This window comes from Cibotium barometz, chromosome 21 (assembly GCF_041138505.1).
Source record: "Cibotium barometz isolate CiBa-2024 chromosome 21, ASM4113850v1, whole genome shotgun sequence".
NCBI lineage: Eukaryota > Viridiplantae > Streptophyta > Polypodiopsida > Cyatheales > Cibotiaceae > Cibotium > Cibotium barometz.
In genome coordinates this window covers 53100321-53172409 of record NC_141066.1, presented here as the reverse complement: position 1 = coordinate 53172409, position 72089 = coordinate 53100321, and the positions used below count along the sequence as shown (strand labels likewise).

The following is a 72089-nucleotide window of genomic DNA, read 5'->3' as shown; positions in this document are numbered from 1 at the left end:
TCCAGGTTGGATGTTTGGTTCGCTAATGGTAGTTAAGCTATGGATCTCTCTAAAGTAGCCCTACTAGCACTTATATCCCTTACCATCCATTCTGCAATACGTATTACATTTGGGAACAAAAGTCCCATTAGCTGCAACACTGAAGGGACTCACTTGGTCCTTGGTCCTTGCTCCATGCTCTCCTGCAACCATTGTCCTATGTGGTGGTTGTTGCTTGGTTTGTGCTAATAGATTGGCATTTAAGTTCTTTACCCTTACCCTTTCCTTGTGGTTGTGGCTTCATGGAGGGTGTTCTTGCCATGTGTTTGAAGGGAAGGTCATCATCACTAAGTCAATGCACCTTAGTTTTAGCTTTTTCCTATGGCCCTTGGCTTCTCACTAAGCCAATGCACCTTAGTTTTAACTTTTTCCTATGGCCCTTGGCTTCTGTAAACTTCTTGGTAGGTTGTGCCTTCTCTGTAACTTCTTTGTAGGTGGGAGTAATAGATTCTATCTCTTTTCTATTTTGTGGGGCACGTGTAGAGGTTTTCCCTTTGAGAGATCTTTCCATTGGTGGGGGCAGTTTTGTTGGAGTGCTTCTAGCCATGAATAGATGATCCTTGTTGTTAGTAGGAGACATCCACCCAAGTATTAGGCCTCCCAATGTTAGCAACGTTCAAGCTCTCTCTGCAGACTAGCTATGTAAAGTTTTGCACTACAAAGTTTTTCTCACGACTGTTGCCTCCGCAGCATCCTGCTTTTATAGGCTCTGTATAGCTTGAGGAAGCACCCCTATTTCGTGAATTTGTTTGGTTTTCTTTGCAATCTTGCAAGACAACTGGGTTGTGCCTGTGTCAATAATCTTGCAATGTACTTTTCTGCAATGACCCGAGAAATTATTACATTTAATGTAAAACCACTCTTTGCCTTGGCCGACCGGATTTCTACCCTAATTTCGACAAAGTTTCTATTCTATGGATGGTGATTGGGTGTTAGATGATCCCAACATGTGAATGATCTGGATGTTAGATGATCTAAAATCGAGTGATTCGAAAATGAGGCAATCTAAAAAATCCAACGATGTGATCTGAAAGACTGGCAATCAGAAAGTGAGCACACAATCCGAGGATTGGGATCTGCACAACAAGACGTGGTGATCTGACATTTTGGGATCGATGATTTTGAATGGCAGATTTTGGGATTGGCACGATCAGAATGGATGACGATGTAAAAAGAGGCGGTTTGAAGTTAGGATCAGCTAAAGTTAAGATCACCGATCGAGATCAAGGAATTAAGATTAGCAATTAGAAGTTTAAAGCAACAATCCAAAATTTTGGATTGTTGGTATGGATTTGGATTGACGATCCAAAACCTGGTAGTTGTGATTTTCCTTTTTTGGGTTTTCTTCAGCCCTGGTTGGGTGTTGGTGCAAGGGCCTCAACAATATCAAGGTGCATAATGCATGTGTTTGTGTAATATATGCACACCTAGGGATACAATTGGATGCGGATGCAAAAAACCTGCAATGCCAAAAACTCTTAGTGGGGTCCATGGGCTTTCGCAAGGTTCTTTGTTATATTGGAAGAAAGGAATTTATCAGGTGATGGGTCATACTCTAGGCCAAGCAGAGAAAGCTTTCCCTTCCATCCTTTCATTAGTGCCCCCCATCTAGGAAATCACATGAGTGGCTCTTGGAGTCAAGGTTTTATTCGTGTAATCTGATATCAGTGTGTGAGTGGGACTTACTTCTTCACTCTATTAACCCGGTTTGGACTTGACTATTATGCCTACTGCATCTTGCATAGGTGACTCGACTCAACAATTATGCTTCTCTCTCCAACACAAGCGAATTGATTATAAAGACCTTGTGAATGACATGGAGTGTTCTCCTTAGGATTTAGAGTTGGGCACTTTTTAGCCTTTCGCAACTCGACTCTTGACTCTTATGCCCTTAGCATGATTTGGCCTTCGACGACTTAACGTCCATCAATCTTTTCTTTCTACTTTGTATCGCTAATGCATAAGCAATAACTTCTTTTGTCCTATGAGCCGAAAACATCCTCTTACGAGTAAGGTATTTTCCCATATAAGGATTGAAGACTTAAGGGTCTTGAGGCCATTTTGATGTGAGTTTTGCTTGTCAAACCCGACACTTCTGTTAGAATCTAAGGAATCTTCTTCAAGTTGGAGGTTGAAGGGAAGTCTTGAATTCGCAAACATGAGTATCTCAAGCAAAATGGCTATGGAGCTATGAACAAATATGATAATGCAAAACACTAGAACACAGCCTAAGTATACTCGTATAATGATGAAAGATTAACACTAATAAAGCTTAGACTCAAGTTCAGTTAGGTTACAAGATTGATACTTGAGACTTGAGAGCTTGCTTGATTTGATTGCTTGAAAATGACTCCTTTTATATAGGGTGAGTACAACATAGCTTTATTAGCTCATGTGGGATATTTCATATTTGCTCATATGGTTGTTTGCTAGATTGACACTCACTCCCTACCTCCTTATGCTCCGTGGCACCATATTTCTCAACACCCCCCCTTGGTGCCATATTCTTAGCGTATTGCAAGGTGGTTAGATGTGAGGTTTACAACTCCAATACCCCCCCTCGGTGCTTGATTTGCTACTCTCACGTGATAAGGCTTGGTTGCAACATATCATTGCCCCCCTTAGTGCTTTTTACAATGTATAGACTGAAAGATAGGCTTGGGTAGTGAGGTTTATTGATGTAGTTCGTAGAAGAGTATATCATTGGGAATTTCCTCTTTTCTCGAGATGAAGACTCTATATAGTTAGCTTCTTGGTTCTTGAATCTGCACTTCTCTTCTTTGTGTGTCCCAACTTCTTGCAATGGTCACACTTTGGCTTGTGCTTGAGTCTGCATTCGCTCTGGTAATGTCCCATCCTTCCACAGTGAAAGCATTTCTTAGTGGTTTTGTTGAAGAGTGTGTGTTCCGTAGTTATGCTTCCTTGCTTTAGCTCCTTTTTTTCTTCAAGAAAAGAGGAGAGACGTCCTTCAAAGCTTGGTTTTGGCAACTTTTTTAGTGTAGCATTGTACTCTTTTGGAATGCTTTTTAAGAGAATGGCTAATGCATCTTTATCTCCTATCTTGGCATTTATGCCATCTAGTTGTGTCATTATGCTTTTCACCTTGCTAACAAATTGTGGTAGTGACTCATTGAAGTTCATTTTTAGCCCATAGAATTCAATTTTAAGATGAATTTCTTGATTCTTGGCCTTAGGCCCAAATATGGCTCAACTCTTCCTATGCATCTTTAGCATGCTCCTTGGAGATGGATAAGGTGAGGCCCTAGGTGTAGCTCGATGAGTGAAAGTACTTGCTCATCCTTTTCTACCCACTCATCATTGGGATTAGCAAGTGTATTGTCTTTGATGAGTTTCCATTACTTTTTATGCATGAGGAGATACTTCATTTGTGTAGCCCAAGTATGGAACCCTTCCCCAATGAATTTTTCAACTTTATTGTGCTTCACACCATTTGCAATATTACCCAAGTTTACACTTAGGCAATGTCTAGTTGCTTACAATGAGGTGAAATATGCTCAATGTAGTGACATCAATGCAAGGAAATGAGCTAAAAATGGCTAAAAATAGCTAAAATAAATAAAAAGTGTTTGAATGCTAAAAATAGCTAAAATGAATAAAAAGTTCTTGAATGCTAAAAAAATTTACCTAAACTGTCTGATGCAGCTAGGTAGAATGGGTTTGAAGATGAGAGAGGGCTTCTTTGGCTTGAATGCAACCCCAATGGTCCAATTTTGAAGTCCCCTTGGCTCATTTTTGCTCATCATAGCCTTGAGATGGAAGGTCACCAAAAATGGGGAAGATGTCCCCAAGGTGGCTTGATCAATGGAGGAGAGAATGATGAGAACCCAAGGCTCCAATCTCCTACACACACTATGCAAGAGGATACGGTTCTACTAATCACAATGATTAGTGCTAAAAAATGAGTAGCTGAGGGTGTGTAGAGATGAAGTAGGCCTAAGGTGAGCTATGGGGAGAGGGATAGCTCTGATATACCATGCTAGAAAACATGAGTATCTCAAGCAAGATGGCTATGGAGTTGTGAACAAATATGATAATGCAAAACACTAAGCTAAGGTGGATGCAGCCCAAGTACACTTATAATGATGAAATATTAACACCAATAAAGCTTAGACTCAAGTTCAATTAGGTTACAAGACTGAGACCTGCACTCGTGAAAGACTTGAGAGCTTGCTTGATTTGATTGCTTAAAAATGACCCCTTTTAGATAAGGAGAGTACAACTTAGCTTTGTCAGCTCATGTGGGATATTTCATACTTGCTTATCTGACTATTTTCTAGACTGACACTCACTCCCTACCTTCCTTGTGCTCCATGGCACCATATCTCTCAATAAGAGAAGCATATTTTATGGGGCGAGCCTTTGGATTCATGGAACCATCCTATACATGGGTACCTCCTAGAATGGAACCTAGACATAGCACCATCATGAGGGCTCAAGAGCCGCTGAATCAATGGATTCATAACTCATGTAATCCTAGAAATAAGACGAAACATTGATGTCAATACGGCATTAATGAGACCTACCAAGGAATTAAGAGAGGAAGCAAAATATAGCCATCCTAGGGTAAGACCCTCTCTCATCAAGTTGATTTCCAAGTTTGATGGTCTAGGAGATCACTACATCCATGTAGCTACATTTAAATAGATTTAAATGTAAAAAGGGTGACTAATCCTTGAACCAAGATGATGCTTTTAGCTTAACCTTAGAGAATAATGTTCTGTTGTGGTTTCAATTACTAGAAGACTTCCAAAGAGAAACCATGGAAGATTTAGAGCTAGCATTCACAGTACGATTCTCTAAGATAGGTGTCAAGCATACTTAGTAACCTAGCTATACCAAACAAGGTTCATTTTGTTGTTCTTGGAAGGCTTAAGAAGTAAGAAACTACATGATGCATTATATGCCAAAAGTCATTGAACACTAGTGGAATGTTGCTTGGATGCCATAGAATTTGATGACAGCTTTACAAGCATCCCAAACCACATATAGTCTACGATCAGAATCAATGACCAAGATGAACCCAACATCAAAAGCGAAGAGTCAAAGAAGGTTGAGGTGCCAAAGACGTAGTGAATACTATGATCAAAGGACTCAAAGGAGTACTCAAAGTTGGACCGAGAGAGTCGATCATTCTCACCTAGCTCCTAGATGAGAACGTAGTGTGTTGTTTTTTTGTAGAAGCAACCACATAGCCCATGAATGTCCAATCCTCAAAGCGAGAGCAAACTAGTTGTGTGGATATATTGTACAAGATATAGAAATCGTAAATCAACTAGCTATGCACCCAGAGAACGATGAGGATGTCTGGAGTGCCAACATTGCGGGCACCTGCATAACTCTATAACATTAACACCAATATTCAGGTCTATCTTAATTGTTTGTTATATCAATGTTTATTGCATCATTTGTTTGATACATATTATAACTATTTGGGCTCAATTCTTTTATTGTGTTAACTTTAAGTAATCTAAATTTCCTCTTTCCTTAAATTTTATCATGGTATCAAAGTGTCCTCAATTCTAAGGCCAAACCTTATATTGAGTGATTCTACTTGTGTAGTAAGCTTTCATCTGTTTGTGAGAGAGTTAAAGCATTGTAAGTTGTGAGTATTTCATTAGCCCATTTCATCTCTAGAAGCATCAAGATGGCTCCCATGAGTACCTTAGCCTTGCCGAAGCATGTGTTGTTGGGCCTTTCCTTCAAGCTGCAAATGCAACTTCCCTTTGTGAATATGCTAGCTCGTCCGTCACATCCCCACTCCGTTGTCACATTGGAATGCTCCTTGGTCATGGGGTGAAGGGAGAGCTGACTTCACCTAGATGGAGGTAAATAGAGATGGTCCTTCACAATGGTTCTCTATCACAAGGAAGCTAATGCAAGAGAAAAACCTACCAACATTCCTATCTAGCATATATCCATCAATCAATAGCATACATGCAAGCAAGAAGAGGGAAAAGAAAACCTTGCAAGTATTCTATTACAAGGGAATAATGGTGTATTGATTATTGATTATTGTTAAAAATAACTTATATATACGTGACTATTTTTCACACTTGGCAACCAATCTTAAAAATGGGCTGGTTTCTATTACTAGTCTTTAAGCCAGTATGTACACAAGGTCCCTAATGTTAAAGGTAAGGTAAAGGTAAGGCCGCTTTATATGTTCTAGCGCCATCTTACAAATGATAAGTGCATGTTCAAGCGGGCAAGATGGCAGTAGATCGGCCAGGTGAAACCATGTTAACCTACGAAGTGGTTAACACTCACCTAAAACATTAATCAAGAATTTAGTCCAACATCAAAGTATTGAGCAAATTGTAGTGAGGGAGTATTTCATTAGAGAGATCGCGATAACACCTACAATAAAATAGCTCCTTGTAAGAATACATCCATCCAAAGTTAAAAGATTAGCACTTACTCATATATCTCATTAATATTGGAGAAATTCTCCAATTGGTCTTAATATTAATCTCAGCATGATTTCTACCTCAATTGTTTGTTACATCACTGCTTCTAGGTCCTAAATCATTTACCTGATTGTCACAATCATCCCTAGATTCTCCATCATCCCATGTGTCTCATCTCATCTTGCTAACGTTATCCATTACATCACGGGAATCTAGCACCAACTCATAATTCACCAAAGTTTCCTTTTAACTTTTCTCAACCATACAACCATAAAGACCAAGAGTGATGAACCCCCTTCATCTATGCAAGATTGCATTTTCATTTTTTCAACACCTTTGCCTCTATGATAATGAACACGCACCATCTCCAACCAGAGTCAAAGGACTGAAGTGTTAATGAGAGGGGGATCTTGTTTACCTCTTTATAAGGTCATACAAGAAAACCAAAGCTCAAAACAAGTACACAGCCCAAAATAGACAAGCCAAATGACTATAGACAAGCCATAAGCCGCAACTAAACAAGAAGCTGAGGAGATTAGATCAGCATTTTTAGTATGCGCCAAATTTGAATGCCGGTAATATATAAATCCCATGAATATGTGTACAAATAAATACAGTTGCATTGATTATGTAGCCAAAATTTCCTGAGAGCCAGTCATGGCCACCACAAGGGATTACTGTAGGGAGAGATACTCAGCACAACCAGCAACAAGTATTACCGAATGTGTGCAGGCTTGCACACAATCATGCCACCTCTGTTATGGTTTATCTACTATGTCAGATTGGCTACATGTTATTTTCTAAAAATCAATCTGAAAAACACAAGTTGTCTAACACGACTTCTGCAAAGCCATTCGTCAATGTGCACCCACGAGAAACGGATGTTGACAGACTCCACACTCCACCGTTTCTGTACCAGAACTCGGCACTTGCACCTGTAAAACAACAAAAAGGTGTCAGTAAGCCACCTTTCTCTTCACTGAAGGGTACATCACTACTCTTGGACTTGCATACCTGAAGATGGACTGTGCAGGTGGGACATGCAACCTCCCGCATACGCTTGCCGGTCCGATCAGAGCTAGACCATAAATGAGGTGGCCCTTTTAAGCTGGGGCTGCTCTCTCTTCCAGAACGACTGGCAGAAGAAGAGTCTACTCCACAGGTGGGGCAACGCGTGTTGCTTCCATTCACAAGAGAGATTGAGCCACAAGCACTACAATTCAATACTGTTGTTTGTCCTGATCTCTCTTTCGAATTGCTGTTGCTACTGCTTGTAGTTGATCTCCTTGAGGAATTCCGCTCCAGCTCCTCCTATTCATACACAAGATGGAAAGGTCAATACTGATGCTTATGATGCATCCAGCCCAAGAAGACTCATCTTATAAGACTGGTTAAACAACCCTCCACCCTCATGAAACGGGCAAGAAGTTGGAAGGCAAGATTGCCTGTTCATTCACAATGCAAGGATCCTCCACAGATGGGCACGGTCCAGGGATTGGTTGTTTATCCATGGTATTCAGCACACAGTAATTATCAGATACAAGAGTAAAAATCCAAGCTTTCAAGGTGTAATGCAAGAGCTCATAGAAGCTCCTTATACCTGGAGCTTCTTGGCAAGATCTTCATGACTCCGTGGAGCAGGAGGCGGCTTACTGCTGAGCTCTTTAGCATTGCTCAACCTTTGAGTAACTTCGGCCTACAAACAAAATAAAAGATTTGATAAATTAAGGCATAATTTTCTTCAAAACAACACACTAGCAAAACTTTAATCACCTTAGGTAATTGACTTCCTACCAGGCAGCGATCACAGACACGCACAATTGGAGCATCCTCGTCAGCAGTGAGGGCTATCCTTCCATGTGTACACTTGTCACAAAACACGTCACCACAATTCCTGCAATGGTGCTGTTGAGTTACAGCAATAACACAATCTTTGAGACACTTTTCTTGGATGCAAGGAAAGATAATGATGCTAGAGCATTGATTTCAGTAAAGTCTTCACACTCCTAAACCGATTTGTAGAAAAGGGTCCTCTATTTCACTGCATCCAGGCATCCGCTCTGAGAAACAAGAGAGATTTGGGCGCTAGAGTGGTCCCCTGCTTGGAGAGAGAGAGAGAGAGAGAGAGAGAGAGAGAGAGAGAGAGAGTTACCCGTCTCAGGAATGCTCCAAAGTCACTTGAGCATGCGGAGCACTTTGTTACAGCTTCATCAGGCACCTGCCACAAAACACCTCCTGTTAGTGCTAAGCTCTCTCTTCTCAGATCGTCAACACAATCACAAACTGATTGATGGACTCCTTTACTTACCCAATGCTGTTTCTCTTCAGGTGCATTCTGCTTGTTCCTCAATGTCACCCAGTCCACTAAGGTTGGCTTCTTCTTTTCTGAAGCCTGCTCTGAACCCTTCTCCGCATCACTTGATGCCCGGCTGGAATCGAGAGGCCCATCTTTACCCACCATCTCAGAGAACTGTGACCACAAGTACCCAAGCGCGTGACTATTATGTCTAGCTTACAATTCAAGCTGCACAAGTAACTACAATCCAGTTGAGTTTGGATCAAACCTGAACACAAGCTGCAGTCAATGTGTCAAGAATGGCATTGGTGGTATAACTGCCAGACTGCAACCTTATCCTTCTTGGCTCTATATCAACAGCACTCTTTGCCCAGAATGTGAAAACCGACGGTTCATTGACCTGGTAGAAATTAATCATTGGAGACCAAAAACTTCAATTTCGAAACAAAAAACCACCACACGCAAGCCCTCTTAATTTCCCATCATTCCTTCATCAGAGTATCTATGGCATCATTGGTAACTAGAACGCTCACCACCTGTCCCTCCACTTATCAGTAGAACACATTCAAGGGAAGGTAAGGGAAGGAAGCCAGGGGAGTATCCTATTATTTTAGCTTTATAGGGCTTTTGTACACAACCATGCACACAAGAGATGCATGTAAAAATAGACATGCATATTACAAACTTGCCATCACAATCAAAAAGTAGCAGTTTGAGAAGTGAACCTAACCTCCCATCTTGTGATAGTCTCCAAAGGGTAAATCCGCACAGTTTTGTTTGTATTTGGTGAAATCATCCTCACGCCATCCAAACCAATCTACAAAATATTTTAAGCCAATGCAATCCACTTGATTAGATTAAGAAATGAGTTACATAACGAGCAACTATTAAAAGAATAATGACCACTATACACACAACATACTCTCCATAAAGACAATAAGGGAAAAGGGGCTTACTTGGCATAAAACATCCAGAGGACCACTTGCTGAGCTAGAGTCTGAAAGCAGCTTCACACGATACTTTTGCACCCCACTGCTTTTGTCTTCCATGTCAACCTTTGGCACTGCCTTTGGGAGCTTAGAGCTTCCTGAGTCCCCAAAAGAACTAAAACTGTCTAGAGCTCCCCATGAACTGCCACTCCCCGTACCCCTGGCACCATATGGCTCTGCATGCCCACCATCATACGCATAGACGTCACCCAGCCCCGCATCATCAAAATCATAACCACCCTTAGCACGTCCTCGGTCTTGACCAATGGGCTTGTCATAATAAGCGGGATCATAGCTCGAAGATTGGCCATAAACAGGCCTCTCAAAATCCCCGCCCTGCACAGCAGCAGCGTACATCCCACCTCCCTGGTCATAAATGCCGCTTTGTGAAAGCCCAATGTTACCATAATCATACCCCTGCATGCCATGTTGATTTTCTCCATAAGGTCGCATGACGGAGGAGGATGAATCATAACCTGCTTTTGATGCGGACATAGTCATAGCCTGTTGATTTGTTCCATAAGTTCCCACTGCAGAGGAGGATGGGTCATAACCTGCCTGTTGATTTGTTCCATAAGATCCCACGAGAGAGGATGATGATGGGTCGTAACCTACTTGAGATGCCGCACCCGGACCGGGCAGGCCACCTGAAAAGGGATGTCCGGCGGGGACATAATTAGAAGGCTGTGAAGATGCGGATGGATGATGTATAGAACCCTGGCCTACCTGTGCAGCGGCTGTGGCAGCATATGATTGATCATAAGGAGGGACAGTTGGTGCATAGGAGCTAGACGGGGCGGCATATGATCCTTGCGAAGAAAGGTTTAACGCAGCCAGGGAGTCGGTCAAAGATGATTGGGGAAGGGTGTATTGGGGGGCTTGGGGAGGGTACGGCGGGGTCTGATATGAAGCGTTCTCTGCATAGTAGGAAGGGGAGGATGTGTAAGGGGGTGCAGAACCATATGAAGCGATGTTGGCGTATGGGTATGAAGCATCAGAAGGTGCCCCGGAAGGATAGAGGCTACCGCCTGCATATTGCCCTGTTTGCTGCTGCATCTTCTTCTTGCTCTACAGAAAAGACTGCCCCTGGTCGAAATCCACGCAGTGTGTATCGTTTCCTGTGAATGTTTCGGGCTCGATCTGTCTCCTGTAACCCTAAAATTCCTGCTTTTGTTCCTTCAAAAATCCAAAACAGGTTCAAAAAGCTAACCCTTACCCTAACCCTAATCGATCCCAACGTTTGGGTAACAAATCCTCACCCTACACAGCAGACTGCAGTTGTGTCCCTGCAGAAAAATCTTAAACGCAGATCTTCTCTGTGTCTCTGTCTCTCTCTCTCTCTCTCCGGATGATAAGCACTCACCTTTGTGCGTTGCGAATTTAGTGGGCGTCTATAAATAATATAATGAACCGTAAATTATTGTACCGACAGGGGCTTCTAGCCTAAGGCTGTTGCCTTTTAGCAATAATTATTCACTTGGAATGGCGTTAGGTATGCATTTCCTTGGCATTTAATTAATAAAGCCGGCATATTTCAAAACTTTTCACTTCAATTAATATTTTCGACGAATAGCAACCCACCATGCGTGTTTTGAGTCTCTCGAGTCTCCCTCTTTGTCTCTCTCATCTCCATCGCCATGCTCTTCTGGTTTGTGGCTTCCTTTTTACGCTAACTGATGAGAGTCAACACTTCCATCATGGGCATGACAAATAAGACACTTGGTCATTCTCACTAGAGGGAGTTCCACATTTCTCTCTCATTTGCAAGTCTGATTGATGAAGGATGGCCTGTTTGCAAGCCTGTTTGATGAAGGATGGCCTACAAAAGAGGTGGATGTACCTCAATCACCAAAATCCATGAAAGGATTGAGTATGAGATATCTAAATAAGTATACCCAAGAGATGTTATTGGTTTCAATCATTTCTATCTTTGGAAATCAAAATGCCTACTGGGTAGCATTTCTCCAAGGAAATCTATCCAAGTCTTTGGATAGATCTAGAAGACTAGATGGATAGCAATTTAAGGGTAGGACATGAAGCTACTTTTGAACAGTTGCACAAGAACCAAGTGTCATTGAGAAACTTGAAGGATAGAAATTGGCCAACATTTCAATCAATCTAGGTGAGATAGAAAGCTATATGTTTGAACAGAGATGTGAAGCCTTTGGAAATCCCAACTGCCCTACTAAGGTACATGCGTTGAACTTATGCTTAGAAGGAAAATCTAGTCGATGGTTCATCGCATTAATGTGCCGGCAATCAAGACCAACTTCAAAACTTTGAAATCAGCCTTTATACATGGCTTTTCCAGACAAGGTGATCGGTGGAGTGCAACAACAGAACTCTATTCAATTGAGCGGCAACCCAACAAATCGATTAAAGATTTTATCCTTTGAATAAAACTCTTGGATAAACGATGTTCAATTGAGAAGATGTTTCATGATGGGCTTAAAGAATAACAACTTACACGTTGTAGAGTCATGGGAAAAATTAAACGATGATCAATTAAGAAGATGTTTCATGATGGGCTTAAAGAATAACAACTTACACAACTTGATCATTCTATCCAATCCGAAAACATTCGATCAATGTTGTAAAGAAGCAATACGTTTAGATGACAACATACTAGAAGATGATCATTCTACGAGGTGTTCCTTATCTAAACCAAGTGAAGCAATGGCAAAAGAAAGATTGATCTCGAAATTGACATTCCCAGAATTTTATGCAGCCTTGCTTAAAATACTACAACAGACATCTATAAAACAGGATGAAAACCTTCAAAACCAGACATCCTTAATGCCTCTAATAGTGAGGAGCGAAATGCCTTGTGTTGAATGCAATCAATACGACCATCCCAATCCTCATTGTGCATACAAGACACCTGTTCTTCTAAATTTCACATATTGTAAAACCTTTGACCATGATAGTAAAAAGCGTCCCGCTTCATCCACAATGGACTCAAAACCTCCATCTCCCGTGCACCAAACAGAAATAGTCCAAAGGGTAGAAACTGCTCAGGAAGAAGTTAATTGGACATTTTAGTGTTTCTATTGTCGTGGACCTCACAAGGTGGCAGAGTACATAGTTTAGAGTACTTCCATGCCCATAGTCACTGACACCTTGCGACCAATGTGTGAACGATGTGGCATTGATCACATGTTCCAAGATTGCCCAAGACGAGTTGCTTCAATGAAACTTTCCTCACAAAATACAACTCTTAACATCTTAAGTGTATAAAATGGGCAACTGTCCACAGTGCCATTAAATGTGCTTACACGTTTACAAGCCAAGGCACGAGAAACAGTCTAAAGGAAAGAAAAAGACAATACCTCAACATGGGTAGAAGAACATGCTTCAAAACAGAACCCAAAAGAGAAAACAAAACCTTATAAATTCAAGAAAAACAAAAGACAACAAACTGTTGAAACCAAGGTCAAGTTAAAAGACAGGGAAAAGGAGCCTGTATAGAGGACATAAGCCCAAAAGGGGACATAAACACAAAAGAGCCAAAAGCTATACATGATGATGCAGAAGCATCCACCTCAAAGACCACCACACAAATCTCAACACCCATATGTGCGACACAAAAACCCAAAAGAAAATTCAATCTCATCGCATCATGGGTAAACATAATGAAAAACTGACAAACGACCACCCTCGAGCCCAAAGGGATGCACACATGAATTATAATGAAGTACATTATACCTTTACCTTGATGTCCCATACCATCAAGAGGTATAACTCCAATCCAGTAGCATGTAGCTATAGTGTGAGATGGTAGGTGAGTAGATATAATCCTCTATACAAGAGAACATCATATCATAACCTAGCCTCAAGATAACATCAAGTGTGCCCCATGTCCCTATTATATAGGAGGGTCCTCAAGTGACTCTTGACTCTCCATTTCCCATGTGTGACCCTTGGATGCTTGACCCTAACCTTAACCCTTAAGGTTAGTCCTAACCCATGCTCCACTAGAGCTTGTTCCCATGCTCCCATGCTCACAAGCCTAATGTGGGTTAGCCTCCTAGTATATGCACACATAATGTGCATATAACACCAACCCAAAAGAAAACTCCACCAAGATTCCCACAATCACAATATCTTAATAGTATCAAAATGTGGGTGGAAAAGCAGCTACTGTAGCTCAAGGCTACTATGAAGGTGCCAATCAAATTTGGGTACCTCGACAATCAAAATCTATTCCTCAACGTAGCACTCGCAAGCCAAGGAAGAAGAAAAGTACTCCACAACACCGTCCACAAAAGCCTATGCAAGTTCCTCAAAGAACTCCTCCAATGCAAGTTCCTCAAAGAACTCCTCCAATGCAACAAGTGTGGGTACCAAAAACATTGCTGCAAGCACAAAGGTACTACCAAAGAATACCAAAGCTTGGGTCCCCAAGTGCATCACAAAGTCCCCTAAGCTTGCACAAAAAAGAAAGCCTCAGCACTAAGCACATCGGCCACCACTTTACAATGTTCATCAAAGATGGGTACCTGTGCCTGTGCTTTAACAACAAGGATACTATGATGGTAATTTCATCATATGGTTGACAAAATTGAACAACGTGAAGAAAACCTCACCACCGACTTCAACTCCAATAACTTCAACTAAAGTTTGATAATAATGGAGGCCCAAGAAACAGCAAGCAAACAAAACCACTCTCGTGCATTCAGCACCAACACAAGAGCTTGTCTGTTCAAGCAAATAATAAGCAGTCTTCCCTACTACCTTGACGTCATTTCAGCACATCAAGAACAAAATAACAATGCTCTTGTCACCCCTCTGGAAATGATACATGATCCATCCTAAGCATGTGCAAACACAGTTGTAAATTCACGGCCCATGCCAGTCCCTGTAGTTTCACGTCTACAGATTCACGTCTTAGTCCTTCACGTCTTGGACTTTCACATCTGATAATTCACGTCATGGTCTTTCACGTCTTAGTCCTTCACGTTGTGTGGACAAAAATAGAGACCGATGATGTGTATATACTGTGCAGAATACTAAGAGCTTCAGGAATATGTAATCGATTTGAGTCAGTTTTGAGTTTTGGTTGAGATAAAATTCAATGTACAGGAGAGAAAGTAAAGAGAGAAAATAAAAAGGTTTTGGCACAATTTCCAAGGTTTTTGAGAAGGAATTAAGGTACCCTGTGACATGGATGGTGGGTTGTGACTGGACACCTGTGTGTCAGTAGGAGCTTGATTTGGAATAGGTGGCAGGCATGCAGGCCGATGCTGCCAAGTGTCAGCACAGGAAGGCTCAAGTAGCCTCCTGGAGAACTCGCCCAGTTTTGGAGCCTGCGAGAGCTCATATTTTGGTAGTTTGGCGTGGAGATGAATTAGGCACCTGTTTTTTTTAGTTTGGAGGAGCTATGAAGCTGTGGATGTAGAGGATACCGGTTGTGGAGCTACTACAGGAGCCTGGAGAGCAGATTGTGAGCAGAGGTTGCTGAATTTGCTAAGAGGAGGCCGCGGGAAGCAAGAGAGAGCCAGGAACTGCATTACATCGCGAGAAACAGGTGCTAGGAGCCAAGAAAAGAAGGCGGCATGTAGAAAGCCTATAGGAGGCTGCTGAAATCCGCCCTGAGCAAAAAACGAGCTGCTACCAGGTGTTTTTGGGTTGTGTTTTGCCGGGTTCTTGAAGAACTTTCAGTTCAGATTTTGCGTGGGTCAGGGGAGAAGCCTTGGAGGCTGAGGACTTGCTCGATGGACGTTGATAATGTGTTGCTACTGAGAGGATACGCATGAGGATGGGTTACTGACAAGTTGTTCAGGAGCCGTGGAGTTGGTGCTGCTTGGTGACCGACTGAAAGAAGAAGAGAACCCTTGGAGAAAGGCTGACAGACTAGCTACAGGCTGTGGCCAGTGTGTCGAGTTTAAAGTGAAGAGGGAATAAGAAGCAGCAGCATGGGCTGTCCACAAACATAGAGGAGAAGCTACACGAGGAGGTTTTTGTTAGGAAGCTTACTGGAATTTGTGATTTTCAGATTTGTTTTGGGTATTTCAGCTTGCTGTAATTTTGTGGAAGTGTTTTCGAGGTGTTACAGGCCCGAAGCAATAAGAAAAGAGGTGAATTCTGAACTGAATAGTTGGCTGCAACAAAACAGAGAGCAGAAGGAGTTGAACTGGAAGAGTTTTGTGAAGTTTGTTTGCAGTTACATGTAATACAGTGGCTGTTTTGAGGCTGAATTGTCTAGCTCTGTTGTAGCAAAGGAGACACAGTGTTTGTAAGAGTTTTTTTGGGGCTGTTTGTGTTGTAATAGTTTGCTGTCCTAAAAATACAGTTTTGTAAATTTGAAGAAAAGCTTTGAGGATAGCCCACCTCTGATATGTATGTTGTCCTGGAGTTTGGTCCGGATGTCAAAGAACTGTACTTTGATGATGGTTCTATGTTTGAGGTCGTTTATACTGAGAGTGATGCAGGGTACTGGTCAGTCATAGTTCATATCGCTGAGGGGGAGTGGGCTGATTATGAATGGATGTTAGATGATGATGGTTCTGAGGATGTGATGGATGTACAACTCTATAAAGACGAAGACTTGAATTGAAGTAAAGCATTGTACATACTCTTGGGTCTGGTGTTCTGGGTGTGTTGTGTCAGTGTGTGGAAGTGTGACACCCTAGAAAGGCATATATAGCTGAGAGGTGGGGGGTGGATGCAATTGGACCATTTCCCAGGACGGCCAGAGGGAAGTGTTATATGCTTACTGCGGTGGATTACCTATCAAAATGGGCAGAAGTAAAGGCAGTGAAGAGAGTAGATAGTAAGGAAGTGGCTGATTTTATGTATGAACATATATGCTGCAGATTTGGTATTCCTCTGGAGTTATTGTCAGACAACGGTCCTGAATTTCGAGGAGAGGTAGTTGACCACTTATGTAGAAGACTAAACATCAACCACAAGTATACCACTTCTTATCACCCTCAATGCAATGGTTTGAATGAAAAATTCAATGGTGAATTTAAGTTGATGATGACTAAAATGACAGAAAGTCATGTCAAAAATTGGGATGTAGAGATGAATCGTGTATTATGGGCATACAGAGTTGCGGTGAAATCTGGCACACAATTCTCACCATTTCATTTAGTTTATGGGAAAGAAGCACTCATGCCTATTGATGTAAAATTCTAGCTTTGAAGTTTCTGGTTGAAGAAGGACATGAACCTATCAACTGTTATAGAGAAAGATTATTAGCTTTGCAAACAGTCCAATTAGACAGAGAACTAGCTTTTGATCATTATGCCACTATGCAATTTAAAAGACAAGAGAAAGAGAATAAGGAGGTGAAGCAAAAAGAAATTGAAGAAGGTGATCTCGTTCTCACGTATAATAGCAAGCTGGACAGTACATTTCATACTGCATTCCAGACAAAGTGGGAAGGTCCATACAAAGTTGAGAAAAAGTTTGATAATGGAAGCTATCAACTTACTGATTTAAATGGAAAGAAGCATAAAAGAAGAGTGAATGGTCTGCGATTAAAGAAATATTTTGCTCGGTTGATGTTAGCCTTGAAAGAAAAAGATCGGGAAGCTTATGATGCATGTCAAGAGGTTGTGGAGAGTACAGAGGAAGATCTAAATATCACATCTTTGTTTGTACAGTTATTGGACATGAATGTCTCAGCAGAGGTTGCTAAATATGTGTGGACAAAAACAGAGACTGATGATGTGTAAATACTGTGCAAAATACTAAGAGCTTCAGGAATATGTAATCAATTTGAGTCAGTTTTGAGTTTTGGTTGAGATAAAATTCAATGTACAGGAGAGAGAAAGTAAAGAGAGAAAATAAAAAGGTTTTGGCACAATTTCCAAGGTTTTTGAGGAGGAATTAAGGTACCCTGTGACATGGATGGTGGGCTGTGAGTGACTGGACACCTCTGTGTTAGTAGGAGCTGGCAGGCATGCAGGCCGATGCCAAGTGTCAGCACAGGAAGGCTCAAGAAGCCTCCTGGAGAACTCGCCCAGTGTTGGAGCCTGCGAGAGCTCATATTTTGGCAGTTTGGTGTGGAGATGGAGTAGGCACCTGCTTTTTGAGTTTGGAGGAGCTGTGAAGCTATGGATGCAGAGGAGACTGACTGTGGAGCTGCTACGGGAGCCTGGAGAGCAGATTGCGAGCAGAGGTTGCTGAATTTGCTGAGAGGAGGCCGCGGGAAGTAAGAGAGAGCCAGGAACTGCATTACATCGTGAGAAACAGGTGCCAGGAGCCAGGAAAAGAAGGTGGCATGTAGAAAGCCTATAGGAGGCTACTGAAATCTGCCCTGAGTAAAAAACGACCTGCTACTCGGTGTTTTTGGGTTGTGTTTTGCTGGGGGTTCTTGAAGAATTTTTAGTTCAGATTTTGTGTGGGTCAGAGGAGAAGCCTTGGAGTCTGAGGACTTGCTCGATGGACATTGATAATGTGTTGCTACTGAGAGGATGCGCATGAAGATGGGTTACTGATGAGTTGTTCAGGAGCCGTGGAGTTGGTGCTGCTTGGCGACTGAAAGAAGAAGAGAACCCTTGGAGAAAGGCTAACAGACTAGCTGCAGGCTGTGGCCAGTGTGTCGAGTTTAAAGTGAAGAGGGAACAAGAAGCAACAGCATGGGCTATCCAGAAACATAGAGGAGAAGCTACACGAGGAGGTTTTTATCAGGAAGCTTACTGGAATTTATGATTTTCAGATTTGTTTTGGGTATTTCAATTTGCTATAATTTTGTGGAAGTGTTTCCGAGGTGTTACAGGCCCGAAGCAATAAGAAAAGAGGTGAATTCTAAACTGAATAGTTGGTTGTAGCAAAACAGCAGCAGAAGGAGTTGAACTGGAAGAGTTTTGTGAAGTTTGTTTGCAGTTACATTTTTGAGGCTGAATTGTCTAGCTCTGTTGTAGCAACGGAGACACAGTGTTTGTAAGAGTTTTTTGGGGCTGTTTGTGTTGTAATAGTTTGTTGTCCTAAAAATACAGTTTTGTAAATTTGAAGAAAAGCTTTGAGGATAGCCCACCTCTGATATGTATCTTGTCCTAGAGTTTGGTCCGAATGTCGAAGAACTGTACTTTGATGATGGTTATATGTTTGAGGTCATTTATACTGAGAGTGACGCAGGGTACTGGTCAGTCATAGTTCATATCGCTGAGGGGGAGTGGGCTGATTATGAATGGATGTTAGATGATGATGGTTATGAGGATGTGATGGATGTACAACTCTGTAAAGACGAAGACTTGAATTGAAATAAAGCATTGTACATACTCTTGGGTCTGGTGTTCTGGGTGTGTTGTGTCAGTGTGTGGAAGTGTGACACCGTATAAAGGCATATATAGCTATACCGCTTCCGTGCCATCAACGTCTTGGACTTTCACATCTGCTCTTTCACGTCTGACAATTCATGGCATATGTTTCACGTCATGGTCTTTCATGTCTTAGTCCTTCACGTCTGATAATTCACGTCTGCTCTTTCACATCTTGGACTTTCACTTCCTTATTCACGTCATATGCTTCACGTCTTGGACTTTCACGTCTTCATTTTTCACATTTGCTCATTCACGTCATATGTTTCACGTCATGGTCTTTTGTGGAACCAATCTCAAACTAGGAATTTTACTTGCATTGGAACATCTGTTTTTCATTTAAAGGACTGTTGATGGCTTTTTTGTGTCAAGACCTTAGTGCCCAATTGATGTGCTTGTGCCCCAACCTGAGGATTGAAAATAAAAGTTGGGTATGTTTGTTGAAATCTTAGGAAATAAGGGGCTTATGCATGGCCACCTTCTAAAAAGAACTAACTGTTGTCAGTCTAGTTAAGTGAAGGAGGATCTTCTATATGAATAGGGAATGGAGAAGGGTGGACAAGGAGATGCGCATTTGAGCGAGAAGAGAATAGAGGGCGAGAGAGGCATGAGAATCTCTCCTTCTCTCTCTCTTGAGCATATGGTGGCTTGCTTGCTTGTGATGCTTTCTTGCTTATGATTGTTGGTGTATGATTGTTGGTGTATGTGAATAGGAATGGTGTTGCTCTCCCTTCTCTCCTTCACTCCCTTCTCATTGCTCTCCACCTTGTCTTGTTTGCATATGATTGGCATGAGGTAGAGGTTGAGATCTCCATAGCTCCTTCCCTCTTGCTCCTACCTAGCTTGCTTGGATCTCTCTTTGGGTGACACAAGGAGAGTGTGGAGTGAGCCCCTAGTAGCCTCACATCAGGGAGTTAACCCTAATAAGGTTGGCCAAGTGCTAATCACCATATTCGACCCTTGCATGCACTTCTTTCTTCTTCTCTCTTGTGCTTGTGAGATAGTATGTTATTCTATTAACATCCCTGGCACCGCTAGCTATCGGGGAGTGGCATTTGTCTTAGGGTCCTCTATTTGATTCATTAGCTAGAGCTTGATTTAGCCCAGTTGGAGTGCAAATCCACCGGTTGGTTGATTAACATTGTTTGTTTTGTGTTTTGTCCGATATTACCTAGACTTTGGATCATTGATAAAGCATCGGACCATTTGAGCCTTCACCGAGAGCGGGGAGAAGTAAGTAAGTGCCCTTATTTGCCCTCAACATTCAAGAAATTTTAATTTCTATGGTTTTTCTTCATGTTTGCATTTTTATTTAATCATTCAATTAATCTCAATCCATTAGCTTGAATCATGCATTGTAGGTATCAATAAGTAGCTAGAGACTAGCTCTAGCTCCTTGTAAAAACAAAAACATCAAAAACCCTAGGAAGGTGCCTGAATCAACTGCTAATATTGGAGAGGTTCCCACGAAAAATTGCATTTTGCAAGGCTTCTCTAAGAAGCAAATGTCTGTGGTGTGGGCAAGTTTAGGGAACACCTGTTCCAACTCTGGCACACCCGTTCCTTCTACCTACAATCCAAATATGGTAGATTTACTACCTAAATTTGGCATGAGCATTAAAATTAGTTTAATTTCATTTATTCAAGCCTCATTTGCATTGAAGTGCATTTAAATTAGGAGAAGTGCATTTGCATTGAAGTGCATTTAAATTAGGAGAAGTGCATTGAAGTGCATTTAAATTAGGAGAATTTTGTACTATCAGAGTGGTTATCAAACCTACAGCCCATTAGGCCGGTCAAATCTGAAAATTCCCTGCCTGATAGTGCCCCACAGTCGTATGCTCTGAAGCGCACTTCCATTCCAAGAATTGCCACACCTGTCCGCTCCTCATCCTGGAGCGAACGCTCGTTTAAGTTCCCTTTTGCAGCTTGCTATGTCCGTTCCACTCAGCCCATAAACTCGCATGTCTATTCCTTCTCCACTTGGTGAGCGAACGCCCGTGCCCATCTTGAAGAAAATGCCCGCCTCATCACCTTGCCACACCCGTTCCAATTCGTTTTATCCCGAATGCCCATTCCTTCCTGCCCTAAAGCGAACGCTTGTTCCATTTTGTAATCTCATTTTGAACATCTATTCCCTTCCTCACCTGAAGTGAACGCCCGTTCCATCTCGATTTCTCAAAGCACACGTCGTCGAGAAGCAAACGGCCGTTCCTTTTTAAAAAAAACTTTTCTCAAAGGGCTCGGCATAGTACTTCTATATTCCCATGCAGCTGCGCTCGGGTAGGTTGGTGAGAAATAACCCTCTCTTCGATGAAGTGATCTCTCTAGATGCCCCTTCGAAAATCAAATCAAACCCATCGGTAAATACCGCATCGTAGAATCAAATGATGCTCGTCTTTGACAGTACTAGTAGCGAGAGCGAGGGCCTCCCTAGTAGTGGACAAGTGGCTCCATATCCTGAGGTAAGAGAGCCCGAACCAGAGTGTAAGCTGCCAACTCAATGAAGCTGAGAGAAATTACACCATAACTAAGATAGAAGGATTAGCGATGGTTTACACAATTATTAAGAAGTTTCGCCATTATCTTTTAGCGACCAAGTTTGTCTTCTTCATAGACCATCAAGCCCTTTTGTATCTAGTTAATAAACCCTGTATGACAAGTAGAATCACCCGGTGGTTGCTCATCTTGCTCGAGTTAGACTTCACCATTATGGTGAGGGAAGGCTCTCAGCATGTTCTAACAAACCACATGTCAAGGATCCCCAATGGGGGACAGCCGACGATGATTTACCAGATGCCACCATGTTCCAACTTTGCTTAATTCTTGAATGGGGTGAAGAAGTGGCTCACATCTTAGCCAATGGCTTACATCTTAGCCAATGGCTTACCAGTTGGTCCTCTCCTTGACAAAGATTGTGCCCGTTGTTTAATAAAAAAGGCAACCCCTTACCAGCTTATCACAGGTCAACTTTACAACAAGCAGGGCAAGGAAAAAATCATAAGACGTTGTTGTAGAGAAAATGAGTATGTCTTCCTTCTTAAACAAGCTCACTATGCCTGTGTGTGCTGGTAGGCACTTTGCTGTAGATATCACTGCTCGTAAGGTTCTCACAGCTGGGTTGGGGTGGCCCACTTTAATGGATGATGCTGGGTTGGGGTGGCCCACTTTAATGGATGACGCTGCTGCTAAGTATGTCAAATGATGTAATGAATGCCAGCATGTAGCAATCCCTCGTTTCAAGGATCACATGCCCTTGAACCCCATCGTGTCCTTACGACCATTTGAAAAATGGGGCATAGACTTCATAGGACCCATCAATCCGGTAGCCAAATACACTCAAAACAGATATATAATAGCTGCCCACAGACTACTGCACCAAGTGGGTAGAAGCTCACACAACCCGCAAAGCTGCATGCTCGATCAACGGCTAAATTTCTCTATAAGTCTGTATAATAATCACACACTTCGGTTGTCCTCTCGAGCTTGTCAGTGAATGGAACGCATTTCATCAATGAGGTAATCAAATTCCTATTGCAAGACTTCCTTGTCACCCACAAGAAGTCCTCCCCTTACTATCCTCAAGTGAATGGCCAAGCTGAAAGCACAAACAAAACCCTGTGTGCCTTTCTCACCAAAACAGTGGAGGCCAACCACAAATGATTGGGAACAGAAGTTGCCAGCTACACTTTGGGTCTATATAACTTCATACAAAGTAGTAACCAATGCTACCCCTTTCAATTTAACCTACGATACTGAAGCGGTCATGCCCGTGGAGTTCTTAGTCCCAAGTCTACGTGTCGTAGTGCATGAAAACTCACAAAAAATGCTTTAAGTTATCGCCTGTTTGAAATTGAAAAGCTTGATGAAACCCGCCTCTTTGTATTCTATAGTGCATGATTGTAGAGAAGCTCAGGCATAAACAATGGTTTGATGATTAGCTCAAGGACAAACAGATGAATGAGGGTGACATGGTCCTCTTATTCAGCACCAAAATGCACAAGAAAAAGCTCCAGCTCAGGGACTTAGGACCTTTCTTAGTCTCTACTAAGATCACACCACAAGGCGTTGTGCACATTGAAATACTTGATGGTGCTGAGATGGCTGGTTACTTTAATGGTAGCAAACTCAAACGCTACTACAGACCTCTCACACAGAGGCCACCTTAAAAGCCATCCGTGACAAAAAACAATGAAAAAAATACCATGACGATATGAAAAAAACTACATAAGGATAGGACAAAGTGAAGCAAGCCAAGCTGAGGCAAAAGCATATCATGGTCAACATGGCCCAAGTAGTTGACTTAGAAGAAGAAAAATTGCACAAGGAGAGGACAAAGTGAGGCAAGCCAAGCTGAGGCAAAAGCATATCATGGTCAACATGGCCCAAGTAGTTGACTTAGAAGAAGACTGGGAGGTGAAGCCAGCTCGTAGGAATGACCACACCAACAAGCTTTGTCCAAAAATTAGCTCTTGTTTATACAGGGGCTAGTTACAATTTACTATCCTATGAAACATGGCGTTCCCTCTTGGAACCCACATTGAAAGAAACACCTGTCGTTGTCACCACAGTTGCCTCAGCATATTCATTGCATTGGCACAGTCACACTTTTGTTCCACATTGGAAATAATCCCTTGGAAGGGAAGTTTTATGTGATGCCTGCAAGAACTATGCGTGAAGAGATCCTCCTCAGCAGGGCTCCTCAGCAGGGGATGGATGGGCCATAACATATGCAACATCGACTGGGATGCATGGACGGCCACCCAACAATTGGCTTTTGGCCACATGACCATTCTAACGACAGATGAAGAGCCAGTTCCCATTACTTACCCATGCCAAGAACTCCCATTTCCACCACCCACAAGTACCCCAACACCTCACCCTTATCACTCCATTCAACCAAAAAGAGACCGCTCAACATGCCATCAACATCAATGCCTCTCACACCCACACCACCACCACGCACAGTGGGGCAGAGCGCTCTCACATGGCCAAATCACAAGCAGCTGCACTGCCACATCACACTAACCAAACTAAAACTGCTAACCATACTAACAAATCTTCATAAGGTTTGATATCTCACCACTGGGTGCATAAGAAACTTCTTGTAGAACAAGGATACTATGAGGGAGCATCTCCATTGTGGATCCCCAAAAGGCCCCACCATCCCCCTCACCAACATGCATCTAGATTTTCTCATCCCCACTGTAGGCCCCCCATTCACCAACCTCAAGCCTAAAGGGTACAGGAGCGATGCAAACCTACATGCTCTCCTAAGCGTTTTGACCCTCGACCGAGCCCTAAACCCACGCACTCAACCCTTCGGTGGATCCCAAAATCTCTTCTCCATGCCCAACATTACTATGAAGGCAATCATACCATATGGATCCCGAAACCTCTCCTACCTTGTGTCACACCACAGTCACCTACCCTTCAATGGGTACCCAAGGCAACATCTACGCAGCAGTCAAGATTACTCAAGACAAAGGGACGTAGAAAGTCCTATGTGACATAGCCATCCCCAAGCTATCGTTGAGATGAACTTCCTTACAAATATACCTTCAATGTTAGCAATTTCTCTGCCTATCATTCAGAGGCTCCACAGGACCGCAAAACTCCAATCAACCCCCTGAGCCTCAGCTACTTCCTTGCCACCCTCATCGAAATCTCTTCAGGAAGTGCCACCCCCTACTTTGCCATTACCTAATTGGCATAGACTCCTCTCTTTGGTGAACTAGGGATGCAGTTAGTACAAAACCTGCAAAGCCTATGTATACAAAACCTGTTTACAGGGTGCACGCACACACACACAAAAAAAAAAACTTCCCACGGCTGTTCCTTTCTCAGATTCTAAGTGCCACAACCGTTCCTTCATCAACCACAAAGCTCCCAAGCGTTCCAAGTTTCACACGGTTGTTCCCTTCTCAGAGTTTAGATTGCCACCACGGACGTTCCCAATTTGGAATGGCTGTTCCTTCTCCTGCCCATTGCCATGGTTGTGCCAACTCTCTATTCAAAGCCCCTAGCTGTTCCAACCAATTTCACGAGCCCGCGGTTGTTCATTCAACTTGCCACGTCCATTTGCTCAGAGTCTGACTTCGCACACCCATACACTTAATATTACAATCACATGTCCATTCCCTGAACTTGCCACGACTGTGTCTTCCTCATAGGGTTATAAATATGGGCCCCGTCCTTCCATTTCCTCACTTTTCACTCTCAGCCTAGCCAAATTATTGCAAATTTTTTCCCTAAGCTCTTACCCTCCCAGCGAGCCAACAATATGTCAGAAGCTTCCGACTCATCCCTGGAAGTGCTCCACCACACTTCTTTGAGAAGGAAGAGACCTACTAGTGGCCGCTCTTGGAGGAGTACGTGAAGCACCCCACCCAGCTCTCCCACTTGGGCAAAGCATTGAAGAAGCAAGTCAATGGACACACTATCCATTCTCTGATGAAGAATCACCGTAAAGTTGAGCACAAGCTTCTTTACTACACCGGTCCATGCTATAGAGCTATTGTAGCCAACCCGACGGTGGTGCAGAAGTTAGAGTAGCTTGGATTGGGCTGACTGCCCACCTTGGAGCCTTGGGGGCCGGATTTGTATAATGTCTTATACTTCACCGAAACTTATGATGCAAATTAGCACACCGGTTATCTTGGATATCAAGGGGCAAAAGCATCCAGTCCAACTTAGTGTCGGGCTTGTGTGAGAGGCTCTTGCACTCCCACATATGGAGCAGCCATATGTACGCCTCGTCAACACCCTTAAGCTCACCTGTGGCATGTATAGGAGCAATGCTAACAAAGATGGAGTTGAGTGGGGCAACATCGCCCAGGAAGACCTCGTGATGCTAACAAGAGCTCTGTAGTTTCTCCTCACCACTAGGTGGACTGACAGGTTCAGTAGGTGTATCTTAACCACCTTAGCTCATGGGCACCACGGGCAACAGGTCAATTGGTCTAACTACCTCTTCTGGGAGCTACATGCTGTATGCTCAAACCCCCAAGGCAAATTGGTGGCAACAACTTTACTCACCAGGGTCCTCTATTATCCGATTGGATGGCAAGAGCTACCACAAGTAATCTAGTTGAGCAGACCGGATGCCGTTGTTTCTTCTTTATACCCTTCATCCACCTCTCCCATTTCCCCACCAACCAAGAGGCCACACCACGAAACCGCACCTACAAAATAGGCTCAGCCACCCCCAAGCCCCAGGCCCACACAAGAAGAGCTTGCTGTTGCTCTGCAGCTGCAAAAGCCGCCGAGAAGGCCACAAAAGAGGAAGAGGAGCACCAGAGGCAGGACTTCCTTAACAAAAGCTTATATGAGACACCACCCCCTAACAGATTCATAGAGATGCCTTCTCATGATCAAGCTGGGCCTTCCTCCCCTAATGACACACAGAATACAGTCAACACTCTCCGTTGGGCTAGCGTAGGCAGTTTCAATTCTAGCCAGAATTATGCAAAGAGCATCCATGCGGCCCAAGGAGATGTGCCTCACTTTGCCCACAGATTTGCCAACATGGCACAAGAACTAATCTAACAGATGACTGCATCTCCCGACAACAAGAAGTATCACAACTTTCACGGAGGGAAATGCTATTAACCAAAGCCCAAGAGAGAGCAGTGTCTTAGGAGTTATACCAGACCAACATACAATTCATGGAGCTATAGAAAAAGTTCAACCAACAAACAGAGCAGTTGGGCACGGCTATCAACAAAATCACTGAGCTCCAGCAGGTCAACCAAGCCCATGCAGCGGCTGCCAGCACACAAAGAGCTTACAGTCATTGAAGGACTACATCAGGAGGCCATGATCTGGGCACAAATAGCAGAGGATGATCTAGCCCATACCACCACAGATTTTGCAAAGCATTGTGACTTAACAGAGGCTACCATCCATTGCCTACATGAGAAGCTCGGAGATGCTGAGGACCGGGCTGCCCAGCCTCCATCCACTCCATCGGCTCCTTTGTCCAACTCACTCAACCACAAGGTGGATGTGCGGAGACCACCACAGAGCTTCCCATTTTGGCATTCCCCCCTCAAACCCCTTATCAGCTTCTCAATCTACAGTTTCGAACCATGCGCCCTTAACCTTCTCCAACATGATATATATATTGAAGAGTCCCTCTCCCGCCCATAGTATACATATGCGCTCTACCCAAGCTTCCCATAGATAGCCTAACTCTCATACCCCATTTTTTCTTCCAGGGGCTACTCACCTTCCAACAACTTCACGATCTCTTGAACTCCCCTTCCACCCCCTTCAAGCCACCCTCATAGCCTGGAGTTTACTACTTTGTTATGACTTCCCTGTCGCCAATCTGGTGATCTCATCGATTTATCTTTACCAGATGACGTATGCCCCTACCCATATCTCCCCCTCATCTCTAGCCAGGCACTGTAGTACCTCTACACAGCTAGCTGGCACGTCGTCCACGCGCTTACCTCTCCCTCCTAAATGATCCTATACCACCCTACTCGGTTCCTGGCTTACTCATTCTCTACCACTGCTACATCATCCAGATTGAAGTCATGGAGGCCACTAGCATATGCTAGTTTGACGACACACACATTGAAGTTCCATGGGAGGAGTACAACGAAGGCGAGACTGCCCCATAATCAATTTTTTCTATGCTCACGATTCTCAGGCTGTCGTTGCAACTAGACCTGCCCTAGATGACAATGATGATGGCACTGATGGGCAGGTCGGCTTGCCTCCTCTACCCCCATTATCTTCTTCACCACCACCCCCTCCTCCCCCGTCAGGCTCCTTACCTCCACCTCCTCACACACAACCCCCACCACCCCCCTCAAGCACCTCCACTCTTCCTCTTTTTGGTGCCCCACCTTCTTCCCCTCCCCCTTCACTGTCCCACTCCACTCCCATCACCCACACCCCGCTTGCCACCTTCACTATCCCTCAACTTAGGAATGCACATAGCATTTTGGGATATACTCTTCACCTCCACCAAACCCCCACCTTTTCTCGACGTCGGCCTCACCACGCGCGCCCTTCATCATTGACACCCCCTCCACACCGTCGCCGGCTCCGCCACCCACCAACCCACCACTCAAACAAGGGGAGATCCTACCACCACCATCTAAGCACGAGGAAGTTAACCCTCCGCCAAACCCTTTGAATTGGCATGATCCTCTGGACTACACAGAGTTCGAGCAGGCCATCGCCATCCTGCTCGATCGACAACTCCAACATCACCCCATCACTCGCGTCACCGATCGCCTCAACATCCATTTCCTTTGCCTGTACCTTAATGCCAAGCACACAACCCGGCGACATGACCATCCATCTTGAACCCGCATGGATACCACCAGCCACCCGCTGTCGCTGCTCGTCCCATAACGTTTGATCTCATGGGCGAGCAGCTAGCCAGGCAAAACGACCCTTCCTCAGCAAACCCTTCATATGGGAAGTCTACTGTAACGCGCCCCACACACTGAGTATCAGCCCTGATTCGAAGACGGTGGGCCTAGAAGACGTTCCATGATAAAGAATAGTAGAATTTGAAGTTGCAATTCAACTTTCCATGGTTCGAGCCCCCATCACCCCACAACATCCATGTACTGAGGAATCCATGGTCACGCGCTTCCACAAATTCATCCGCTGCTATGACCAAGTCCTCGACCCATCGGTGATTGCCACAATCCAATTTTTCAACCTCATCACCTTGTTGGAGTCCTTCCTGACATGGGGCCATTACTGCGAAGGAGCCCAAAGCCTTGCCTTTGACATCAACAAAGGGCCCACTCTCAAACAACTGTTCGGCTACTACAAATGAGTCATGTGGATGCCTGCTTGGTGACTCCAAACTTTTGAAGACATGATGGAGATGACCTTCTGGACTAGCTACCACATCTTCCATCGTGGCCCTCCTGCTCCTACCTCACAATGGGACTTTGTCCTCCCCACTTACTCTATCTACTACAGATAACGTCTTCGACTAGTTTCGAGGACAGACCTACAATCGAGAGGGGTATGTTAACCACTCTGGCTAACATGACCTTTAACGTGGCTACTATACCTCCTTTGTAACTCATCTTTTTATAACCGCAGCTAAGCACTAATTGTAAAAGAGACATGTGATGACCGAGCTTACGGCTTGTGTGCCAATCATAAGGAATTGATGTACATAGAGCTAGTTAAACTAGGAAGACTAGTTTTGGGCCCCCATTTGTAATTGAGCGACTGGACATTGTAAATATGAGCTCATGTATATAAGACATTTTATGAAATATGAAAAGGGACAATCCCATTTGTCTCAATGGAGTCTCTCCTTCTATCTCTCTTGAGCTTATGATGGCTTGCTCACTTGTGATGCTTGCTTGCTTGTGTGATTGTTGGTGTATGTGAATAGGAATGGTGTTGCTCTCCCTTGTCTCCTTCACTCCTTTCTCATTGCTCTCCTCCTTGTCTTGCTTTCATACAATTGGCATGAGGTAGAGGTTGAGCTCTACATAGCTCCTTCCCTCTTGCTCCTACCTAGCTTGCTTGGATCTCTCTTTGGGTGACACAAGGAGAGTGTGGAGTGAGCCCCTAGTGGCCTCACATCGGGGAGTTAACCCTATTGGCTAAGTGCTAATCACCGAATTCGATTGCATGCACTTCTTTCTTCTTCTCTCTTGTGCTTGAGGTAGTATGTTATTCCATTAATAGAGGCTTTACACTTTTAGGACTTTTGCATTTTTAGGGTTTGTGCATTTTCTTTGTTGTCCCACTATAAAACTTACATTTTTTCTTCCATTTTTCAGCCTTGTTGTTTTCTAAACAGCCACCATCATCATCATCATCAATAAGGCTACATTTTTCTACCAATGTTGATACACTGATGATGCCAATTCCTTTAGTACCATGTTGCTATTTCTGATGCTACTGCCGCTTCTAATGCTATTGTCGCTATTGATGTTGACGTTGCAATCATCTTCACCATCATACTAGTGCTGATTTTGCTGCCCACCGAGGTATTAGAGTAGTCCACATTCAGCATAGTAGAACCTCTACATTTCTTGACAAATTGCAACCTCCTCTGCAGTGTTCATACTGCAGAGTTCATACTGCTGACCACAAGCATGCCACCTTGTCACATAACACTACTAAAAAGTCCTCACTACTAGCAACATTTCCATCATATCATGGTTATCGGATAAGGAGTTCAATGGATTGTAACTTTTATCCATGTTTTCCTTCCATCAAGGAGGAGACATAAGTTACACAAAGAGGTGCTTCTTTCAATGCTGTTAAAATCTTCAAAGATATCTCTCAGCTATATGGTGGCTTGGTCATAGAAGATAATATATTTTGTGCATAGCGAGACTTATCCATGAGTATGTTTTTGATATGATAGAAAGTTTACTACTTAATCATGACATTTAGAAAGGCCAAGAAACCTATTTGGTCTTTTTTGTTGGGACAACTGCCACATGGGCTACAACCTATGCTTCCTTCATGGGGCTCGTTATATGGTATTAATCAAACATATCTACCATAGAAACCATGAATGGACCTCAAGTCACATTGGCATGGAAATGACAATGCAAAATGATCTTCATCACCATTGAGGGGGGACTCTTCTTACTCACTTCGAGTCCTTTTTTATTTGAGTCAACGGTTCTCTACTCGGGATGTCCCCGAAAATCTAAATGTTTTGTAGTCATGGGTTCTCTACCCGGGATGTCATCTAAATCTTTTGGGTTCCTTTTTTTAATGCTCCACCATTCCCTTTTAACCTGCCTTGAGCGAGGGAGAGGGGGGTTTGTCTTAGTAGACCAATGTAGGTTGTCCTTTATCTCTTGAGGCAAGACATGACCTCTAAGTCTTTAGCACTAAGCCATGCTACATGAGCCTTTGAGTCCTTTGCACTAAGCTATGCTACATGAGCCTCTAAGCCATGCTTATTAGCCTCTTAGCCATACCTATTTGCCTCTGAGCCATGCTAGTTAGCCTCTATGCAATGTTCATGAGTCTATGAGCTAGTTATGGGGACTATGTCTTGATTTCTTGCTAGAGTTGGAGTATTGATACTATTGAAAGTTTGTCAAGTGTCACCTCCATCACTCCAAAGGGAGGTTTGTTGGGTATTTCAGAGTCTAGTATTGTGTCCATTGGTGTGAACAACCCTTGTTAAGGTCTAGGCTAAAATATGAGTCTTGATGCATCATCTTATAAAAGCAATGTACATGGTGGAAGTATTATCATAGTTCTTTCATGATTATGTTATGCAATATTTCTTCATTATGCTCCTCTCTCTCTCTCTCTCTCTCTCTCTCTCTCTCTCTCTCTCTCTCTCTCTCTCTACATCATTATCATGGCTTAAGCTTCCATCTTATCTCTCTACAAATGCTCTAGTCTGACACACCTATCATGGATATCTTTCATCCTCCATAGCCACATATGTGTGATTCTAAATACCAATATTTTTAGTCAGTATGGGATGTGATTTGTAGCACCTTATTAAGCATTCATTTTCTCCACATATGGCTCTACCCAGCATTGTACAATGGTGAGTGTATCAACGATATCCTATGAGCATACATTTTGCTATTTTTGCATGCAAGCATGGACTAAGCTGAGTTCTCAATAAAGACAACACCTCTATTCACTACATGGTCAAATGGTAGAGTTTATACCCTTTGCTTTTTGAGATATATCTCATAAAAATGCATTTTATTGCCTTATCATTGCTTAGGCATAGTAACATAAGTAAGAAAACCAAAAACACACAAATGGGCCACAAAGGAGGGCTTTCTACCATTTTAAGCTTCATAAGGGGTAATTGTCTACAAGGCCTTGGCAAGGCATTAGCTTAGCACATAAGTGACACACATAACTATCTCCAACCATAAAACATGAGGCAAATCTTGGCCTTTAACCTGCAAATGAGCCATCTCTATCTCCATGAGAGATCTGTTCTTCCTCTTAGCCACACCATTTTACTGAGGTGTGTGAGGCAATGTACATTGATGTTTTATGCCTCTTTCATCCATATATACATGAAACTCCTTTAACATATGCTCCCCCCCTTGATCTTTATGTAGGGTGCCAACTTTTCATGTAAACTCATTTTTTCACCCATATAAATAAAGTGTATGAAGCATGTAAAAACCTCCCTTTACTTTCAACAGGGATACAGGTGTGCCTGGAGTAGTCATCAATGAAAGTCACAAAGTAGAGACATCACCCGATCGATGGTATTCTCATAGGACCATATATATCACTATGTGTAAGCTATAATTTCTAGAAAGACCTTACTAATCCAACTTTTGCGAATGATACTTGTTGCATCTTTGCCCAAAATGCACCCCTCACATACATGTTTAACAGGGGCCTCAAGCTTCGATAACTTTGACATCATCTCTTGTCTTTTAAGGCGCAACAAACTACCAAAATTCAATTGACTCTTTCTTCTCCTCCTCTAGCCTTTTTTTTCATTCATTGATATAATGGTCTGGCTTCTAACAGTAATTATATTTTCCTTTCTTCTTAGGCTTATCATCCCCTTCTCTTGGCATGCTTACAAGAAGACAAGGCTAATTTTGTCCTTGGCTTATAGCCACCCTAAAAAAGGATTTCTCTTTATCGTTTTAACTGGCAAAGCCTTTTTTCTTGGTAAAACCAAACTAGTATACATAAGGGAGATTAGGTAGCAAACGGCCTAATCTCCCTTATGCATACTAGTTTGGTTTTGCTAAGATAAAAGGTTTTGCCTTTAGCTTTTTGACTGGAAAAGCCTTTTTTCTTGGTAAAACCGAACATGCATCTCCCTTATGCATACTAGTTTGCTTTTACTAAGAAAAAAGGCTTTGCCAATCAAAAAGATAAAGGCAAAACCTTTTTTATTAGCAAAACCAAACTAGTATGCATAAGGGAGATTAGTTCGGTTTTATTATCAAGAAAAAAGGCTTTGCCAGTCAAAAAGGTCAGACAAAGCCCTTTTTCCCAGTAAAAAAAATTAGTCAAAAAGGTAAAGGTAAATCCATTTTTCTCGATAAAAGCCTAATCTCCTTTATGCATACTAGTTTGGTTTTACCGAGATTGTTTTGCTTGCAAGAGCACTACAAACCAACTTATCAAAAAACATAAGGTTATTAGGGTTACTCTTCATCATGAACCGAAGTGTGGATGTAAATGTTAAGATGCATGGATCTAGGCATAGCTATGGTGGATTAAGGTGGTTAGAAGTTAATTAACATCAACATCTTGATATACAAGAAATGCAAGAAAATAGATGAAGGCTAATGACAAAGTTAAAAACTAGAGCATAATGACAAGAGGTTTAGCAAAATACTCACACACGTTTGCATTAGACTTGAGGCTTGCTCTTAAATAGCCAAGGTACAATGAGAGACCCTTCAACTTCCACCTCCAAGAAACACTTCAACTTCTATAGCTCTCAAGTAACCTCTGACATTCCATAACTACAATGTAACTCCTCCATCTTGATATGAGATATTTGATCTCTCTTTCACTAATAACCTCATGCTAACGCAAGATCAACATAACCTTTGACAACCATACATGTGCCCCCTTTAATCTCTAATGTCCATGACCACTACCATTATCCAATATCCATATTATAACCATAATTGGAGATGGCCATTAGTGGGAGCCAACTTCCAACATGGCCATATTTTTTATGTGGATGCTCAAGGAAAAACCATTAGGGGTTAACAGATAAACATACCATAACATGATCATGACATGAGTACCTCATCTATCTATGTAATACAAAACGAGACATTTAGTTTGTGCATAGTCCTGGAAGTAAGCATCGGTAGGCTCCGATACTTATAGGGCACACTTAGTCCTTTGGGGTATTCTATGCTAAGGTGGGTGATATTCAGGTGTATGCTTTCAGTGATTTCAATTGGGCTAAATCCTAGAGTGGCTTTTGATTTCATCTTGGTGGTTCATGTATATCATGGCTCAGCAAAAAGCAGCCGACAGTTTCCTTATCTATCTATGCAATACAAAGCTAGACATTCAGTTTGGGGTCTCCATTTCAGCAAGTTTATGCATGCCAAAAGTAATCATAGGCATGCCAACTAAAAAGCAAGTATTTTGATACTTTTCTTTGGGCTATTTTATGCTTCTTGCATTGGTTGGCATGCCTATCAAAGCAAGCATTTTGATACTTTTATTTGGTTTATTCTATGGTACTTGCATTGGCAAGCCTCTACCAAAGAAAGTATTCTGATACTTTCCTTTGGACTATTCTATGCTAAGGGGGGTGATACTCAAATGTATGCCTTTAATGATTTTGATTGGACATAATGTTGACACACGTGTCACGTGGCTTTTGATTGCATCTTAGTGATTCATGTAGAGCATGGCTCAACAAGAAGCACTAGATGATTGTGACTTTGAGGTATAAAACTAAGTACAGGGGGCAACATGACTGTGGAGTCTATATACCTCAGGCAGGTCTTGGTATTAGGCAGCCTCCCACCTCTATTTTCATTAATAGTTAGAGTGCATTGGCCATTTTGCACGGAACCAAGTGTTTCGTGCTCGCACAAAGCACATTGAGGAGCATTGCCATCATGTCAGGGAGAGAATCATTTGTGGGAGAAAAAAGCATGGCTTATGTCTACACACAACAATGTGGCATATATGTTTACGAAGGCTCTTTCATGAGAGAAGTTCAAAGTTTTTCACAAAGCTTCAGGTCTATTGCCATTTGTGGATTGATCAACCATATTATCCCTATACATGTTCACATCATCACTATTACAAGGGAAATTTATAGCCATTTATATAGCAATAATGTGTGGATGTAAGCTAATAATGGGTTGAGCACTTTTTCTCTCCTAATGAGGTTTTTTCTCCCGTGCTTGTGTACACACTCTTACGAGTGAGTGTGTAAGTGACCTTATCATGACCTTCTTATGTCACTCACTTATACTTCACTCATTCTCACCTATCTACATTGAGTGTTATGCTTCTTTCTATCTCTACTTGATTACCACATCTATGTGTGTGTTGCTAACTTTGTCTCCACTCTAACAATTAGTATCATAGTAGGTTCTCTACATTAAGTGTTATGCCTCTCTCTATGTCTCCTTGATTGCTACATTTATGTGTGCTTTGCTACCTTTGTCTCCACTCTAACAATTAGTATCACAGTAGGTTCTCTTAGTGCTTTCCCCTCGTTTATCACCTCCTTAAGCTATCTCAGACTGTGCTTCTCTCTATCTCCACATCTATGTGTGTGTTGCTACCTTTATCTCCACTCTAATAATTAGTATCGGAACAAGTTCTCTTAGCCCTCAACCCATCATCATCACCTCCTCGAACTATCTCTAATTGAGTTATCCTCTTAAGTGGAGAAGGTATGTCCTATAGTAATGTGCTATTAACTATGTTAACAATGTTAACTATGTTAGCAAGGTTAACTTATGTTAGCTATGTTAGCAAGGTTAACTTATGTTAGCTATGTTAATAAAAATATAACACCTTTTCCAGGTGAATTTTGGGACTCCTACACATGCTGTAAGGTTTTAGTAGACACCACAAGCATGACGTAAGGGAGTATTAGTTTAAACTATCTTTAGTTTAAGCATGATGTAAGGGATTGCTAGTTTAAACTAGACTATGCATTGGATGATTAGGCATTTATTATGCACTGCAGTCATGACCCTTCTGTCCATGTCTGTATGCATGTTAGTGACAAATCAACATGTCAAGCACATTACTTCTTTGAGTCATTTGTTTTCCTCCCTTGAGTCTAAACTATAACATGTCATGGCTCGAGTGACATCATGACTGGAGTGATAGGAGTATAGTTCATGGCTAGAGTGATGGAGACATCACCATGCTATTTAGTACTATAAGCCTTGGGCTTTAGAGGTTGGACATGCATGAGAGATTTTCATATAATGCTTGTTCAGTTCTACCACACGTACTATGAGAGACACAGAGCTATGACATGGCCACTTTGGTCAGTTGAATTTTGGTAGTTTGTTGCACCTTAAAAGGCAAGACATGGTATCAAATTTGCCAAAGCTTGAGGTCCCTCTCAAACATGTACGTGAGGGGTGCAAGATGCAATGAGCATCATCCCAAAAAGATGGATCAATGAGGTCTATCCAAAAGTTAGGCTATTATATCAATGAATGTAGAAAAAGGCTAGAGAAGGAGAATAAGAAAGGGTTAGGCATGGATGTGCTGATGCATCAACACCAAGTGTTGAAAAGAAGGAGCCAGTAGACTATGCACTATATAATTAGACATTTGTTGTGCCCTACAATTATGACCCTTCTATCCATGATTAATGCATGGCATGACAGATCATGTCAAGCACATTACTTCTTAGGGTGATTTGTTTTCCTTCCTTGAGTTTACTCCTCAAGGAGGAATAGCCACACATGCAAACAACTCTCCATATTTAGTGAAAAGAGTTAGTAAGGTTGTGTTCACTCTACAAATGGTGGGACAATCACTCTCTCAGAAGTTTTTTTTTTGTGACAGGCATTAAAAAAAACTTGTTGTTGTTAATCTCTACCATTACTAGGATTGGCCTAGTGGCCAGATTTGTTGATGATAGGTGTATAGTTTATGGCTGGAGTGATGGAAACATGACCATGCTATCTGGTATGCTAAGACTTGGGCTTTAAAGGTTGGATAGGTATGAGAGTTTTGCACATAATTCTTGTTCAATGAGACCACATGTACTATGAGTGACACAAAGCTATGACATGTCCACTTTGGTCACTTGAATTTTGGTAGTTTGTTGTGCCTTAAAAGGAAAGAGATGGTGTTAAATTTGCCAAAGCTTAAGGTCCCTCTCAAACATGTATGTGAGGGGTGCAAGATACAACATGCATCATCCCAGAAAGATGGATCAATAAGGGCTATAGTTATAACTTATACATAGTGATGAGTCAAAGGTGTTTACATGCTTTAGGCACTTTATTTCTATGTGACTAAAAATGTATATACATGTAAAGTTGACACCCTTTGTATAGATCAAGGGGGGGGGGGAGGGGGAGGGGGAGGGGGGATTATATATCAAAGGAGTTTCATGCATATATGGTTGAAATAGGCATTCAACATCAATACATGGTACCTTAGACACCTCAACAAAATGGTGTGGCTAAGAGAAAGAGCAGATCTCTCATGGAGATGCCATGTTGCATGGTTAAAGACCAGCATTTATCTCATGTTTTTTGGTTGGAGATAGTTATGTGTGCCACTTATGTGCTAAATAAATGCCCCACCAAGGCCTTGATAACATCAAGCTTCAAATGGCAAGAAGCCCTATGTGGTTCATTTGCATATTTTTAGTTATCTTGCTTGTGATCTTATGTCTGAGCAACAATGTAATAAGCTGGATGATAAGGCAATAAAATGCATTTTTGTGGGGAACTTAGTTCAGCCCATGCTTTATGCAAATGACAGCAAAATGTATGCTCATAGGACTTGGATACCAATAGTACCTTCTTTTATGGTGATTTGCATGAGGAGGTTTATGCATCTCACCTCTGTGGTTTCATTCAAAAGGGAAATGAGTCTAAAGTATGCAAGTTAAGAAAAGATTTACAATATAACCTTAAGCAGGCTCCCAAAGCATGGCATAAGAAGATAAATGCATACATGGTTACAAATGGTTTTTGCAATAGTCCAACTAAGAGTACCCTCCTCTACGTAAACAGGAGTAAGAATTATTTCTTGGTCATCATTTTATGCATTGACATGCTGCTCACAAGCCCACAAGCCCTAACAAGGAGAAGATTCCAGCCTTTAAGGTTAAATTACATGTGTCATTTGAGATGAAATATTTGGGCATATAATTTATATAGTGTGAATTACATGTGTCATTTGAGATGAAATATTTGGGCTTGTTGCATTATTATTTGGGCATGTTGCATTATTAGTTGGGCTTATAGTTTATGTAGTGTGTGATGGTATTATGATGTCATAGTAGTGAAAGTACATACAAAGATTGCTTACACAGTTTGGTCTTGAAGGTTGTATGCCTATTGCTACACCAATAGAGACAAGTGCTAGGATCAACCTCTAGGATGCAAGTGAACCATTTGATGCATCACTTTATCATCAATAGAGATAAGTGCTAGGACCAGTCTCCAGGATGCAAGTGAACCATTTGATGCATCACTTTATATGCAAGCTATTGGGTTCCTCATCTATCTAAGAAATATATTTATAGTCTTGAAAGTAAGCATTGGTAGGCTGCCAAGCAAATATTTTGATACTTATAGGGCACTCTTTGGGTTGCTCTATGCTAAGAGAGGTGATATTCACCTTCATGCTTTCAGTTATTCCAGTTGGGAGGATGAATGTGTTGGATAAATGTAATCCCAACTCCTTAGTCCAATTTAATATGTGGTTGATAGGCTAGTGGTCAGTGGTTGGTTTGTAAAGCCTACAAATGGTTGGTGCATGTTGTTCATACAACTCATGCAACTAAAAATAGGGTAGAGGAGTCTCTAAATAAGGTACAAGTCGTGATCAAGTGATTATGTAAGTTTGGTTCATGTCTAATCACAATTAGTGTCTTCTTGTGTTAATCTCATATCAATTTTCTACATATACCAATTTTTGTCCCTCATATTCATGATGTCTTGTACAATCTTTGATCCACCTTGAGTATGTTTTAATCATCTTCATAGCTTAGTTATCATATTCAACATTTGGTATCAGAGCTTGACTCAATTAAAAACCCTAATCAATTTCTTAATCACCATAGCCAATTTTTCTCAATTTTAACCACATGCTGTAGTTTGATTCCATGTGTGCACCTGAGTTGATCATACCCCAAGATTTTGATATAGGCTCTTAGCTTAGCTCCCACACATGCTACAACTCCAAGCTCATGGCCTAATTTTGACGGAGCTAGACGAATTTGTAATCGCTACCAGCACAGGCCGATTTCTGTTCAGCTTCTGTTCAGCGCAGCCATTCGTCGCCGTCCATACGAATTGCGCCAATTCCTCTGAGGTGTTGCAAGTCTATCAAGTGAAGATTAAGCATATCAAATCTTGTGATATTTGGTGCATTGTAGCTGTTGAACGAAGCTAATTTCCAGTCGCCCCTTTTCTGTAATTTTTTCTCCTCCAACATGGTGATACCAATTTTGATTTATATTGATGATATTTTTACTATTTAGGCTTAAATCATCTATGTGAGCAAGTATTCAACATTAACCATCATATTTCATCATCATGAGTTCCAAATTTCCTGACAAATTCAACGGAAGTGGGTTCCATACCTGGCAAATCAAAGTGAAGGGCTACCTCATGAAGAAAAATCTGTAGAGTATGGTCAAGCCACTTACTAAAGATAAAGCAGGTATTTCTGATGTAGTTACAAGAACTACAACGGTTGCACTTCAAGCAAAAGATGAACAAGCACTTGGTATTATCATTACTGCTTTAGAAGATGATTTTATTCATTATATTGATGATGTTGAGTCAGCTATGGAAGCTTGGGAATTATTAGAACGTACTTTTGGTGCAAAGGCAAAGCATTCCAAGATCAGTTTGAAGATGCAACTCTTTGATCTAACCATGGAGAGTAATGAAAATTTAGCAGCTTTGATTAACAGGTTGAAGAGCTTTGATTAACACGTTGAAAATTTAGCAGCTTTGATTAACAAGTTGAAGAGCTTAATGACACAGTTGGTTTATGTTAAATCTCCTGTTCCTCTTGCTTAAAAGCTTACCTTCAAGCTTTAGACAAATTATGACGGTACTTAAAGAGAAGGAGCCAGTCCCTTCTTTGGAAAGTATCATAAATTCTTTGCAGGAAGAAGACAAGAAGATTACAAAGGATGTGATAGATCCTTATGCATATACTGTTACTACGACATCAGCAAAGAAGAAGTGTACTATTTGTGGTCGTACAAATCATCTTACTAAGGATTGTTTCTCCAAACATCCTTGTGAGTATTGTGGAAAGACGAACCATCCATCCTCAAAGTGCTACCAAAAAGATCAAAAGCAAGCAAAGGCACATGTGGTTGAAGAAGTCAACCAACAAGAAGAAATAAATCTTTGTTCTAGTCTCAGTATAAAAGATGTAGATGAGGAGTATGCTTTTTAGATTATGTCATGTATGTGGTTGAGTCAAGACTTATGTTGTTCCAACTTGACGAGTTGTAGAGGAAAGTACACTACCCTATGTTGTTATTAAGGGAGGACTCTTACTCATTGTGTCAAGGAGGTTTGTTAGACTTGATTCATGTTTTGTAAGAAGTTGGTCTTAAGGGGGGATTGTTGGATAAATGTAATCCCAACTCCTTAGTCCAATTTAATATGTGGTTGATAGGCTAGTGGTCAGTGGTTGGTGTGTAAAGCCTACAAATGGTTGGTGCATGTTGTTCATGCAACTCATGCAACTAAAAATAGAGTAGAGGAGTCTCTAAATAAGGTACAAGTCGTGATCAAGTGATTATGTAAGTTTGGTTCATGTCTAATCACAATTAGTGTCTTCTTGTGTTAATCTCATATCAATTTTCTGCATATACCAATTTTTGTCCCTCATATTCATGATGTCTTGTACAATCTTTGATCCACCTTGAGTATGTTTTAATCATCTTCATAGCTTAGTTATCATATTCAACAGAATGTTATGACATGCATGCCCACTAGTGGCTTTTGATTTTATCTTAGTGATTCATGTATATCATGGCTCAACAAGAAGCAGCCTGACGATGGCCACTTTGAGTTGTGATGATATGTATATGGCAGCTTTTATAGCAAATGTGGAGTGTGTATGGCTCAAATACCTTTTGATAGATCTTGGTGTTGGCAGTCTCCCACCTCTATTTTTCACTAACACTCAGAGTGCATTGGCTCAAATACCTTTTGATAGATCTTGGTGTTGGCAGTCTCCCACCTCTATTTTTCACTAACACTCAGAGTGCATTGGCTGTTTTGCAAGGGACCTAATGGTTTATACTCGCACAAAGCACATTGAGGTGCATTATCATCATGTAGAGGGAGAGGCTCATTGCAGGAGAGATTAGCCTAGCTTATGACTCTACACATGGCAATGTAGCATATATGTTCACAAAGAGTCTCACGAGAGAAGTTCAAAGCATTTCGTAAAGCTTTAGGATTTGGGGAGGATTGATCAATTGATCAATGACATGTTCACATCATCACTATAGGAGAGATTTATAGCCATTTATAGAGAATTGATGTATGGGCGTAGTCTAATAATGCACCGGGCCACCTTTCCCTCCTTAGGAGGTTTTTTTCCCTGAGCAAGTGTACACACTCTTACGAGTCAAGTGTAAGTGACCTTATCATGTCACTTCTCTTGTACTTTACTCATTCTCATCAATCTACTTTGAGTGTTGTGCTTCTCTCTATCTATGCTTGCTTTCTGCACCTATGTGTGTGTTGCTACTTTTATCTCCACTCTAACAATCATAAGAAAGAATACCTAATTTGGCAACATCCTTTATCCTTATCAGGATCTCGTTTGCATGTATTTAACTTATTGATTGATCCAAATCAATTATATATTCTTAGTCCTTTTCTTTCATTACTTTCCATAAGGGATTAATGACTCCTTATTTTCTTATGCAATGAACTTGGGGGAACACAAGGTTAGTACTTTCCTAAGGAATTCTTATAATCACAATGAATTGAAACTTCTTAGAGAAATTATAGAAGCTAGCCTTATATTTAGAGGCAATTTGAAAGGTTGATATCGTGAATGTCTTAAGATTAAAATTTCTCACCCGCTAGATGTCTTCTTAGAGCATCGATCAAAGCTTTTGATCTTAGATCTTGAAGTAAGATTTATTCAAAACTTGAATCTTAAAGCTTGAAACCTAGTTAAGAACAAACAAGGTCCTAGCATTCGATCATGCTTTAACAAGAGAAGAGCATCATTAAACTTGGAGACAAGCTTGCTAATTTCCTGGAATAGAATTGAAGGCAACAAGGTAATTTTCATCGATTTCAATTCCAATGGCTAAGTTTTTCAAGAGAAGAATATTAGTAGATTATGTTAATCATTGGATTAATTTAAGCTTCTAAATGAGCTATGTGAAAGATTTTTAGTCAAGCATCTAATCAAAGAAACCTTTTTATGTCTTCTTCAAAAGACATAAACATGATTATAAAAGAGGATTATATTAGAAGTGGAAAAGATAACTCCTTTTATCTTGAAGTTTTAAATCTTAATCTTTTTGGCCACTTAACCAACCCATATAAACATGGTTATACTCATAAAGTTTTAAGTTTACTTATTTAGGCCATACTTAGATGTAACAAGGTTATGTTGATTCCTAACATCTCACAACATGGCTATGTTGATTACCTTAAGCCTTAGCAAGCTCACCGACTAATGTGAATGAATAAAATTATAAAACTATGCTAAATCTTTGATTCACAAGAAGAGGCTTATGACTTTAAATCAAGTAAAAGCTTATACATAATCTCAAGCTAAAACATACTTAGACTCACCATGTTGGCTTATAAGAAAGCCTAGACATTTAAGCAAAAAATATTTCATTACTAGGCAAGAAAGTAAACAAACGCTTGAGTACAATCCTAAGAAAGCTAGAAAACAACACATAGATGCTTATACATGGCTCTATTAAGCTTTAAGAGAAAATAATCAAACATGGAGAAGAGATAATGCTACATTTATTTACCAAAAGAGAGAGAGCTTCAAGCCTTTCATTAACTAAGAGGTTAAGCTTTCTTAAACTTTAGCATCATCTTTATCTCATTAGTACGAAGCTTAAAAATAAGAAATGTCCTCTAAACATCAAGAACTCTTAGAAATGTCCTCTAAACATCAAGAACTCTTAGAAGCAACATGAAGCAATGAGAGAAACACTTCATTTAGTCACTTGAAAAACCCATACTTATGAAAAGAAAAGCAAGATTTTGTGAAGCGTCCATTCACAAGAGAGAACGAGTTCTAGAATCTTTAGATAAACAAAGTCTCTGATATTAAGCAAAACTATAAAACACTAAACATGTCATAAAGAAGGCTTATAGACAAGCAAAGAGCTTAAGGAAGGAGAGGGAAAAAGTGTAATTAATTGGTAGAAAAGAATTGCAACACTCGAGCTTCCCCATGGGATGGTTAATTTAGTTTCTTGATAACACAAAAGTGTGGACAAGAATTCACATTATTATAAAAAATGTGGTTAATTAGCAAAGGAAGAGCTTCATCCATGGGATGGTTAATTTAGTTTCTTGATAACACGAAAGTGTGGACAAGCATTCACGTTATTGTAAAAAATGTGGTTAATTAGCAAAGGAAGAGCTTCATTCATACCTCAGTCAAAATGGGAGGGATCACGAGTTTCAACAACAAGCTTATTGTTGTAAGTGAACTTGAGAAAGAGATCTTTTTTATAATAAAAAATTAAATGCTCTAGTTTTCCTCACCTTATTTATTCCTTCACATGGGCTCTTTTACTCTCTTCATACGTGCCTTTTCAGAGTCATGGGACTCATTTAAGGCTTTTTTAAATCAAGGCTTATTTCATCTAATTTTCCAATGCTTATTCTCTTGGTTCAAGAGTGATCATTATTTTATTCACATTTAAACTTACTATTCCAAGGAGATTATAACCATTTATTTCTAGTGCTCATTCTTTTGCTTCAAGTTCTAAGGTTTAAGAATGATTCTTCTATTCACCCTCTAACCTTACTATTGCAAGGAGATTATAACCACATCTTTTTTGCAAAAGTTTTCCCACTTCTTCAGGGTCTACCACTCCCAAGAATTACGTATGGAGCTTCACTTTTGAGTCTTTATTTGAAGTAGAGGAATTTAAAGAGCTACGGGTAATAACGTCCTTAGGTATGCTATTTCATGCTTGTGGCATTTCCTTACAATTTGTCGAGGTTTAGGGGGTCTTAGATGCATTTCCCATGCTCTTAGGTAGGTATTATGGGTAGATATTCATTGTATGCTCCAAGGTGGCAGAGGCGAATCCTTTATAAGACTTTCAGACATCCATGATAATTTACTTCACTCGTTATATTAAAAAGTTCTAATTTTAGCTCAAATTTTTGGGCAAGTTTAAGGATTCAAATTCACATTTTCGCTCTTTCAATGTTCTTAAAATATTTGGATGGTAAACTTTGAGAGGTTATAGACCACAATCTGATCCCAAATGATCATTTTCATGGATTTCTACTGATTAGGCTAGCTTTATAGTCTCCATCATAGGATGATATTTTAAAATCTTTGTTTGAAGTTAAATTTGAGTTTTCTTGCATAGACAGGTTTCTAAAACCAAAAGAAAATTTTTCATTCAAAAAGATTCTGAAAACTTAACTTATCTCTCTAGCTTTTTACTTGGTAAATGCAAAGATTTTTACATATCGATTGTGGGCTTCGTGAGGGATATCACACTATCAGAAAATTTTTCATTCAAAAAGATTACGAAAACTCAACTTTCTCTCTCTAGATTTTTACTTGGTAAATGCAAAGATTTTCACATATCAATTTAGTGAGGGATAACACTAAAATGTCTTGGCCTATTGCAACACTCTTCATAACTCTCTCACACATTCATAGAAAGGCATAAGCAAGCAACAAGTGTTGTGGGGATCTTACCTTGCCTCTGAGCTCATGTCTCTTGAAGCTCTCCAAGCTCAACTAGTGGTTGCTAGCTTCTCTCCTTCAAGCTCTCACCTCCAAGCTATCACCATGAAGATGGGGCATTGTGTGGAAGGACTCACTCCTCTCATTCCTCCCTCTACTCTCTCACACACAAAGAATAGGGAGGAACATGCACCAAAAATCAAGTTTGACTCTACTCTCAACCCTCTCTCTCTCTCTCTCTTTCTCTCTCTCTCACTGAAAGACAAGAGAAAGTGGAGAGCTAGAAGACTCAATCAGCACAAAGGGGGATTGTGTCCTTGTATTATGAGAAATTGCCTTAAATACAACTGGCCCTTATTCACACTTAGGTGCCCAAATCTCATAAATGCTTCTACACAAGCTCACCGAGACAAGACACAATAGCAGACTCAATCATGCAAATGGGAGAGTATGCATCGCATTTAGAGAAAAAAATCACTTGCATACAAGAGCCTTGTGAATGCATTTAAGATAAAACAACCTAATGTACCGACTGCAATGTTTGCCCTTATATCTTAAGGTCTAATAGGGCTTTCTCATAGTACATCATCGAAGCACATAGTACGAGAACACTGTGAAAGCTTCTTATCATACATTGCGAGTGCCAGAACTTTTATGGAACTTTTATGGATGATGCCTTCACCATCGTGGGTGCTCGTTGTTAGAATCCATTGTTGCAGATGCCGTTTATTGTATGTAAATTGATCATTTTATCGTTGTATGGCATGGCCATGTTCACCTTGTATGCCAATGTCCATGACTATGTCACCAAGTGATTCACCCACAAAAGGTAACGGTGAAAGAGCAAGATCGCATAGATTGGAGGCCCACAAGGCGAGGCGCACATGTGACAAAAGTGCAATTATCATGAATTGAACTCTTGTCATGGCATTGACGAGCTAATAATAGTTACATATTGATTACTTCTATTTGTTGTAGATTGTTTGTGTGTGTGTGTGTGTGTGTGTGTGTGAGAGAGAGAGAGAGAGAGAGAGAGAGAGAAGAGAGATATATTAAACATCTATTAAAGATCCAATGGGCCTATGAGACCAAAGTGATACAATAGTGTCCATGACATATCTCATCATGGAATGGAAAATAAAACAGAAACAAAAACATAAACATAAACATAGCTATCTCATTGGGTTGATACAAAACTATCCATGGAAACTCATCATGGAATACTAGGAACATAGAAACATGAAAGCAGCATCAACTCCTAGTAGATGGTATACCACTCTCCAAAATATCAAGCATGGGGCTAATGAGTATGGCCGAGAGGTCTCCCTCAGTTACGTCACATGGAAAGGTAGCTCGATGGCGGTGGAGCATGTCCTAGATCTAGAGATGATGAGGGGATCATGGCCGATGGCCAAGGGGCCAGGGCGTCGGACATGCTGGAGTGTGGAGGCCTGGTCCAAGGTAACTCCTCTTGCATGAGGTAGGTTTCGGAGCAGCTCGAGAGGTGAGCCCACAACATCCACTATATCAGTGTCCTCCACCTCCTGGGTCCGAAAGAAACTCGGATGGTTGGTTGGTGAGGGAGGGGGCGGGGTGGCTGGGGCCGAAGTTCTCTCAAGAAAGTGTCCCTATGTCTACGGAGCTCAAGCAAGAAGAGGCCTAGGCAACGCTAGTCCGGCACGTCAATGATCCTTGAGAGTGGACCAAATCCCTCACGAAATAGATAGTGAAACCTCCCACAAATCTCATAGTGTACTGAGCGGCAGCATATGTAATGCTCCTCCATCTCAACCTATGTGTGGCATAATCAATAAATCCTCTCCTCTTTGGGTCTCCATATGATCTTCCCGGCTTTGAAGATGCACTCAGCTCTACTTATCTCCACTCTGAGGCAGTGGGATGAAACCTGTATCTAGCCAACCACAATTTGGAAGAGTGCATCCACTACCATCGGGGTTGTAGCAAACTCTGCCTAGATAATCTGGTGTGGGACTGATGGTTTGCTGCTGCAGATCATACGGGAACACATCATGACATGGGGCCTCTCAACTCGCTGCCAATCCTCATTTGATAAATCTGCCCCCAGAAGGCTACTCCATACATCAAGAGTGGTGTGACAAGGGTATCAAAAAGCTAACCCTTCATCTTGGGCTCCTGGAAATGTGCCTGGAAGCACTGCCACCGCTCAAATAAGCTCAAGGATGCATATCCTTGTGTCACTATGGCATGTGCTACGAGAAGCATGGGCCACTGAAAGTGACACCAAGTTAGACATAGGATGAGATAATCTCCATAGGATCCCCTCTATATGTGAAGCTCAATCTGGATGCGAAGGGACGAGAAGTATTGAAGACCATTACCTTGGTTTTACCAAGGTTAACAGAGAGGTCCCGTTGAGTGCAGAAGTCTTGTAAGGCATCCAATTGTCTTTGAAGCCCCTTGGCTGAATCTGAGAGGAGGATGATATCGTCTATATAAAGTAGTATGGGGATCAAAATGCCTGCCAATGTGGGACCAGGCCCACCTAATCCATCAATGAAGCTCGAGATCTCATTAATGTAGAGGTCAAAAAGAGTGGGTGATAGAGGGTAGCCATGTTTTGTCCCAATAGTGCTGGAAATCTCTTGTGATGTACCTCCTGGGGCTCTCACTTGTCCGGTGATGATGGACTCATAGAGGGCGATGATGCTCCAAACCATGTCAGATGGGACTCCTATCTCATGTAGACAGATGGGACTCCTATCTCATGTAGATAGTGTAGGAGGCGGGCTCGGGGTACAGTACCAACAAAAGCTTTGTGGAAGTCCATAAAGCAGTTGTAAATCTCCATAATATCCCCATATAATGGTAAGTACGATGGACTGGCCATGCTATGCGGCGTAAGGGGAGTGGCATGGTGCAAAATAACACATAGCAATGTGGATGTCTCTGTCACACTACTAAGTTGTAGCCGCACCCAAAGATACTGTGCATCCTCATCCTTCCGGATGATGCTTAGAATCTATCGAAGATGGGACTAAAAAGGATAACTGCCACGTACTCCTCTTGATGTGCGGGTCTCACCTCGGAAAGCTGACTCCCACTCATACCCGGCTATGTATGGCAAGCCCCTCTTAGGGCTATGATGAGTCTCTGTATAGAAAATGACATCCCTGCATGAGAATCTCGCTCAAACCTCTTGGATTCGACCATAGCATGCCATTGCAGTTCCATACTGCTAACCTCATGTGTTTGGTCTCATAGACCCTGCGTCCCTATTTGGGATGGCGCTCAGTGATAATGACCCTACCATCTTTGTAGAGATAGTCCACTTGGCTGCTCTACAACCTTCATGAACTGTCACCATCACCTCACACAGGTGTGCCACCTGTGTCGCGGTGCGATCATCTCCCATGTACACCTGTGTGCTCTTGAGGGCAGCTCACCTATTTTAGAAGGCATGTTTGCTGGTGGCATTAGGGAATCTAATGATGCGGGGCCGATCCTTGCCTGCCTTTCATGTATTTGCAAGGGGGGGGGATCCTGTCCACTCCTAGCATCTGGCAAACCGTCATGGTATCCTTCTTGGGGGAAGTAGCCCCCCACACTCGCACATGGAGGGCCCTATCCTTCCTGCGTTTCTCCTCCTGGAGAGTCTCATGTATGATGCTGTGGGGGTTTGTGCTTCTTCACCACCTCCACCCAATCCTTCTTGGTGGTATGTAGTTCTTCCCGCAACTTATCACTCGCAGCTTTCAACTGCTCCAAGTCCATCCTTAGACCCTCCTAAATATTCAGTTTCCCTTCCTCCACTGTATGGTCATTGACTGTAGCCTTTAGGGCTTCCATTTCTTCCCGGTCCAACTATTTTTCATGTTAGTTCAGGACCCTGTCCCAGCACCTTCTTCTATTTGCCCAATGCCTTCTTGGTGTTGTCCTCCACTGTCTTGATGTATGCCTCCAGCTCTTGTAGATTCATTGTGCCCTAGTTGTTGCCCTGGGGGCCTGAGCAAGGATGCATGGGAACAGGGAGGCGGAGGGGTTAGCACATCAGTGCGTGTGTGTATAGTAAGGGCACAGCACAACACAACAGCATTGAAGGGGCACAACAGGGGCGTAGTGAGAACAGAGGAGGGGGGGCTTGTGCAGCACAATAAGCAAGGCAAGCAGCGCTGAAGGGGCACAACAGGGGCGTAGTGTGGCAAGGGTAGTAGCAAGTGTGCAAACAAGGGCCACCAGCACACAATGCGAATATTCACGCCATGAGAGAGAGAGAGAGGTATTAACGTGCAACACGAGAGAGAGAGAGAGAGAGAGAGAGAGAGAGAGAGATGGAGTTTATTATTTGGTTGGGGGACTTGTGAGAGGATGTGTGTGTGTGGTTAGAAATAATTGTGGGTGGGTGAACAACAATAGGCGAGGCGGATGAATCCAAGCCTCCGAATGAGGACAAGTACCCTGTTGTGTTATCACGTCACATATTAACAAATACGCATTCGGGCTTCTCATCGTTGAGCTTCTTGTATTGGCTTCATCTTCGAGTCAAAAATGGCCTCTTACAACGGCAGCAGCATCAGCTTGGTAAGCACATGTTTTGGTTCTCGTTTACTCGTAATATCTTACTTGTAATATCTTGGTAAGCACATGTTTTGGTTCTCGTTTACTCGTAATATCTTGCCCTGTTCGTTAAGCCTGCTTTTCTGCTTCTGTTGGGCGTTTCGAATTTAGAATTGGGCGCTTTAATTTTGGGCCTGTGTGCTGGGCGCCCTTTGTCTTTCTTCCTGAGGGACGAGGCGCCTACTTTGAACCCTAGTTTTTTTTTCTTTCGTGCTTCAAGGATTTTCGGGTGTTGGCAAAATTTTTGGTATTTCAAGCAAGTAAAAAAAATAAAATAAAAATTCCTGAGCATTTTTTGGGTGCTTGCTTTGGGTGCTGGGCGCTTTCAAACTTGCTCTTTGAGGTAGTGGGCCCCGTTTTTGCAAATGTGCATGAATTGATTTTTCATCCATCTGCTCCTGGTGCAGGAACCACTGACCTCTATTCTATGTGAACTGCATTATGACCAGACCTTTCCTTTTCTTAGTGTGCAAAGAGGCGGCGGTGCCGTGCTGTGATCCTTTTTCTTCTGGTTGCATGTAGGATAGCCGTATCTTGTACTGCCTTTGCATGCATTTACGGATATTTGTTTCTGTTTTAGATGTTACCGAGCTAATACTGTTCTAGCAGGGCAATGTGGCAGCAAAGGTGTCTGGGCCTTCAGGGATTGCTAATTTCTGCCTGGCCAGGAATCCACAATGTGTGAGATTGTCTTCGAGTTCTTTGACCTGGGACAAGCAAAATGCATCACATTTTTCTTCATGCTCCTTTTCGACTGGTGCTTATAGCTTGACAATGCCATCCATCAGTTTTGTTTCCAGAAAGGGGCAGTGGACTCCTGTAAAATCCATGGCCCAAGTAAGTTGATCACACTGCTTTGTTAATGTATAAGACTTCCCTAGAAATGTATGCATGCTTATAACTTCAATTTGTTGATTTGGGTTTTGTTCTTTAGTTCTCGCAATGCGATATCTTTGTTTGCAACAAGAAACATACATTTTGTCATTGAAATGGTTGGTAGAAACATGCTTAGATATGTTTGCTTTGTGCGTGTGGGGGGGGGGGTGCGGGGGGGTTTGCAGAAGTGCAACATTTTGATTTGTGTGAGTGATTGTGTACATGCATGTTGGGGGTGCACCTTTTGATTTCTGTCTGAGTGCGTGCGCATGTGTGCGCACTCACTCAGGCAATACGCACTCGCTCAGACGACAGCACACACGTTGGGGGTGTGCATGTGTAATGTTTTTTTTTGGGTGTGTATGTGTGTGTGCATGTGTTTGGTGGGGCATTGCCTGGGTGCCATGTTTGATTTTTGTGTGTGCTCGCCCACGCAAAAGAGTGGTGCGCCCATGCAAAAGAGGGGGTGCACATGTGTAAAGTTTCGTAGCTGGGCATCATAACTTTATATGCATATGCACTTTTCAATTTTCACCCTTTTAGACGAAGAGAAGGCTGAACTTAGTATGCATCACTTGCAAATGCTATGCTTGATGAAGTTGTTATTATGAAGCTTAAATGTGGAGGACGCAAAGTTTAAATACTTATTGTGATGAAAGCACTTTATTGTGTTAAAAAGAATTTTTCTTAACAGGAAGTTGCAACACAAGCCAAGGTCACAACAAAATGCTACTTTGATATTGAGATTGGAGGGGCACAAGCTGGGAGGATTGTGCTTGGTTTGTTTGGAAACGACGTGCCAAAAACTGTAGACAACTTCCGAGCACTTTGTACAGGTATTGAAGCCTCTTTCGGTTAACCTTGGCTAACTTAGGCTTTATAGTGTTTTGACGGGATGATTTGTCAATGATTCTTTCTGGTGAAATGCTTTACAACACATGTTTGCAACCACATGCCTAGCAGTGGTAATTATGAGTGCGAAGATACCTCAAACTGGCATGAAAAGGTTGGGGGAGTGGTACCTTGTGTGGGAATTAAGGGAAAGAGGGAAACCCCTGCAGGGAGAAGATGTTCTTTGGGCTACAAAATCTGCTGTCCCTGTTTATGACAATCATTTATTCTCAAGATGTGCAACTTCAACTATTGAATTACATCTCATTGATATCTCTATGATGGCTTGGTCACTACATTCCTTTTTATGTAATTTCATGTATTGCAGTATGAAATATGTGAGAGGACTGTTCCCCTTTTCCCTCTTGGACCCTTCAGTTCCTGTGTTGTCCTGTTCCCATTTTGGGGAGAGCCGTTCCTTATGCATGCTGCTGTCTACAAAGAGGCTTAGGCTGTCAGTACAGCAGGCCGCTGATTTATTGTCCGGTCTTCTGTCAACTGTCATGTGTGGTTTGGGAGCGGTGGGGGGGCGTTTTGCAAGAGAGAAGGCCTCTATGCCTTTTGGAACTAGAATCAGGTAGAGTGAAACCACTCCTCCCCTCCTTTTCTCGTCTCTTCGCTTTTCTTTTTTTTAAATAAAATTTCGTTTATATAGATGTTTCTGTAGTTGCACGTGATACCTGCCTGGAGGCGGCTCGCTCTTTCTACCCGATATCTTGTGCTCGCAAAGGGGCACAATACCAACGAGGCCTGTGTATTTGAACTCGAGAGTTTTGTGCCCTGTTGTGAGCCCTAATCTAGGGACATGTCAAGCCCGTTGCCTTCAGGCTAGGCTTGGGCAAGTACACACAATTCTCTGTGCATGAACACCCCACACAGTTTTGTAATCCACTTGGAGTTGAGGTGTGCATCTGTTGCACTGGGGTACCACGTGGACATATTTGTATAGAGTGCACGGTGAGTCACTTTTTGGATGAGCATTGAGCATGTTGTGAGCCCTAGTCCAGGGACAAGTTGCTAGCTTGTCATGCCAAGAACCTGCAGGTGCTGGACCGAAGGTGTCAGATTATTGAAGGACCTGCATGGACATAGACTAGAATGAAATCCTTAATTCTAGGCTCAATAGGCAAGTGCAGGCAGCTTGGGCACCATGATGAGCAGTGGGCAGCCCACACTAGGCAGTTTGGGGCAGCCTACAGGCATTTGTGCCATAGTCACAGGAAACGGCCATTTCAGTCCCTAGAAACGCGTTTCTCCGCTTCAGGACCCCATCCGTTTCCATGGCCGTTTCTCATTTCCCAAGTGATATTGTCACAGGAAACGGCCGTTTCCACCCCTAAAAACTCGTCTCTCTGTTTCCATTTCTCGAACGTTTCCATTCATGTTTCTGGTTTCTGGTGACTATGATTTGTGCAGCCTGTTTGCATGTTGGGCAGGGAATGACTGGCTACTTGTGTCACAGTATTTGTCAAAGCTGTAGCATAAGAATGATGGTTAAGCAGTGATTAGGAATGCAACAAATGAGAGAGGGAGAGAGAGAGAGAGAGAGAGACAGAGAGAGAGAGAGTCCAACCATCCACTGAAGTGCCCCCACCTTGCGGTGTTTTTGCTTGTATTACTGGATTGTTGAAAGTACAATGATGTTACCATAGAGTGTTGCTCTTGTTGACTGATTGTGGACTGAGTGTCGTTGAGTTCCATGTTGACTGGACTCGTGGAGGGATAGACTGTGCACAGCCAAGCTGGATCTATGCTAGGGCAGGCTGCTGGGAAATCTATGGTTCTCTGGGTGCTGTTCTCCTACAGGTCTGGCACTTGTGGGCTGCAATCTTTGCCTGTAGAAGGGCTGACTGCTGCTGCTCTTCAACGTTTGTGTACGCATTATTGGGCGGGTCTACAATGTACATCATTAATAAGGTTGTGGGCCTGATTGTTATTTATTGACCTTAATAATAGTGCTTGTCTTCACACGTGGGTGCCCAAGGTTGGCGGGCTGGCAGATGGTTTATTGAGCTGTGGGGAACATCACTGTCGTTACACAGTTCTAGTGGATGGTTTGTACATGCTTCAGAAAAATCATCAAACCGCTCACTATGAGTAACTAGGAAGAGAGCACTGTACTTGAGGAGACTTTACAAGCTTCACCTCTTGAAGGCTGCGCTGCCCCATGTGCGTTGGTGTTTACCCTCTACAGGCTGGCTGGAACCCTCTCCTACAGGCGACTGCACCATAGGCTGCGCTGCCCCTACTCAGTGCTGGAGTTATCTGCAGGCTGCACACTACTCCCTCCGTCCTCTCCTATAGTCGGCTGCCTACCCTGCACAGCAGCTGCCACCTCTGGAGGGCTACGTTTCCCTTCCTACAAGACAGCCAGCTCTTCACAGCAAGGTAACTACACATACTACTCTTTCTGCTCCCCTTGCTAGTGGGCACTCCTACTCTCACAGCAGGCGGCTGTGGAACTTCGTGGTGGTGCTGGTCTTGATAGTTCCACACTAGACAACTCTTTCTCCAACAAAGGTGGTTTCATCCTCAGCAAACACTACTAGTTTTGGTCTTCTATCATCCACCTACAAGTAAGTGATTTTCAGATTTGAGTAAAGTTCTATATGTTTAAATCTGATAAAAGATTCGCCCCGCTCGGCCTACACCCGTTCGGTGCCGGGTTGTCCAAGCTATATGGGCGAACCTCGGTCCAAAGGTGCTGAGATCGGGAGAGCCAGGCGTTAGTACGAGAGCGCCTGTCTGTGCGTGGTCTCGGAACACCAGTGTGGTGCTCTCCGCGGAGTCCAGTGAAAGCACAGGACCGTAGTGATTGGACCACACTAGTGGTCGTTCTGCTCCGAGTTTTTCTACATCAAAATTCGAGTTATTTGTTTAATACTGTTTTCATATGTACATGGACATCATCTGGTTCTCAGAACCCATGGAGCATTGTATTCTTTAAATACTCCCAATAAATATATCATATATTGAGGGGGGGGTCGGCCCGTTCCGGCCCCAGTGCTGGTGTCCATCTTTCCATTTCTGTTCATTTAAATTTCAAGTTGTTTTAAGTTGTCCATTTCATATTTGTGGTTTTAAAAGTTGTGCTATTAAACGTGTAGGTGTCCAACTGAGTCTTTCCCACTTGACGGGATCGGTTTCAGGTTCACACACACTAACACACTTAGTCCTTTTAGGGGCTGTTCACACATAGAGTAGTGGGTACACAAGCAAGGGTACATGAATTGCATGCTTTATATCATGTGAGGCATTGTGGCTGAGGAGGATTCTACAGGATATGGGAGTGGTACTGAAGGCCAAGGCTCAATCAAGGGCGCACCAACAAAGGTAGTAGCAACAGTGGCAGCTAAGCTTTCGTCGTGGGTGAGCAAGCAATGTTCCACCTTTTCTCAATGAGCTCACAAGGTAATTTCGAAAGGCTTAGCCTCATTTGTACATATATAACATAATAACCCCTATCAAATTGTATAGATACATATACTTGGGAATGATTATTATTATTATTTTTAAAAAACCCCACCCTAACTCTAGGCGCTTTCTCTCTCTTGGCGCCTTCTTATTGACCTTCTCTAACCCCTTTAAAATTTTTAAAGTATACTTGGGAATGATTATTGAAAAATAAGAAAAACCCCCACCCTCACTTTGGGTGCCTTCTCACTAACCTCCTCTATGATGGAGTTCCGCGTATGCGGGCTAGCCAATACCTAGTGGGTCGAGCAAAGCGATTCTGCTTTGATACCAATTGAAGGTTTCAGTGCTGCAGTCCATAGGAGATGTAGAAGCTACGGGGAATGGTGTTGGAGAATGCATAGGCAGAAGCATAAATTGAACAAGAGAGAGAGAAAATAGGTAAAATCCCATAAAATAGGTACTGGCTAAATACATTGAGATGCACTAATTCTAGCAAATGGAAGATGTCCATGGTGGTGAATGGACATGGGAAAGAGAGAAAGAGTGATCTGACAAAGCTCAAAAGAGAGAGCAAGAGAATGCATGACTCAATGGTATCATATTGATTGATTGTTCTGAAGCTTACACCAAGTACATGCTTTTGTGGGTTGTAAGCCTTATCTTTTGACTCAAGGGAATCACACCCACATACTAAACAAGTGACACATGGCACACTTATCTTATTCACACCTAAGGGTGGGTTCACACAAACTAGCACCCTTAGCCCTTTTAGGGGTTGTTCACACATAGACACAAGTGGATACACAAACAGGGTACGTGTACATGATGGGTACACACATAGATGGTTACGCGAATCCCCACACACACCATCATCTGTGCCCTGTCTCGCTGCGCTGCTGGTCACCCCCCATCACAGTCAGCATCCCTTGCTCCTGCTATGCCTGCTCTTTGCTCAGCCGTCCATCCTTCGCCCAGTGCCACCAGTTGCTCTCCGTTGCCGCTTCTATGTGCCATTGCACCACAATAAATCTTAGAAATGTAGTTAAAAACAAGTCATGTGCACCTGTTCACACTTTGTCAATCAGGCATATTCTCAATTTGGGCTACACTGAGCCCTTCCTTAAAGTCAATGCTTAAAAGTCTCCTGCCTTATAGAGCATGGCTAATTCTTGGTCACACCAACCATATACCTAGGATATACCTAGGAGGAGATCCTTTTTGAGGACGATTTTGTCTCATCCCATGAACATGTTGGTGATTTTCAACTCCATGTCTCTTGTTCACATTCATGTAGCCCATGCACATCGCCTTAGGATATACATTTCCTTCCTTTAAACCCAGCTTTCCTGTTTGTATTGTGGCAATCATAGTCCATACAACAGGGCGTTTTATCTAGTCCTACCCCATAGTCTGTGAGGCCTGATGTTTGTGACAAAAAATCCTCTCCTTCCCCCCTTTTCACTGCCTAAGGAACTTAAAGGAACTCAATACGTCCCGAGTTAGGTGCATTCCAAGTCATGAGGAATCCATTCATTGAGATGAGATGGTGAATAGATCTTTAACCTGCATGTTTTAAAAATTCTTTTTGTGGGATGAAAATAATAGAGGAAGAATTTCACAGGAACATTCCTTTCATTTTTTCAAAGATATGTTAAACCACACATTCCTGTTTTAAACTGTTTGGCAAATTGGCACACAGGTGAGAAAGGATTCGGTTACAAGGGATCCGTCTTCCATCGTGTGATTAAAGATTTCATGATTCAAGGGGGAGACTTTGAACGCGGTGATGTACGCACACATAAAGCCATTTGCTACTAAAATGCTTCTCAATTTTTCTCAATTAAGTCTTCATCTTAACACGTATAGCAACGAGTTGTGCCCGTTAGGTTTTCTGTTTAAACTTAAAATGGCTCCTTTTGCACAGGGAAGAGGTGGATACAGTGTGTATGGGTCCAAGTTCAATGATGAAAACTTTAAATGTAAGTTTCAAAAAACCCTAAACACAAAACCCTAAACTCTAAATTCTAAACCTTTTCAAGTCGTCGGAACTTTTACACAGGGTGGTTGCTTTTGGCTTGATTGGCTTCGTTTTTGAGATTTCTTTCCCTTGTTTTGTCCAGTGGTTCACACTGGGCCTGGAATCTTGAGTATGGCAAATGCTGGTCCCAATACCAATGGAAGCCAGTTTTTCATCTGTACCGTCAAGGTGATTACTTATTCTTTCTATTATGTGCACAGCAAGGATGGTGTGTGAATGCAGTTTTTTGGTAGATCTATTAGTGAACCTGGAGATTCACAATAATAAAATCAAAACATAACATTGCTGCTGACCAAATTTGCGTGTTGCTAATGCCCTTTGCACATGCCCATACGTGCACTCTCTTTTGAGTATTTCTTGCTTGTTATGATGCTCACCCACCCTCGTATTCAGCCACCTTGCCACATATGCACATATATAGGCTTGCTGTGTTGCAACACGTCTTCATGCATGCAGCTACCTTGCTAGACATGTAAAGGCATGATAAACAACCCTTCTAGTGGGCTTGCTAACTTGCAACCCACCTTTATGCATGCAGCTGCCTTGCTACACAAGCACAGGCACAATCCTTCTGGTAGGCTTGCTGCTTTGCAACTGATGTCTGTGTGCTGCTTTCTTGCTAAATGACCTTGCCCACAAGTGAATATGCTTCGGTGCTTTTTTACTTTTTTCTTTGCAGAAGGTTCTCATACGTGTGCTTGGCTACCTTGCCTGTACACATACAGCCGTGTTCCTGCCAGGTCACCCATGTATCGTCGCTATCAGCCATGGCATGCTGCTATTGCTGCTGACCAGCCCACACAGGTGCTAATAGGTTTCTGCATAGCTCCTGCCTATCACATGCATGTGCAAGAAATATGCCAGCGTACATTGGTTGCCAATACAACCTTTCTCCCAGGCAACCTCTGAACCTCATGTGTGCTCTCCTCTGACAGGTCTCACATGTGACAGTGGCAGACCTGAGATGGAATGCACTCCTTTGCCATTGCCCCCGGCAGCACCCCCTCCTAGCTGTCTATGCAATACCTTCCCCACCCCACCTGCTTGAGTATGATTGCAGGAGCCTTGTCTGCTACTGTCTGTACATCCTGTTGTGGGCTGTTAATCACTCTCTCGTGTGTAAAGATCAGATAGGCTCAATTATTGTGTGCAGGTTTAGCAACCTTTGTATGGAAACCTTAGTCACAAGAAATGGCCGTTTTAGACCCGTTTCTCCGTTTCAGGACCCCATCTGTTTCCATGGCCATTTCTCATTTCCCAAGGGATATTGTCACAAGAAACAGCCGTTTCCACCCCTAAAAACTTGTTTCTCAGTTTCCATTCCTCGCACGTTTCCATTCCTGTTTCTTGTTTGTGGTGACTATGATGGAAACCTGCCAACAAGTAAAAAGCTACAAAGCAGTCTAAACAAAAACAACTTAGCTTTTAATGTAACCTTAGCTTTTAATAATGGAATTCCGTTCGTCCTGCAGAAGTCCATAAAGTTATAGGCTTAAAATGATTATGTAGCCGGAAGTTCTCTCCTTTTTGTTCATAATGTTAATGTCTTCATGAGTGTTTTGCAGTTTTCTTACATGACTTATGCGGCTTTGTAGACACCTTGGCTGGATAAGCGGCACGTAGTCTTTGGGCAAGTTTTGGAAGGCATGGACATAGTGCAGAAGATTGAGTCGCAAGAGACCGACCGCATGGACAGACCCAAGAAAAAAGTTGTGATCTCTGATTCTGGTGTAGTGCCGTAAAAATTTTGACATATGTAAAACCTCGAGATTTGGTGATCTCTTGTAGGAGGACATGTTGAGTTGTTCAGTCAGGCAAAAAGGTCCTTGTAAGTTTTCATGAGGCATGTTTTTGGAAATAAGGCCATCTTAATATTGATTCAACTGTCTCACAGCAAGCTTTAAAAGAATGGTACAGTGGTGCTTTGGTCGTTTTCTACTTGGTAGTGCAGTACTGGCAAAAGGGTGCCCAACTAGACAGTTGGTGTGCTGTCACTATTCACCATAATTCAGAACTCTTTCTTTCTTTGCAGTGTTTTATGCTAAATGACCTTATGTGAAATTAATATCTGCCAAGTGTGTTAACTTATGCATCACATGCAGTGGCTGCCAACTGGACTTCTGCTAAGGGCTGTTATGGTCAGGCAAACACGTCTCTCATGTGAGCCTCCTCGGATGAGCTGGTAGTGTAGGGTGTTGCATGATTTGTCACTGGTTTAGAGCTGCTCTGTAAGCAAAGGCTGCTGGAGTTTTCCGGTTTGTTTGCCTATGTGTATGTGCTAGTTTTGTTATTGTGGCAAGTATATAAGCTGGTTGTTCGGTGGATTAATGCTAAGCGCGTGAGATTAACACTAATCTACCTTGCTAGGCACATTAGAGAAGGGGAGAGGGGGAGAGAGAGAGATCTAGTCTACTATATATTGCTAAAACACGACACTAAAAAAAATGTTGGCAGATCTACACTTAGTTATGAGTCGTGCATGATGTGCAAAGCTAGCTACATGCAAACCACAAGGTTCCCAATTGTTCCCCGCTTGTGCATGCTCTAAGGGCCATGAGAATTGCATGTCTTGTTGAACCATAGCTTCTTTGGTGATCAATAATCAAGATGCTGTTGTTGTTGCTGTCCTTGGTCTTTGCTCTCCTACCTCTAGCTCTTTGAATGCCCAAGAATGACATTTGACCCTCCTTTAGTTTAGGGACTTGGTAGGTCGTATGCCGGTAGCCATTGGATTTTAGGTCCCAAAGCATCATCAAAAAGGTTATCGGACATGTTCATATTGTGTCGAACTTGTGTCCATCTATTAGTGTGGCAACTTCAAGTGCCTATTGGGTTGTCAACTATGTCTGAATGGGACCATATTTTATCCCTAATCTTAATCTTGCCAATGGTGGTTGCAAATGGGAAGCATGTCCTTGTCACATCAAATTAAGGTGTGCAAGTGACATTACGCCTCTTTTTTTGTCAACACTGATGGGAAATGGTTTTGTTGGTCCCCTTGTTTTCTTGTCTAAGAATTTTAGTAAAATATAGCTTGCTTGTGTTGTGTCCAATGGAAATGATTATTCTTTTTTGTGGTTGTGGTGAGTGTAGATACCCCTAAGTGAATTTAAGGTTGTGTCTTTGCAAGTCCATTGACAGTTCAAGGAAATCTTGATCCAGATTTCACACTTGCTTGAGTCCTTCAATAAATAATGTATGCGTTGAGGTGGTCACTCATGTGATCGAGTGTATGCTCAATTGCTTCTTTATGTATTGACATCATTCTTACAAATGAGTTTTGCCACAAAGAATTGTCCGAGGCTCATCCTTTTCTTTAATGAACTTTTAAACTCTTGTAAATGTTATATCCATGCTTATGGGAGATGTTGGGAGATTTATAGATGATGAAAAAGTCTAGAACACCAATTAAATAAAGAATGAGAAGTTGAAAAAATAGACTTAAAAAAGTTTTACAATCACCTTTTTGAATTAGCGCTACAATGACCTTTCCTTGAAATAGTTAAAAAAATTTTCAAATGTAAGCATCACTTCATTTTAAACGGTAGTAGGCCATGTCATGAAGTCTTAAATTGTAAAATGTATATACATATATAACAAGGATTTGCTAACTAACAAAAAATGGACATTCCTACCTTTTTATCCATGTTTGGTTAATAATATACCAAGGGCTTGAAAGTCAATGCAATCATTGTGTTCCCTTGTCTATGATGAATTTCTTGTTCATCTACTTAAAAATCTAAGCCATTTCTTGTGTCATTGACATGCTAATTTAGATGTTATCTTGAATCTTAAAGGTTTTAATGACTAGACACATCACATTAATGGCTTGAAGGATTCTAATGGTGGGTTCTTTGTCGAACATATCCAACTAGAGGAGGAATCAATTTGCAACTATTGATCGGGTGCGATAACTACACTTCCATTGTGCTGATGGAGACAAATTTGATGAAACAATGACCAAAAGATTCATGGAGGGGCTTCAAGGTGGCATCGTCGCTTTTGTGCACAATGCCTCTTATACTAAAAAATGCATAAGTCCTTTGAGTTGTGCTATGCTATTGAATTTGATGATAACTTCATAGGGAACCCTCTCACGAGAGCTTCCAAAAAAAGGAACCCTATCAGAGGCCTCTTTTTTCACAGTTCCATCAAAGGCCAATGAGAAAAGAAAAGAGTCACTAGTGGTATCACCATTAGAAGAGCTTGCTGCAACACTTATTCAAAAGATGGCCACACGAGCCATTCACACGAGGAACCACTAGTGGTATTGCCACTAGAAGAGCTTGCTACAACAGTTATGCAGAAGATAATCACAATGGAGAGTCAGAGATAGCATGAGCCAACCACATCTATACCTAAGATGTGAGATGGTCCGGTGCCCAATTTTTTGTGGTAAAACACACTAGCATAGAACACCCAAACTTGAGACCAAGACAAGGAGGTATCTGTTGTGTTCATTGTATGAGGCTCGAGAATCATGACATGATACATTGCTATAAAAACTACTTTGCAAGGCAATAGCATTGCCTTACATGTCAATGCAGGGTAGCCTTTAGCTTTGCTAGCTCTATTGACAAGGTCGTTGATCACTTGTGCACCTCACCAAGAATAGGGAGTGCCCTAAAGAGGTATTTTAAGGGGCCTAGACATGCTGTTACCCCAACCAGTGCTACAACCTCAACCACCACTCCCATCGCACCCATGGGTGCTCCCACGGGTATGAAGTGTAACATGCTTGCACTAATTGACCCTAACCATAATTTTTGAGCAAGATGAAGTGTAACATGAGAAAGCTCAGTGGAAGAATCAGTAACTTCAATATTTAGAAATCAATAAATGTTCAGATAACGCAGCACAATATAGAGAGAGACGTGCAGAAATAGAGAGAGAGAGAGAGAGAGAGAGAGAGAGAGAGAGAGAGAGAGAGAGAGAGAGAGAGAAAAGAACACAATATTGGGTCCCCAATACCCTCTATAGGGCTCCTACCATGAATGGTGTATTTGCTTTATTAGAATCATGCAAATTCTGCAAATAAAATTTGGTTCTTGACCTGCACTCTTCACCTTGGCTGAAGCACTCCTCTTGGTTGTCTTGGCCCTTGGACTGCAGCAACACTTTGTGAATAATGAGATGCTTTTGTCTGATTTTTGGCCGGGCGATTTATACCCGAAAGTCAGTTGATCGAGGCCTTTCCCAAGTTTGCTAAGAAGCCAGATCTTGTGGAGAGTCATCTTCTAGAGTGCAATCACATTATTGGATAGTTGAGTTAAGAAAGTAAGAATCGTGCTAAACCTAGTGCCAATCACATATTAAACATATAATTAAGGAGGCTCATAGTAATCAAGAAACTCCATAATGTTAATTGCACACTAATGAGAGGTAGACAGGCACACTCAACACCTTGTATTGCAATATGTTATTGACCATACAATGAAAGGCTTCTAATATAGATAGCCCCTAGCCCAATCTCCTTTACAATTCATCTGCCATGTGGAAATCCTTTTTCTAGATTATTTTATGTGGCTCTCACCATTAACACAATATCTCATGTGGCATTCTTATCTTTTCAAAGTCTTTTCATATCTCTCAAGATAATATCTTACACCTCTAAGGTGTGTTCACACACTCAACCAAACTAACTCACCTCTCAACCTTAACAATCTGGCATTGCCAATCTCGACACTCCTTCTTGATGCCAATCGGAGTGTTCAACAAGTGTGTGTGCATTTGTCTAGCCAACCTAGACACGTCAAGTCCGTTTCGAGAACCATTTTTCTCAGGTGGAGCCACCCAAGTACTTTTTGGACACCCATGCGCCCGGGAGAAGGGACCAACCCATAAAGTGCATTGCTCATGCAATCACAACTCCATGTACACCACGAATACATCCGTTTCGAGCTTCCCAAGCTCGAGCAAGGTACTCTCATAATTTCGGGTGAGGAAAAATACAATCCTTTTTATGTATCAAGGCAAGGGCAAGGAACCTATCCAATGTGGTCAAAATCCATGACTTTCGTGAAACTGATATCTGCCCAATTTTTTTTACGACTAAGGAGAGATAAGAACACCTCTGCATGTTAATGATCCTAAATGTACAATCATTGTGGTTCTTGATGATGACCACCAAAACACCATGTGAGCCTTCATTTGGGGACTTTCACACCAATGTAACCACCACAAGCATTTTCATAAGCTACCTTCATTTGGGGACCTTCACACCAATGTAACCACCACAAGCATTTTCATAAGCTACATGTGAACAAGGTCTTATTTGAGTGCCTTCACAAAAAGTTTGCAAGACGTAACCTAGGTCTTATCCGCTCCTTTTGGTTGCTGTCGATCTATGTGGCGAGACGAGACGAAGCTGTACAACTCTAGATTGCTGCTTCCTCTGCCTTTCTCTGCACGGGCTATGGTAGGTGGCCCTTATCCACCCACTATCTCCTTTGCAACTCTCTCTCTATTGCACACTCATGGTTGCCGCCTCTCTTTAGTGCTTCATGGATAGGAATATTGGTCGCTTTCTTGCTGATGTTGCTGCTGTGGTTTTGGTAGAGAAGACGACTCTGAGGCCTTGACATGGCTATCTGCTAGGCGATGATTCTGGTGATGAAGAATCCCTTCTTCTTTATTGCACTTGAATTTTGATGCTGTGCTTTATCTCTCTGGACCATCTACTGTGTTGGGGCAACTGTATGCTACTGTTCGCTCTCCTAGACGACTCTGAGGTTGGTGTTGACTCTACCATTAGTGTCACAGTACTACTGCTCCTCTTGCAATCTCATATGCAAGATGTATGATGATGCCAGGTCCAGGATGTGCACACAAGTATCCATCTCTTGAGTGTACAGGCACCACTCTTATCAAGAAACAATCTTTTGGCTTGAGGGAGATGCAAAAGTTGAGCTATCACTTTGCATTTCTTCTGATGGGAAACAATCTTATGGCTTGAGGGAGCCTTGGTGGAGCCAGTGGTTGTTATTATTGTTCTATCTTAACCACTCTATATCATGAGGTTTACGTAGCCATCAATATGGCTATAGTGAGCTCCCCATTGTTCTCACTTTGAAATAGTTTCTTCTTCAACTCTGGTGAGGACCTTAGCTCCTTCCTTGAGCTTTTCACAAGCCTTCTTTCTAATGCAAGTCTCCAAACTGCCTCCTTCCTTGAGACGCTTGATTCCCTCTTGGCCAAATCCAGGCCACTTCTTACTAGTTGGAGAGACCATGTCTCTCATCCGGAGCTTGCTGTCCAAGCTTTCAATTGCACACCAATTGTACCCTATTGTGTAAACATATGCTCAACCTTCTGGAGCACCCAACCAGCACTCTATTTGCAGCAATATTGTGATTCTTCCTTCCAAGAACACTCTTGACAGGTTCCCCAATCCATGGGAAATTACTTCAAACATACAATGTATTTGCCATGAAGAAGACCAATCTTTAAGCATCATGATGTGAATTCGAGTGTACTACCCAATGGTGCCAAGATGTCTCAGACCACCGTCTAGCCATGCCACTCATTCCATTGGGTCTAGGCCCTCATTTCCTCAATCCCACGGTGCCAACCACCTCTTGTTGAAGGGTTGTCAACCACCTCTTGTTGAAGGGTTCATAACACTTCTACAACCGATCGAGGCATGGCATGAAGAACTTCTATACTGTGCCTATCACTTTCCATGCTACCTTGCCAAGGTAACTTTCTATCAGGGCTACCCAACGCTTCCTATCCCTATGCCCTATGTCTGGCTGTGGATTAGTTCTGAACTATACCACTTAACCTCAGATGGCATATCCTCGACCATCCACTCCATCAAATTTTTAAAATCAACTTCACCACTAGCTTGGGTGATGAGGACATGGTCAATTCCACTTCTACCAACCACTTCATGTTGAAGGGTCCACACCACTTCAGATGCTTAGCATGAAGAACCTCTACATATCACCTATCACTTTCCATGCCACATTGATACCCAATGGTTTCTATTCCTTTTCTTTATATATGGCTACAGATTGGTCCTAAACTATACCACTTAACCTCTATTGAGAACTCCATGGCGTATCTTGGACCAACCACACCATCCACTTCCAGCAGTAGCTTCACTGACTTGGGTGTGACACGAGGATGTGGCACCATTAGGAAGGGGAGGACCAAGCTCTATTCTATATACCAACGTCACATTACTTGAAAGATGACCCGAAAAAGAACAGGCTCTCTCCATGGTCAGGAAAGATTTATTGGAAGCAAGGGATTTAGAATCATGATCAAATCCATTATGTATGAGTTTTGACTCTTTCCTTTCCAAGATCATAGTAGATGAGGACTTGCGAGTTCTTAGACAATTCCAAATTCCAAAAGGATATCTTGACTCCACTCTTAGATGACTCCAAAGTTCTAGAAAGGATAGCCTAGAAGGGCACCACATGCATATCCCCTAAACTAATACATAGACCCTGATAGCTACCAAGGTGAGAGTGTTCACGCTCCTCCACTTTTCTTTATTCTCAAGTTCAAATATCTTTTAGCTCCTTGCTTCAAGGTATCCCGAGCTTATAGAATGATTTGAAAGATTGGATGGATGGGAGACTAAGAGTAGGTATGGAGGAATGAGACTCTTTCGATGAGTCCCAACACCATCATGAAAGTGTCAATGAATAATTTGGTAAGTACTTTGAAAGTGATGATATGAATGTAACACTTCCAATGAAATACAAGCATCAAGTAACAACTATCTTGGATTGGGGTGTTGGAGTCAACTTCATCACCAAGAAATGATGGGAGAAGTGGGAGAGCCTACATTGGATAAGACAAGTATAATTGTAAAGCTAGCACGGATGATGATGGTGCAATGTAAAGCCAATGGGGACATACAAATCAAGACATTTAGACATCTGAGATCTAATCATGATGATAAAAGAATTAGGATGGATCAAAGAATAATGTGGACATATCATCTGAGATCTAATCATGATGATAAAAGAATGATTAGGATGGATCAAAGAATAATGTGGACATATCATCAGATTACGTGATAAGTGCTAATGGTAAGGATTAAAAGATAATGACACTCTTAATGCACATGAGTTTTCTAGATATCAAGAATCATAATCTTATTCATGATTTGGCTCCTTCCATATGGGCAGAGTACAAACCACAAGGAGCCAAACAATTCCTCCTTAATCTTCTCCTACATTCTATCCCTTGATTGTAGGCTATTGTAAGCTTGGCTTATTTTAAGATTAGAGTCAACAATGGTGGGCTATATTATAAATGCTAAGCATCTTCTCTTCCCACTTTAATTTGTAGAGGCTCCTTTACCATGGATATAGATTCCAAGGTTATAGTATAAATGCTAAGCATCTTCTCTTCCCACTTTCATTTGTAGAGGCTCCTTTACCATTGATATAGATTCTAAGGCTCCTAGCTTTTATATTGGCTTTTACATTGCTTGAGTTACACTAAGGTTTTGGTCTTTACATCTTTGAGTTTTAGGCTCCTCCTTAGGTGGATATTACTTGATTATCCTAACAATCTCCCCCTCAAGTGATAGCCATCCCTCTAGCATGGGTTTAACCTACTTGACTTTTACATCAATTTTCATCGTTATTCTTTGGGTAATATTTTTACAAGATAGGAAAGTGCGGTATGCCTTTTGGCCTTTGTTGAGATTATAATTCCCATTCATTATGAGATAAGTTAGCCTCTTTTGCTGAGTTGAAGGCTTGTTGACCTTCTTTTATGTCGTTTACAAAGTTGGCTTGTGCTTTCTTCTTGAAATAGCAGTCTTTCTCCACATGGTTGGTTCTACCACAATACTTGCGCTTCATATCTTAACCCCTTTGCTTTAGGTTATAGGACCCTTTTTTGGTGGAGTTTTGCTTGGAATACTAAGCTATGTTGTAGTCTCCTCCCTCTTGCTTTACTTTTGCACTTTCTTTCTTCTCGGACTATAGAATCAATTTTGAAGACCTTTTGAGACTATGCATTTATGTCTTGACTGTGTAAGGCTTCTTAACAAGACATAACAATGGCTAGTGGTTCATAAAGAATGTAAATTTATCGGGCCAAAAGATAGTGTCTATACTTTTTCATAACCATGGACAACCTTCCTCTTTTTGTGGTTGTATAATTCATTTCTATCTCATCGAGTTCTCTACTAGCTAAACAAGGTAGTCCACTTTATGTTCACCTAGTTATGCTACTACAAAAACAATGGTAAAATTTGATGCATCAATACACACACATGGAAGATTATGCCCCTCTTTGGGAGTCTCAAGATAGGTGAACTTGCCAAGGCCTTATTTAGTTTATCATATCCTCTATCTATTCAAAGACTGCTAGTAGTCTATATATAATAGCCTTGCAATCTATGCCCATAGAATAACGAGCCTTTGGTACTACCCAACATGTACTCCCTTGAAATTGGTTGGTGCAGGTAATTTCAAAATCAATTGCACACAAATTGTCAATGAAAACTTCCAACCACTTCTAGATAGTCCTTAAAAGTTGTCACATAAACTGTTGAAATGTTATAGGGGTATTAGTTACTTCAAAGGGCATTATTCGATACGTAAACATGCCTCCCATAGTGTTGAATGTGGTCTTGTGCTGGTCTTCAGGTGCAATGGACACTTGGTTATAGATGTAGCCTTTCTCACCCACAACTCTCTCTAAAACATGTTTAGTGTATAATAATTGGTAATTATCCTTAGGCATGACCATTGACTTTTTTTAAGTATGCACACACCCGTAGCTTCCCCTTTTTTTCAACATGATGATAATGGGTGATATAAAATCAGGGTACTCAATTTTATAAATGAATCCCACATCAATAAGTGTGTCAATAAAATGGTTGAATACTTGGGATTCATCTGATATAAATGAATCCCACATCAAGAAGTGTGTCAATATAATAGTTGAATACTTGGGGTTCATTTGATATAGTTTTTTCTTTATTGATCTTGATCCTTCTAAGATAGGGATTATGTGTTGTACACTTCAAGCTGTACTCCCTTTTCATGTTTCTGTATTTCTAGCCAAAGTAGTCCTTAGACTCTTTTAACAAATCTACTAGCTCCCTTTCCTCATCTGAAATCAAATCCTTAGCAAAATGAACACTGGTTTGTGCTCCTCCCTAAGTTTGGCCATGCCTATATCCTTGACTTCCATGGGTCAGCATATGAAATGCCTTCTTGCCCCTCCTTAGATAGTTGAGCTCTAAAGTGAACAATTGTTTGGTCACCCACTATATCTGATTTATAGTGCTCACAGATTGGTCTTAAGTCTATTACATCATCTTCTTTTCCCTCAGCTTAGGAAAAAATCTTCTTAGCTTCTTGTTCTGCTCCTACCAAGGCTCTGTTTCTCCTATGCCTTTTTGATCTAGAAAGTTGCGGCTTAACCTTCTTTGGAGATTAGGGTCTCTCTTGTATATTACCCAAGAGTATGGCAACTTTTTGTAGTTCCTTGTCTTGATTGTCAAAAAAGTCCTCATGCACCTTTGTAGTACCTTAGTCAAACTGGGTGGCGTCTATCCATTTTCTCTATAGTATCTTAGGTACTAGGCATCTATCACATGTTCTTTGTAGTACCTTAGCCACCACTGGGCTATCCATTTTCTCTATAAAATGTTGTTATGTCTGGACTAATAATTTTTTCACCTTACCATTTTCTAGTGCTGCACGTCTCTTTGGACGATGATTTGCCAAAGGGGAAGCACATTAGAAAATGGTTCTAAGGTGCTTCCCTTTTGGCATTTTCTAATGCGCTTTCCTTTTTGCGATGACTCATATCAGAACTTGTTAACAACTTTGATTCTGAAACATCAGCAATGGTCCCAACTCTTATCATTGAAATGGAAGTCGAATGACCCTACTTTATTGAGTCTAAATCTATGTACTTGCTTTATTGAGAGTCTAAATCTATGTACTTGCTTTATTGAGTAAATCTATGCTCTCTCCCCCCCCCCCTCTCTCTCTCTCTCTCTCTCTCTCTCTCTCTCAATTTGCTCAAATTTTTCCAAAATCAAAATTTATCCCAACCCCAATTTCTTGAAAAATCTCTTGATTTTTCTCAATTCTCTAAATTTTTCCTTAATTAAATATTTCCTAAATTAAAATATCTATCAATTTTCCTTGATTTTTTTAACTTCTTTTTTATACATTTAAAAAACAAAGAACATGAGTGTAGTTTACATACTTATCCTAATATATATTCCTTCGGGACGTCCAAACGCATTGCATCTAAAGTACCTAATCACCTTGGTTGGTAGGGCTCTTGGCCAATTTTACAGAGAATTCACTTTGTGAGCCTACTTCTCAGAGCTAATACCTCCTCACCTACACATTCTTACCTCTCTCAGTATACCATTGTGTATTATTTGTCTCAACAACATCTAGCTGTTGCACTTAATCTTTATGATAAAGCAATGTCATAGTACTCTGGCAGTAAGGTCATTGTATTTCTGGAACTTGAAAGTAGGTTACCTTGAGAATGCATAGTAATAAACACACTACATATAAAGTACATAACTGCCTTGGTTATTGGTCTCTTGGCTGATTTTAGAGAGAATTTACTATGTGAGCTTGCTCCTTAGCTAATGCCTCTTCACTAGAACATTCTTGCCTCTATGACTATCCTAGTTTATTATGTATCTCAACATCATCTGTCTGTTGCACTTACTATGATAAAGGAATGCCACAGTGCTTTGGCAAGGTCTGCAAGAAAGTTGGCCACTCAAGGCATGGAGTGACAACATGGGTGTAGGCCACCATCCTGAGGCAATACTCAAGGTATGGGGTAGGCATAGGTGTAGGTCACCACCCTGATGTAACAACCAAGAAGGCCATGGAAGCTTGGGCATAAGCTCTAAGAAGACAAGATGCCATATCATGAGGATAAATGAGGAAATAAGTGATGAGATAGAAAAAGATGTGATTAGATGATAATGAAAATACTTATGAAATAATTGTGGATTGTTGTGGATGGATGTATGGATGATATGGATTGATGTGTGGGTAATGTGGATTGATATGGATGGATGAGTGGATAATGTGGATTGATGTGGATGATATGGATGGATGATGTGGATTGATGTGTGGGTAATGTGGATTGATGCGTGGATTGATGTGGATGGATGAGTGGATAATGTGGATTGATGTGGATGGATGTATAGATGATGTGGATTGATGTGTGCGTAATGTGGATTGATGTGGATTGATGAGTGGATAATGTGGATTGATGTGGATGATGTGGATGGATGTATGGATAATATGGATTGATGTGTGGGTAATGTGGATTGACGTGAATGGATGTATGGATGATGTGGATTGATGCGTGGATAATGTGGATTGACGTGAATGGATGTATGGATGATGTGGATTGACGTGTGGATTGATGTGGATGGATGTATGGAAGATGTGGATGGATGTGTGGATAATGTGGATTGATGTGGATGGATGTATGGATGATGTGGATAATGTGGATTGACGTGAATGGATGTATGGATGACGTGGATTGATGTGTGGATAATGTGGATTGATGTGGATGGATGTATGGATGATGTGGATTGACATGTAGATGGATATATGGATGATGTGGATTGATGTGTGGATGATACGATTGGATGTGATTTGATGTGGGAATGATATGATGTGATAGGGATCGATAAAGAAAAAAAAATTATGGGAAGATGAGAAAAGATGGGAACTAATGTGAAAGGATGTGGAGTGATGAGAAAAAATGGAAATATTGTTGGAACTGTATTTGTATGTGAAATTTATTTTTAAATGACTATTTTATGTCAAGAATGCTGGGAAAGCATTTTGACCATCTTGTGAAAATGAGGTCATGGAGACCTATCTGTTAAAGTTGCAACTGCTGTGACGGAGAGTCATGAGTCGTGTGGAAGAGCATTAATAGTTCTCAGCCATCATTTTCATGTATAAAAAGGCTCCTCCCTTTGCAAATACAAGAATTTGTCTAACTTGATAGGGAGTGCATTCTACATAGATTCTACACAGATTGACTAGGCTTGTGTAAGGTCCCCCGCTTCCTAAATAGGGGAAACCTTTAAGATAGTCTACTAAGTTGGCAACCAGAACGCTCACCACCTATTCACTCAGGGGCCTTTTCTATAGCTCCTAGCTCATAGTACCCGGCAGATAATCACTTATAAAAATCAAGATGGAATCCTCATTGAAGATCAGCAAGATCAACCAACAGATCCATATAAAAGAGCTATGGACTCATCAGTTAACGGAGGACGTCTCTTGTAGCAAGGTCGACCGAGATCTTGACCAGCCTCGGTTTGATTTAAATGGTGAGCTTTCGATATAGTGGATGAGGGACCAAGGAAACGGCCTATGAGTGAAGCGCTAGGTGACCTGCGAAGGATCCTAGAGGGTGTTGGCCATACGGTGCTCGAGCTCTGGGTCACCGAAGATACCCACACGTACGTCGGGGAAGATATTGGAACAAGGAGTAAGAGTTGTTTTCTGAATTCGGGCATGGATCTGGTTGGTTGACCTTGCTGGTCCTCAACGGATGAGTCCATGGCTCTTTTATATGGTTGATCTTGCTGGTCCTCAACAACGGATGAGTCCATGGCTCTTTTATATGGTTGATCTTGCTGATCTTCAACGGAGATTCCATTTTGATATGTGAATATGTTGCCGGTTACTATGAGCTAGGAACTATCGAAAAGGCCCCTGAGTGAACAGGTGGTGAGCGTTCTAGTTGCCAATGATGCCATAGGTACACCGATAAAGGAATGTTTGGAAATAAGGATTCAACTGGATAATTAGAGGATTATGATTAGTGACACTATGGTTTCATTAAATGATTGTTTTAAAGACTGTTGAATCTATGAAAAAAGGCAATTTCATATTGGGTGTGTAAGTGGTGTGACTAGTTTTAAGTTTGCATGAATATCCGGCTATGGGGCCTGGGAACTCTTTTCCCTGGTACCCGGAAAAAAACCTAACCAAATTCTTAATTGGATCCCATCACTATAGTGGTTGGGCGGTTGGCTAACCCATGGGACTGGATGGGGTTAGTAGACTGGACTGATGGATCCTTAAATTGAGACTCAATTATGTTTTGGTTCGATAGATGAAGTAAATCCCGGACAAAAATTGTTCTATATAGAAAAGAATCAACGGCTGTGCCTCTCAATGAGAAAAAAAAGCGTTGGTCTCTATGATCCAACTATAATCTTTTCCCTGATCTGATTATGGGACTTACGGGTTCGGTCAAATCAGTTCAGTTAGTTAAGGCTTTTGGCTACGTTAGAGAAAAGTTATCTTGGAGGAATCGCCTGTGCTTTCAAGGCAAGGGAAGTTTCTCTAGGTTCGGTTTTGGAAGAACCGATGGATTAGTCTCTTGTCCAGATATCCGTGGGCGAGGTCCCGAGTGTGGAACCCTGCCCCATGTAAGAAGTTCTACTTTCGCTGCTAGCACCCGTGAATTCGTTGTGCGGTGGGGAGAGGGACCCCACAATGGTACTCTGGCTATTGGTATTACTTTCTCCGATCTCCCGGATAGGAACCGTACTTTGCCCCACTTCAAAATAGACTAGCGGGCGGCTGGTTGGCAACCCAAGTGGACAATTCATGCCTCACCACCTCATGTTGTGGCCAGTCGATAGGATCCTTGTCTATGATATCTTGTGCCTTC

General features: G+C 41.8%; 2 protein-coding genes and 1 long non-coding RNA gene across 3 annotated transcripts; 2 read left to right on the top strand and 1 right to left on the bottom strand.

Annotated features, from left to right (window-relative positions):
- Positions 1-7012: 7012 nt before the first annotated feature.
- On the bottom strand, positions 7013-11183 carry LOC147627362 (protein FREE1-like). The gene is made up of 9 exons (XM_086816006.1): positions 9720-11183; positions 9494-9580; positions 9032-9163; positions 8776-8937; positions 8620-8685; positions 8262-8372; positions 8068-8163; positions 7482-7778; positions 7013-7402 (listed from the first exon to the last, which is right to left on the bottom strand). Exons 1-9 carry the CDS (start codon positions 10806-10808, stop codon positions 7325-7327), a joined length of 2118 nt encoding a protein of 705 aa, XP_086672132.1. The 5' UTR covers positions 10809-11183; the 3' UTR covers positions 7013-7324.
- Positions 11184-48941: 37758 nt separating this feature from the next.
- LOC147627361 (peptidyl-prolyl cis-trans isomerase B-like) lies at positions 48942-58436 on the top strand. The gene is made up of 7 exons (XM_086816004.1): positions 48942-49153; positions 49799-50026; positions 50760-50901; positions 56073-56161; positions 56298-56352; positions 56494-56579; positions 58007-58436. The coding sequence occupies exons 1-7, from the start codon at positions 49121-49123 to the stop codon at positions 58151-58153; spliced, it is 780 nt and encodes a 259-aa protein (XP_086672130.1). The 5' UTR covers positions 48942-49120; the 3' UTR covers positions 58154-58436.
- Positions 58437-62728: 4292 nt separating this feature from the next.
- LOC147627360 (uncharacterized) lies at positions 62729-63584 on the top strand. Its single transcript, XR_015268541.1, has 2 exons — positions 62729-62829; positions 62970-63584. It is a non-coding gene; the product is annotated as an uncharacterized LOC147627360 (long non-coding RNA).
- Positions 63585-72089: the final 8505 nt, after the last annotated feature.

Excerpts from the sequence above, each read along its gene's own strand:
- LOC147627362 (XM_086816006.1), bottom strand. The coding sequence starts at position 10,808 with ATGCAGCAGCAAACAGGGCAATATGCAGGCGGTAGCCTCTATCCTTCC. Across the intron at positions 7,779-8,067 it reads ATCTTGCCAAGAAGCTCCAG|GAGGAGCTGGAGCGGAATTC; the intron begins GTATAAGGAGCT and ends GTGTATGAATAG. Across the intron at positions 7,403-7,481 it reads CCTGCACAGTCCATCTTCAG|GTGCAAGTGCCGAGTTCTGG; the intron begins GTATGCAAGTCC and ends GTTGTTTTACAG.
- LOC147627361 (XM_086816004.1), top strand. The coding sequence starts at position 49,121 with ATGGCCTCTTACAACGGCAGCAGCATCAGCTTG. Across the intron at positions 50,027-50,759 it reads CTGTAAAATCCATGGCCCAA|GAAGTTGCAACACAAGCCAA; the intron begins GTAAGTTGATCA and ends TTTTCTTAACAG. Across the intron at positions 56,353-56,493 it reads CAATGATGAAAACTTTAAAT|TGGTTCACACTGGGCCTGGA; the intron begins GTAAGTTTCAAA and ends TGTTTTGTCCAG.